Here is a 72,089-nt window from a genome sequence, read left to right as displayed (position 1 = left end):
AATTTGACACATCAATCTTGTTTGTCTTTATTCTACATTGCAAATTTAATTTTACTACCTTACCAACCATATGCTTGTGTCATTAAAAGCTTGAATGACTTAGTTATTTTCATAATTCATTTAAGTGTGTTTTTCTATGCATGTCTTGTATTATAGTACTCTTTGAAATATTATGTTGAAAGCTTTTATGATATTTTTTTTCGCTGTGTTAGGAATTCATTGATTGTGATTCTTGCTTGAGTTTCTTTTTTTTAGAACTTGAAAATAAGACTTTAAGTGGAAAATCTAAGAGTGAACATTATTGGGATCTTTTATATTGAGTGAAACATATGGTACAAGTTCAATAGTGTAAACACTTATTTGAATAGAAAAGTCATATTATTTTTCATTTTATTTTTACTACTTGCTTCATTTGCATAATGGTAATGTTTGGTGCTAGATATTATGACGTGAAAGAAATATGGCATGACAGGGTAGATGTATTGAAAGAAAGAAAATATGTGTATGTGTGTGTGCGCGTGTATGTGTGAACATGCATGCGTGCGTGCGCGTGCGCGCGCGTGTGTGTGCGTGTGTGTGTATACGTGCATGTGCATGTGTGTGCGTGTGTGTGTGGTTATAGTTATGTGTGTGCATGCGTGTGTGCATATGTGGTTGTGTGTGTGCATACATGCGTGCACGCGTGTGTGTGGTTATGTGTGTTTGTGCGCGTGTGTGAGAGAGAGAGAGTAAAAAAGAAAATAGATATGCTGTATGAGGGTTACATTAAATATTTTGTATTAGATCCCAATTATGTTAAATATATTTATGAAATAGGCATGCCAAAGTTGCAAGAAAAATATAGCAGTTAACTTTCAAATAAAATGAGAAAATAAAATAAAAGCGTGAAAGAAAAATTGATAGTAGTTTTCAAAAGAAGAGAACAAGGAAAATTGTTGTGAGACAAAGAGATAGAAAATGATAGCATTCTTCCAACAAATTTTGTAAGGTTATTCTTATTTTTTCACCCTAAATGTTTGTCTAGCTTTGATAATTCTCTCGAGCAAGAGTTTGAAGAAGTGTTTACTAAAGTGGAATCTCACAATATATTGATGTTAAAGAGAATAAATAAATTAGAGACAAGTCGAAAGTACCCTTAAATAAAAGAGTAATCTGAATGAAACAATGTTAGTGCTTGAAGGTGATTGGTCATTGGTTCATCAAAAAGATTTTTGCAAAGAAACACTTGGTTTTACCTCTATAATTTCCATTCTTCTACTACATTAATTGATGTTGTTTCGTTATGGAACCAAAATTGATCGGAGAACGGTGGTTGTAATACGCAACAACAAACTTAAACTTCTAGTGTGATGAAGGAGGGATTGACTTGCAAGGTTATCACTCAAATGCTTAAATCAGTATGTAAATGATATGAGTGAATGAAGTTTGAATTTGAAATTTTTCCCTTGAGAATTGCGCACTTTCATTTATATATAGGAGAAGTTGTAACTACCCTCTATCTTTAAGGTGTAAAATATGGGGAGTTGTTGGATGTATCATAGCCTTGGATCTCATATGCTCTTCCCTATGGTAGTATGCCTATGTTACAGGCAGACCTACCGAATCTTCCAATCGACCCAAAATACTATCCACCAAGTCTTTGTCTCAACTCGACAATGCAAGGATTTTTGTTGTATTTTCTCCTTCGTGTTGGTCATATCTGACTTGAATGGAAAACCAAGAGGTAATGATGACGTCCTTAGGAATTCTCACCATTATATGCACCACATGCTTTAGAAGTCCTTTCGTAGGTTCCCTCATAATGACTCTTGTAATCTGAAATACTCTAGTATCTTTCTGAGGCAATTTGGAGCGTCCATAGTGTTTAGTGTCATTTCGTAAGTGTTCTTGGTCGGCCAAAGACACACTCATCTAGACTTATCCATTGAGCCCAAAGTATAAATACAATTACAAAAGGATTTTAGGTACACAATCTCTAACATTCCTCTGACTATGATTATCTTGAACCCTAACCTGACTTGGGTGTTGGAGTGCTAACTATGTAGGTATCAGAGATTAGTGACCCGCTGTCGCGCACGAGTCAAAACGAGTAATTAAAAAACTATAGTTTAGCGGAAGCGACAACTCGAGTATCGTATCGCAAGGATTCTTGTATTATTGTTAACCCATGAAATCGATTTAGGGGGGGTTATGTTTTAGTGATCGATTTAGAAAACAAAGCAAAAAAGTAATTAAAATAAGTGATTATAAAATAAGCCAATCTACTGTTTTTCGGTTTTCGGCTAATCAATGGTTTTTACCTACCAATTCCCTAAGCGGCTTCGATCTCTATTCGATTCAATTTCGATTGACAAGAGCAATAAATATATGACAAATTTATATTCCTATATTCCGAATTAAGCAAACGGATGAATACAATCATGAATTAAGCAAACACGATTTACAATCACAATTTAACGACAAAGCGACGAAAACGACGATTAATAGTTAGGAATGCAATCATACGAATTTAATCAAAACCATTCCATAAAATAAAGATTAAGCAAATGAAATTTCATAGAATAGAATTGAAAGAGAACGAAATTAAATTGATAGAATAAAAACCTCAAAGCCTTGGAAATTCGGTTACAGCAGATTGACTCTAGAAGATTAGTTCCTCTTCATGATCGCACAAAAGCAAAAAGTTATCGTGAATAATGTGTCTTTGCTACAGTACCGCGGCTGCCCTTTTAAACAGAATAAGAGTTTCACTTATAATTTAAACTGGGTTGGAAAACCTAAATTCGGCCCAACAAATGGCCAAAAATAAATTATTTCCTAAAGTACGAAACTTCAACAAATTATTTGATACTTATACACTCCGAATCAGCTTTCATCTTCAACACAAAAGTTGTATCTCTTTCTCTTAGCTTTCCAACTCATGTTAGAACGCGTAAAACGACATCCCGTAGCTCGAGTTATGATCCGAACAGTAGACAAATATCAAATAACCGCTAAAATTGAAAATAGCAAACGAAAATAGATTAAAGGAAAATATGAATTTAAATCTAAAAACATAATAAAATAGAAAAATAAACAAAATAAACTAGATAAATGCCTAAGTAGAATTATAGAAGAATGTACATCAAAATGTACTGATCAAATTCCCTCACACTTGAACTTTTGCACTCCGTGCAAAATTACAATTTCAAAACAAAAGGAAAGAAAACAGAGCATGCACTTCCAAAAGTTTTCAAGATACAAAGTATAAGCATAATTCTAAGTCTAAGCTTCAAGAATATGGTGTTTGTAAGCAACTTTTTGTGACATTCAAAGCAGATAGAAAAACAGATTACCAAAAAGTACATCAACCGCAATAAGATCCTCACATGATATAATTCACTCAATTCTCAAGTGTTTAGATTAACTGATTACACTCAAAGCATAATATGAAAATTAGTACTACCATAGGCTTGAAAAGACTCTAACATCCACAATTGGAGTATATGCACACAAAGATTAAAAGGACTTTTATTTGGTTGTAACGTGGTCAAGGTAAGGGTGAGATAAATCCTAAGGGGTACTAGGCTAAAATTCAAAGCGATAAAAGAGACTTAAAAGAAACTGCGGGAGTTGAATTTACCAAATATTTCATTCACTTGAACAACTCTATAGCAATTGTTTTCTCTTTTCCTTCCTCTTTTTATTCATTTTCATTTTTTTAGAAGGAGTATGTATTGACATCATTCTATTTTTTTCATTCATTTTTTTCTTTTCTATTTTCTTTTTTTATGTATTTTTCTGCCAACTTCTGAAATATTACAAACATAATTATTCAACCCCACACAACTCCAAACAAGACTCTTTCAACCCTTTGAATATGGTGATAACATTGTTTTTCACTTCTCGACTTGTAATGAGTTTTAAACAAAAAAAGGGAGAATAGGCTCAAGGGGGTTTCAAAAAAGGGATGAAATTATTTTAGGGTTGCCTTTTTGGCTAATTGGCTAAAAAAACAAAAAAAACAAAAACAAAATTGCCTTTTTCATATCAGTGTGCACAAGTAAACAACAACATCAACAAGAGTCAATTCAAGTTCTAGAGACTAACATACATGAGTGAATCACACAAGAAAGAAAGATATGGATTTTGGTATGTTATCCATATAAGGCTCAAAGCTCATCAGGGTTAATGATCTACTGCTAAAGATATACAATTTAGAGTTTAGTCCTACCTATCATACTAAAAATGCACAGCAAATTTTTCACATCACACCACAAGACTTTAGTCAAGATAACTAAGAAAAATACTCATAATTGTAACTCAAAAACCAAAGGAAAAAGCATGCAATTTTTTATTTTTTTTTAAATTTTAACCAAAAACAGAGAAAAACTGAAAACAAAACAAAGAAAACAAAACAAATAAATGGTTCCCTCCCCCACACTTAAAATATGAATTGTCCTCAATGAAAGGACACAACTATTAAATAAGAGTGAGAGAAAAGGAAAAGGTGCTCCCTGGTCAAGTTGCAGGGTAGGTGGGCTTTTCCAAGGAAAGCTCTTCTAAGAGTGCGTCTTTAGGCACTGCACTTTCATGGAATATCTTCAGGCACTGCCCATTGACCTTAAAGGTTTTGTCAGTACCTGCACTTTTTATTTCTATTGCACCATGAGGGAAAATATTAGTAACAACAAAAGGGTAATCTACTTGGATCGAAGTTTCCCAACCATAAGCTTAAGGCGAGAGTTAAATAGTAAAACTTGTTGGCCCACAGAGAATTCCTTCCTAGAAATCATCTTATCATGGAAGTGCTTAGTTTTCTCTTTATAAATCCTAGAGCTCTCATAAGCCTCTAGCCTAAGTTCTTCAAGTTGTTGTAATTGGAGTTTTCTTTCAATACCTACTTGTTGCATCTCCAATTTACAACTTTTTACCGTCCAATAAACACGGTGTTCTATCTCTATAGGAAGGTGACATGCCTTACCAAAAACAAGTCGATAAGGGGACATCCCTATTGGTGTCTTAAAAGTGATTCTTTGAGACCAAAGTGCGTCTTCTAGATGACGGCTCCAGTCCTTCCTGTTTGGTTGCACCATTTTCTCTAAGACCTGTTTGATCTCCTTGTTTGAGATCCCATCTTGCCCATTAGTTTGTGGGTGAATGCGGTAGAGACTCTGTGAACAACTACATACTTCCGGAGCAAAGCTTCCATGGTGCGGTTACAAAAATGAGTGCCTTGGTCACTTATGATAGCTCGGGGAATTCTAAACCTGCAAAAAATATTGGACCTGACAAAATCTGCAACAACTCTAGAATCATTAGTCCTAGTGGGGATAACTTCCACCCACTTTCAAACATAATCAACAGCAAGCAAAATGTGTAGAAAACCAAATGATATAGGAAAGGGACCCTTGAAGTCGATTCCCCATACATCAAATTCCTCACAGAAAAGCATAGGTTGTTGAGGCATTTCATTCTTACGAGTGATGGTTGTACCTGCTATTTGGCACTCTTTACAAGTTCTATAGGTCTCATATGAATCTTTAAAAATAGTGGGCCAATAGAAACCTGAGTCTAAGACTTTTCTTGCAGTCTTTTGAGGACCAAAGTGCCCCCTACTTGAGAAGCATATGAAAGATGAAAAATAGATTCAATCTCATAGTCAAGGACACATCTCCTAATTACTTGATCACTACCAAACTTCCAAAGATATGGATCATCCCAAACATAATATTTGGTGTCGCTCTTGAGTTTGTGAATTTGCGTCCTAGATGCACCTGCAGGAAAAACACCAACAACAAGATAATTAACAATATCAGCAAACCAAGGAGTAACCCCATGCAAAAGTAAAAGTTGCTCATCAGGAAAGTCATCATGAATGGGAAAAGGATCTTCATCCCTCTCTATCCTGCTTAAATGATCAGCCACCAAGTTCTCAGCTCCACTTTTATCCTTAATATCCACATTAAACTCTTGGAGTAACAACATCCACCGAATCAATCTCGGTTTTTCTCCTGGCTTCTTCAACAAGTATTTTAAAGTTGCATGGTCAGTAAAAACAACAACCTTGGAACCTAGCAAATATGATATGAATTTATCAAGAGCAAAAACAATAGCTAGCAGTTCCTTTTCAGTGGTGGTGTAATTAGACTGCGCAGAATCTAAAGTCCTAGAAGCATAATAAATAACATGGGTAGCCTTGTCAACTCTTTGTGCAAGGACCGCCCCAACAGCATAATTATAAGCATCACACATAATCTCGAAATGGAGGGTCCAGTCAAGGGGTTGGATGATGGAGGCGGAGGTCAATGCTTTCTTCAAGAAGTCAGATGCTTTTTTGCAATTGTCATCAAAGTTGAAAGTGACGTCATTCTTCAACAAGTTTGACAACGGAAGAGCTATCTTGCTGAAATCCTTTATGAAGCGCCTGTAAAAACCTGCATGGCCAAGAAAGGAACGAATCTCGCAAATGCAAGATGGGTAAGGAAGTGTAGAAATAACATCAACCTTAGCAGAGTCTACTAAAATTCCTTTTTTAGAAATTATGTGACCTAGAACAATTCCATGTTCGACCGTAAAATGGCATTTTTCATAATTTAAAACAAGGTCAGTTTTGATGCATCTCTTTAAAACCAAATTTAAACTAGTCAAACATGCATCAAATGAAGATCCATAAACAGTGAAATCATCCATAAACACTTCCATGCAATTTTCAATAAAATCAGCAAAAATGCTAATCATGCGTCTCTGAAATGTGTCAGGAGCATTACAAAGACCAAAAGGCATCCTCCTGTAAGCAAATGTACCGACTGGGCACGTAAAAGTGGTCTTTTCTTGATCTTATGGTGCAATATGAATCTGAAAGTAACCTGAAAAACCATCAAGAAAACAATAGTGTGATTTACCAACCAACCGTTCAAGCATTTGGCCAATGAACGACAAAGGGAAGTGATCCTTTCTAGTAGCCTGATTCAATCTCCTGTAATCAATACAAACTCTCCAACTACTCTGAACTCTAGTGGGAACAAGTTCATTTTTTTCATTTTTGACCACTGTGAGTCCAGATTTCTTAGGTTCAACCTGCACTGGGCTTACCCATTTACTGTCAGAGATAGGATAAATGATACCTGCTTGCAAGAGTTTGGTTACCTCTTTCTTCACAACATCGATAATCAAAGGATTAAGCCTCCTTTGGGGCTGCCTCACTGTTTTACAACCATCCTCAAGTAAAATCTCGTGCATACACATTGAAGGACTAATGCCTGGTATGTCAGCCAATGTCCACCCAATCACCTTTCTATGCTTCCTCAAAACCTGCAAAAGCTTATTTTCTTGATCAAAATCAAGGTTAGAATAAATTATAACCGGAAGTTTTTCATTACTATCTAAATAAGCATATTTCAGATTTTCAGGGAGTTGTTTCAGCTTTAGGGAAGGTGGTTACTCAATGGATGGGGTGTTTGGGACAACCGGGATGTCGAGAGCTTCAACTGCATAAACAACTTCATGGACAACTTCACTTGTAGGAGAAATATTACCCTGCAAGATAGCATCAATCTCAGCACATACAACACAAAGGTTAGTGTCAGTACAATCATCACATGAAAAAACATCATCAAACCCAGATAGAGATGGAAAATCAAGTGAAAACAATTCAGAAAAAAGTGTCATCAACCAACTCAGAGATCAATTCAATATGAAAAATAGAATGCTCCTCCAAGGGATGTTTCATGGCATCGAAAATGTTAAATTTTGCGACAATGTCACCAAATTCGATGGACATGGTTCTATCATCGACATCAATTTTTGTTTTCGCCATTTTCATAAACGGTCTGCCTAAAATGATGGGCGATCTACTTGAATTTGTTTCTCCATACATGTCCAAAATGTAGAAATCTGCAGGAAAAATCAAGTCATTAACTTGAACAAACACATCTTCCACTACTCCAATAGGGCGAGCATTGCTTCTGTTCGCTAGTTGAATGATTAAACCTGTATGATGCAAAAGACCAAGATCAAGGTTATTATAAACAGAAGTAGGCATAACATTAATGCCCGCTCCCAAATCAAGCATGCAATTTTCGAATTTACCTTCCCTAATGGTACATGGAATAACAAAAGTTCCTGGATCCTTGCACTTTTGGGGTATGACCTGATTGAGGGATGAAACAATAGCTTTTTCAGGTGAATGTTTAGGCTGGATAAGGGCTGAAATGTTTCGTACCAAATTTACTCTCTCATTGCCCTTTAACCTTCTCTTACTTGTGCACAAGTCTTTCATAAATTTTGCATACTTTGGAACCTGCTTAATAACATCAAGAAGCGGAATGTTTACCGCCACTTTTCTGAACACATCTAAAATCTCTCTCTCCTTGTCTCCATCATCAGTCCTTTTATTTTTCATTATTCTATGTGGGAAGGGAACTGGTGTCACATACTCTTTCTCTTTTTCTTTTTCAGTTTCTACCACAATAGAGGGTTCAGTTTCTATCACAACGGAAGAAGGTTCAGGTGTTACCTCAAGAATTTTTTTATTTTTTTCTGGGGCTGGTTCTGTTACCTTCCCGGATCTCAACGAAATTGCACTCACATTAGCATTAGGGCCTTTTGGATTCACAACTGTTTGGGCAGGAAATTGGTTTGATCCTTGGGCTTGCTGCATGATATTCATCGAAGTGGCAAGCTGTCCAATCCGTGTCTGCAAAGTCTGAATACTGGAATCTGTTCGTTGCTGAAATTGGAGATTGTTCACAAACATTTGTTTGACAAGATCCTCTAATGAAGGTCCGAAAGGTGCAAAGGTAAAGACTTGGGGAGTGGTTTGTGGTTGTGGCAGGGGTATGACTAATTGTTGTTGGGTGGGTTGTTGGTTTCCATATCGAAGGTTTGGATGGTTCCTCCAATTGGGATTATATTTATTGGTGGACAAGTCAGGAATGTTGTACCCTTTCTGATTGTTGCTTTGGTTGAAAAAGTTAGTTGCATATGCTTGAGGCAACTGAGTGACCGACTCATGTTGAATAATATGACATGTGTCAGTTGGATGCTCAGTAGAAGTACAAATACCACACAACTTTGTTGTTTGAGATTTACTCACTGCCATTTGTTTCACTAAAGAAGTAAGCTCTTCAATTCTGGTTTCTAGAGCCTTGTTGGAAGAGGAAACCTGAATCTCATTCACACCTTTTGTTTGGGCCATAGAATTATTTCTGGTTGTGAACTGTTGGGAGTTGAGTGACATGTTCTCAATCAGGGCTTTGGCAACAACTGGAGTTTTATCGACAAGTGCTCCACCACTAGCAACATCAAGAATGTTTCTATCCATTGGTAACAACCCCTCATAGAAATACTGAATAAGTAGTTGTTCGGTAATTTGATGTTGAGGGTGGCTGGATACTAATTATTTAAATCTCTCACAATACTCAATCAATGACTCATTTCCCTGTTTAATACCACATATTTCTTTTCGGATTGATGCAGCCCCAGAGGCAGGAAAATATCTCTCTAGGAAGACTCTCTTCAAACCATTCCAAGTCGTGACAGAATCCGGCTCAAGATAATATAACCAATCCTTGGCAGCACCCTGTAGTGAAAACGGGAAGGCTCTTAGCTTGATGTGATCTTCGGTGATTCCTTCAGGTCTCAATGGTGTAGAGCAAACAACCTGAAATTCCTTAAGATGCTTATGCAAATCCTCACCTTCAGGACCACTAAACCTTGACAACAAGTGTATTAAACCAGATTTCAACTCAAAAGGAACAGTAACATCAGCATATTCAATACATAAACCATTGTAATTCATATCAGGAGCAGCAAGCCGCCTTAGTGTTCTTTGTTCAGCCATGTTATTAAAATCAAGTTCAGAATTAGAATCAAATCAGTTATGCAAATAGTCAGAATCAGAATCGCTAACGGGTGGTGAACTAGTGCTAGCTTGATTTGCTCTACGGCGTGCGTGCAAGGCTTTCTCTATCTCAGGATCAAAATCAAAAAGATCAGAACAACCAGACTTAGTATCCAGAACTAATGCATCAACAAATGCGAAAATGCCAACAATGTCCCTATTAGGCAGAAACAAAAAGAAAGAAAAAATATGATCAAAATAAATTCAGAAAAATACAAAAACACAAAATTTAATCTAATTAGGCAAAATAAGAATTTTGGAATTTTTTCGAGACTATGAAAACAGTAAAAAAATCATAAAAAAATAGAAAAAAGATGAATTTGAGAATTTGAGGGTGGTTTCCCATAACTCTTTTCAAGAGTAAGGGACTAATGATAGCACAATTTTTCTAATCCCAGTAGACAAAATAAAATTTGAATCGGACGCAATTTTTCAAAAAACCGGGTTTTCAGACCAGGTCGGACGAACGGACACGAATTGGCAAAAGCAGCAAATCGGAGGGCCAAAACACTACAATCGACACCTATGACTCAACTAACGATTAAAAACAACAAGAATCCCCGGCAACGACGCCAATTTGATCCGCTGTTGCGCACGGGTCAAAACGAGTAATTAGAAAACTATAGTTTAACGGAAGCGACAACTCGAGTATCGTATCACAAGGATTCTTGTATTATTGTTAACCTAATGAAATAGATTTAATGGGGAGTTATGTTTTAGTGATTGATTTAGAAAACAAAGCAAAAAAGTGATTAAAATAAGTGATTATAAAATAAGTCAATCTACTGTTTTCAGTTTCCGGCTAATCACTGATTTTTACCTACCAATTCCCTAAGCGACTTCGATCTCTATTCAATTCAATTTCGATTGAAAAGCGCAATAGATATATGACAAATTTATATTCCTATATTCCGAATTAAGCAAACTGATGAATACAATCATGAATTAAGCAAACACGATTTACAATCGCAATTTGACGACAAAGCGACGAAAACGACGATTAATAGTTAGGAATGCAATAATACGAATTTAATCAAAACCATTCCATAAAATACAGATTAAGCAAATGAAATTTTATAGAATAGAATTGAAAGAGAACGAAACTAAATTGATAGAATAAAAACCCCAAAGCCTTGGAAATTCGGTTATAGCAGATTGACTCTAGAAGATTAGTTCCTCTTCATGATCACACAAAAGCAAAAAGTTATCGTGAATAATGTGTCTTTGCTACAGTACCGCGGCTTCCCTTTTAAACAGAATAAGGGTTTCACTTATAATTCAAACTGGGTTGGAAAACCTAAATTCGACCCAACAAATGGCCCAAAATAAATTATTTCCTAAAGTACGAAACGTCAACGAATTATTTGAGACTTATGCATTCCGAACCAGATTTCGTCTTCAACACAAAAGTAGTAGATCTTTCTCTTAGCTTTCCAACGCATGTCAGAACGCGCAAAGCGGCATCCCGTAGCTCAAGTTATGATTCGATTAGTAGACAGATATCAAATAACTGCTAAAATTGAAAATAGCAAACGAAAATAGATTAAAGATAAATATGAACTTAAATCTAAAAACATAATAAAATAGTAAAATAAACAAAATAAACTAGATAAATGCCTAAGTACAATTATAGAAGAATGTGCATCAAAATGCACTGATCAATTAGCAACATCATTTCAAGATCAACGTCTCTGATTCAAGATACATTGCGATCGCAACCTTCGGTCCAAGAAGCCACACCATGGAATCTCTTACAAAGCTTCGTTCAACCGTAACTTCAACAATCTCCTTCATTGATGATTCTGTAATGGAACAGTAAGTCATCACATCATTCTTAAGACTAAATTTTGTGTTTTCTCAGAGACATTGCCTCTTCTTCTTTATTACATTTTCTTATATGTAAATGTGGTTTTGATGATAATAAAGAGAATAAATTAAAATTGTCATAAGCATCATCAAAGAAGATGAAAAATTCAATAAAATAAAAAAGCTAGATAAGGTTATGATATCTAGCTAAAAGAAAATCAAATGTTCTAAACAAAAACAAAGAAATTGAAGTCTATGCAAGCTCCCATGTTATCTTGTGAATTTTTCATTTTTATTTGTTTTATACCATTAGTTTGTAATAGGTGAGACTAGCTCTCAAAGTACTAAAGTAGTACGTACACACACTTAAATATTTTTCTAAAACGATTTTGACTTAAGGCTAATTGATTAAGAAGTGTACACAATCGAGTAGGAAGACAAATTTTTCTCTCTAATCGATTGGAACATTTATCTGATCGATTAGGGAGCAAACTCTCCCTATAATTGATTAGGCTTCTAACATAAAAATCTAGGTAATAATAGATTAATGTCAGTGGCCAATTGATTAGAAAATTAATTTGGCCCAAAATTCTTTCTTTTTTTTGGCCAAATCGATTCATATATAAGAAGGTCACATGTTTACTTTGAAACAACATAATAAATGTAAAATTTCACTTCTCTCTCTTTCTCACTCTCTTATTATAAACATTTTTATAAACTTAGAATTATTTTAGTGTAACTACTATTTGAATTTGATCAAAAAGTAATTGTAAATCAAGATTATCATCCTCTTGTATTATTGATATTATTATAAAGGTTTTAAGTTGAACCTGGGTAAAATCTTGGTGTAAGAAGATTGTGGGTTCATCATGTGATCAAAGCTAAAGTTGTTAATGGAACTCCCTGGGGAAATCTTTAGTGATTGAAGTTGGCCACATGGTTTAAGGACCAACCTGTCATACCCCAAAATTTGCCCCATTCTTTTTTTTCTTTCCAATTTTTATCTGGCTCAGGATAATAACTTTTTGTTTATTTGCATACATTTCTCAATATTCATTTAGGAATCATTCATTCATTTGCATTACATGCCATTAGCTTTGGATTGATTTTGTTCTTAGTGATATTTGGCTCATCTGATCAAGTTGCTTATGATTCAAGTTATTTGGTTTCTCTTTGTGTTTACTTTGGAAAAAATAGAAGAATCGAAGATATTCACATTTGGCTATATGTTGACTTTTGTTGACCAATTCATATTGACTTTCTCATTTATAATGGACTCTTGCTACATTATTGGGTGCGTTGTGCACAATAACTATTGGATCTTATTCAAGACATTAATAAAAGAGAATTTGAATTTAAAAATTGAAAAAAGGAAGGAAATTGTATTTCATTCTAGTTTACTTGGATCACAAGTCATTCAATTACAAGATACTTCAAGTTACAAGTCAAATCTATTACAAGAAGAAAAAGGAAAATTACATTCAATTTATAATAATTGACTTTTTGACTTGTACTTACCAGTTGACCTTTCTAAGACCTATCTTATTCTAGTTCAGCGTCATATTGATCTCCATTTTTCAAATTCGATTTTAAGGCTTTCACTTTTCTTCATGACTAATGACCAAACTCCAACTATCTTGTTCCGTGGTCATTCCTTCATAAACCTGCACAAACTCATCAATACAATTCAAATGCATCTAAAGTTCAACTCATGTCCATTTTAACCATGTTTACATGACAAGCAATACAAGCACATTGCCATCAAAATTCAGTACATAACTACCAACTTATACTCACATTCATGTTCAAATCACTTCAAACATTCAATAATAATGGAATCCAAAACAGATGGACATCTAACAATCAACTCAGTTTTGAAACTCATGGCAATTTCGCATTCAAACCATTGAAGTTCAATATATGAAGATGCAATCTAAATAAGAACAAGTAAGGTCTAGTCAAGCATGTCATTCAATTTCACCACAAGCATACATCTAAACCAAGAGTATGCAGTTCAAGCTCAATAATACTCAGTCAAAGCTGTGCAAAACCACTACAGATCACTGCCACATAATGCTTCGACACAGTTCAACATGCTAATACAATCATAATTCAAAATTCCACAACAAATTCAATACCAAATTAACTTCAAATTCAATTCAAATAAATTTCAAAGTCCAAGACAATACAACAACAAATTAACAGAGTCGTCACATTTAACTAACTAACACTTGGAAAACTAACAGAGTAACTAACTTCCATCCTAACCTAACTAACTATTCAATTTGCCACTAACAATTTCTAATTGAAATTAACATCTACTGTAAACGGTCCCCCTGTCTGGCCTGATTGTGAGTATTGGGCCTTGCAATAAGGCCTACGCCACAATTGCTCAAACAGACACTATGAGTGCTTGTTGTACCCCCTCCATTAGTATTAATTGTTGCTTAATTAGTTAAATCACAATTACATTTTATTAATCAAATTCTAGTTTATTATGATTGATGTGATTAATCAAGATTATCAGATTAATAAATTAATTAGAATTTAGGATAATTAGGTTTAATTAGTTAATTGTGAGATTAATTAGTTAATTGTGATTAGTAGAAATTAACTATGATTAATCGGTAAATTATAATCATTAGAAGTTTTAGGTTTAAGTTAATTGAACTTAGCCTTTTTTATTTTTTTCGTCATCATATATTCATGTCTCATTTCTAATTGATTAATTAGAGTTGATTAATTCTAAAATAATCTTGATTTTATTTCCATTTAATCAATTTGTATTTTGACCATTTTGCCCTTAGGTAGAAAATTCTGATTTTTTACATGATTCCTTAGTTTAGGGTTTACTTAGAAACATCTGATTTCATTAACTGATTATTCCTTAAGTGGTTGTACATAACCCAATTGACTTCTCTGAATCCCACTGATTAGTGTTGATCAAAGGTCACTTTGGTCAACCAAATCCTTTGCATTATGTTTAAATCCCCAAGCCTATTCAAGTGATCAAAAGACCATTGATCACTTGATGGGGAAAATCTATTTTGCTAAAGTTGTATTGGATATGCTGAATCTCAGGAGCTCAAGACCTCAAGGTTCAAATCCAAGATCAAGACACCAAAGTCAATACCAGTCAAGCATAGCTGACAAAATGGACTACTTCTCAAGCACAACAAAGGTATCAACCCTTGTCAATCATAATTCAGATTGTATGGCATGAGCCTTAAGAAATAGAGAATGAATGAGAGTGGAGAATTCTATTAACTCATTCTGAATATTTTTGGGTATGGGACGAATGACCCAGTTACTCATCGTATTCACCTCTATTCATAGACTTTAGCATAATTCGAATCAAATGATTGTCAAGTCTTCTTCTACAACAAGTAGCATTGCATCATAAGGATTAAAAATCAAGATATATTATCATCAACTTGTCAATTATGATTCAAGTCGTATGTCATGAGCCTTAAGTAACAAAGAATGATGAGAGCGGAACATTCCTATCCTTGTCTAGAATATCTTTGGGTACGAGACGAATGACCCAGTTTCTCAAGGTATTCACCTTTTTTCATAGACTTTAGTAAAATTTAAATCATACAATTGACAAGTCTTCTTCAAGCAAGTATCAATCATTCAACACTTCAACAGTGAAGCATCATTTCACATCAATCCTCCTTCAACAGTGAAGCACCATTACCATCCTCTTGCATTCAGTACCAAACTTTTCTCCTTGGCGTCCATACATCTTTTGAGATCATTACCTTAGGATCACATACCCATTTCTTAATGAATTGCCTCATGCATTGCCATTACAATTACAAACTTTGGCATTCTTATTTCTTTCCTATAAAGTATAGATTTTGGCAACTTCTTTTCCCATGGAGTTACAGACTCTGGAAACCCTTGATTGTGCCTATAAAGTTCAGACTTTGGCATATTTTTTTCCTTGCCTATAAGGTACATACCTTGGTATCCAGCCCATGGAGTACAGGCTCTAGAAATCCTTTGATTTTGCCAATAAGGTACAAACCTTGGAATTCTTTCCCTACAGAGTTACATACTGCGACAAGCTCTCTTTTGCCCCATTGAGTTATAGACTCTAGCAACCTTGATTTCATCTATATAGTTATAGACTTTGACATTTCATTTTACCTATGAAGTTCAGACTTTGGCATTCTTTCTCTTTGCCCTATGGAGTTCGGACTCTGGCAATCACTTATGCCTGCCTTATATAGTTACAGACTATGGAACATAACCTTGCTCTTTGCCTATACAGTTACAAAATTTGGTAAACAGACATTTCTTGGAGTTACAAACTTTGATCTTTGTTCAGCTTGCTTACACAATTACATACTTTGGCATTCAGTTCATTCAGCCTTATTGGGTAACATACTTTGGCATTCAGTTTCTTCTGTCTTGTATAGTTACACACGATGGCACACTTATGCACCTTGCCCATTGGAGTTACAGACTCTGGTAATCTGTTTCTTGCCCTTGTATAGTTACAGACTATGGCATATCTTTGCGCTCATGACTTATGGCAAACATCTATTTGAGCACTGTAGAGTTATACATTTTGACTTATGGGGTTGCAAACCATGGAAAATATATTTCCCTACCTTGTAGAGTCTCGAACTCTGGTAGCATCTTTGGTTTAGACCGTGCCTTCATAGTTTCATTGTGGTTGATTACCATCATTGGTTAATGCGACACTCTGGCTTTTTAAGCAATTTGATTTGCCTCTTGGCAACCCAATCAAATATCTTTCTTTGTTCCTCATTAGTTCCACGAACTACAAAGCTCTGACTTTCTCATTGCACAATGAGAATACGTAGGGATGAGGGTTCAAATCCTCCACGAGCATATTTATTATTATTTCTTCTTCTGTCTTAGGGCATCATCTTGATCTTTCATCATATTCTACCTTCATTTACTTCATGTGATAGACCTCTCTCTTTGAGACAAATACACTATTTCTTTGAGCTTCATCTTGTGTCTGCTTATGAATCGAGAGATGTTTATCTTGATGCCAAACACTAAATTCCTTTTGTTTCAGTCGTGCCATATATTGGTTACATGCCTCAAGCTCCCCACACATTAGTTAATGCCAGTTTTCCTCTTGGGTTCAGACCATACCTTTATCACAACTTCTTTTCACCTCCCACCATTGGTTCTATGAACTATAGAGCTCTGAATTCCTTATTGCACTATAAGGATATGTAAGCATGAGGGCCCTAATCCTCTCTGCGCACTCTATATATTATTCTTCTTTCCCTTTATTTATTTCGCGAGTAATCTTTAGATATAACCCCCATCCGAGCAAAGAACAATCAAAATGGTTCCCGTTGAGTATAACGGATGTTAGGGGTGTTAATACCTTCCCATTTCATAATCGACTTCCTTACCCAATTATCTTTTTCCCCCGGGTTTTATCGATGTTTTCCTTTTCCTTCTTGAATAAATAAAGTTCGATGGAGAATCTGTTGTAAGTTCGAATGTGCGATGCGTTCGGGTATATTTCCGCTAGCTTCACAACCAGTATATATATCTTGGTGTGTATTTTTCTATTTCTTATCTCTTTATGTTCTTGTTATTTACTATTGGGTGCTTAAATATATGCTCCATCTCTTTTCTTAAAATTGATCAAGTACAATTAATAACTTTTTTAAAAGTTTTGAAAAACATTTTTATTGCAATTAGAACCCCCGCTTGTGTTTGAAGTCACTTGGTCAACAGAAAGATCCTTACCAATAGGTGTAAGAGACCCTTAATTCTAGTTGTTAAAAATCAAGATGTTTCATACATTGTTGAAACAATGTGGGAGACAAGATGATCTAAATTAAACAATGAACAACTTAAACAAATAACGAATAAAGAAAACAAAGAATTGGTAACCCAGGTCGTTGCAAAATCACCTACGTCTGGGGGACTTCAACCCAAAGAAAAGTAAATTGACAAATTCAAGTAGTCAATAATACAAGACGATCTCATTTTGTTGGGTTATCCCTCATATTTGGAGTGGTCCAACTGAATGTGGGTTATTAGCTCATGTGTGTGTAAACATTTTTTATTATCTAACAAAGAGGAATATGGTTAACATGTGGAAAAAAACCAAAGAAAATAGGAGAGAAGAATGAAAATCCCAACAACCACACCAAATCCCGTAACCCCAACTTAGCACAGACCAATTCCACGAGATCGAAGTTTGTGCATAATTCAACTCTTTGATCGTCCTGCAATTTTGGAACAATGTTTGTCACTCATAAGAGTACATTCTGAAAGGTGGAGATCAGATTCTGAGTATTCTAAGCCTGTCTGACGAGTCCATTTGTGAGGTGAAAATTTCTTGGTGTTTTTGGGTTATTTGTCTCTCTTGATTCTTGTTGTATTCCAAGATTGATTGTAGATCTTGATGATGTTTATGTATGCCTCTAACTAGTATTAGAGAACACATTGCTTGTATCTATTGTTGATTACAGTGGAGATATTAAGTGGCCTACGGGTCCCATGGTTTTTTACTCCTAGTTAACAAAGGTTTTTCCACGCTAAAATTGCGTTGTGTTGTTTTCTGAGTTTTGTTAATAGTCATTACAATTGGTATTAGGGAGATTATTGTTGAATTATTTTGTTACGTTTGTGTTTTCCTCCTAACAAGTGGTATCTAGAGTCGTGGTTTGATTTGTATAACGATGGATACGAACGCATCTAGGATGGTGAGTTTGAATGGATTCGACTATAATGTTTGAAAAGGGAAGATGTAAGATTTTCTTTATGTTAAAGGCTTTCACTTACCGGTTTTCTCTAGTGAAAAACTCGATGGAAAGAGTGATGAAAAATGGCCTTTGTTGCATAGACAAGTTTGTGGTTACATTCATCAATGAGTGGATGATAATGTTTTGAATCATGTGAGTTCGATGACTCATGCTCGCTCCCTTTGGACCAAACTTGAGGAGTTATATGCAATAAAGACGGGGAACAATAAGTTTTTCTTATTTAACCAATTGATTTCATTGAGGTATAATGATGGTTCACCAATGACCTATCACTTGAACACTTTCCAAGGGATATTAAATCAATTATCGTAGATGAATCTTGCTTTTGATGATGAAATTTAAGGTTTGTAGCTTCTTGGTACTTTTCTTAATTCTTGGAAGACTTTTAGGACATCCTTGTCTAACTCCGCTCCGAATGGTATCATCAAATGGACTTGGCTAAAAGTTATATTTAAATGAGGGGTTGAGGCATAAGTCACAAGGTTTTTCATCATATTCCAAGGTGTTGGTTATCGAATCGAGAGGGAGACATCACAATAAAGGTTCAAGCAATTGTGGGACATCACATGATAAATCATAAGGAGGCTCTAGTAGATTCTCTAATATTGAGTGTCATCATTATGGGGAAAAGGGACATATAAAAAGGTAGTGTCGGAAGTTGAAAAGGGAAAACAAGGAGATGAGCTACAACAATAATAAAAAGAAAGGCAACAATGATGAAGATATTGCTATTGTTGATGATTTATTTGTTGTTTGTGTAGAAAATGTCAATCTATCATGTGATGAGATGGATTGGATGGTTGATAGTGGTGCTTCTACTCATGCAACCTTGAGACGTGATTTTTATTCAACTTACAAGACCAGTGACTTTGGGGTTGTTCGTATGGGAAATAATGGGCAAGATAATATCATCGGAATATGAGATATTTTGGTCGAAACTAGCAATGTGACTACTCTAGTTCTCAAAGGCGTGAAACACATTCTTGAACTTTGATTTGATCTTATATCCGTAGTAAAGTTGGATAATGAAAGATATGATAACTATTTTTTCGGCCAATGAATGGAAGTTAAAGAAAGGCTTAATGGTGGTTGCTAAAGGAATAAGAAATTTGAGCTTGTATATCGTATAACTTGAGGTTTCGAAGTGCTGCATCAACACTTGTGACAATGATAGCTCATCTGAATTATGGAACAAGCATTTGGGTCATCTTAGTGAAAAAGGTTTGAGCGTTTTGGCAAAGAGGAATGTGTTATATGGTGTTTTCGATGCAAAGTTGAGAAAGTGTTCGCATTGTTTGGCGGGTAAGCAAAAGCGAGTTTCCTTTATGTCATCCGAACCAAAAAGGAAATCAGAAGTGTTGGATTTAGTACATTCCGATGTGTGTGGTCCAATGAAGACACTGTCACTTGGTGGTGCATATTACTTTGTGAATTTCATTGATGATTATTCTAGAAAAACACGGGCTTATACTTTGAAGACGAAAGATCAAGTATTAGATACATTCAAGTCATTTCAAGCATCGGTTGAAAGAGAAACGGGGAAAAAGCTCAAGTGTACCTGAAGCTTATTCATAGTCGTGATTTCGTATTCATGGAGGATTATACCATTGAGGATATCGACAAAGTTGAGAATAAAGATCCTATTTTTGAAGATGAAGAAATGGTTGATATGAACTCAACTACTATTGATCTTACCCCTATCACTTTCGAAGATGTTCCAATTAAAAATTAAGGTATGGATTTAAATGTTGATAATGTTTAAATCCTAATGATATTGTTGATGTAGGTGCTACTGAAGATGTTGTTGAAAATGAGGTTGATCAAGAGGTTGAAAGTGTTGAGCAACTAGTTGCTTCTAATGAGTTGAGGTAGTCTACTCGTGATAAAATTCCTTTTGTCTGATCCCCCTTGAACGAGTATGTTTTTCTTTCCAATGGTGGAGAACCCGGAAGCTTTGAAGAAGTTTTGGAGGATGAGAACAAAAAGGAGTGGATGGATGCCATGGGTTAGTGAAGTTGCCAAAGGGTAAAAGAGCATTGAAGAATATATGGGTTTATCGAATTAAGCAAGATAGGTGTACTTCTCAAAGAAGATACAAGGCTCGCTTGGTGTTAGAAGGTTTTAAACAATAGAAAGGAGTTGACTTAGGCGATATTTTTTCTCTGGTTGTGAAGATGCAATCTATTCTAGTGGTTCTTGGGCTAGTCGATAATCTTGATTTGGAAGTAGAGCAAATGGACGTGAAAATGACTTCCCTTCACTGTGATCTACATGAAGAAACTAACATGGAGCAACCTGATGGATTCCAAAGAAGGGAAAAGAAGACCATGTTTGCAAATATGTAAAGAGTCTTTATGGTTTGAAACAAGCACCTCACCAATGGTATCAAAAGTTCAACTCAGTGATGATTGAACATGGGTACAAGATGACCAAGGCCGATCATTGTGTGTTTTTCCAAAATGTCTTCGAAGGTGATTTCATTATTCTCTTGCTTTATGTGGATGATATTATAATTGTTGGAAAGGATATTTCAAGAATTAAATTGTTGAATAACACTTTGAATGAATCTTTTTCTATGAAGGATTTAGGAGAGGCTCGGAAAATTATTGGTATTGAAGTTGTTCGAGGTCGAAATGAGAAGAAGTTGAACTTATCACAAGAAATGTATGTGGAGAAAGTCCTTCGACGTTTTAGTATGGATAAGACTAAAGCGGTGAACATTCCACTTGCTTCTCATTTCAAGCTTAGTCATAAACTATGTCCATCTACGGATGAAGAAAAGTTGAGTATGAAGAATATTCCACACTCGTCGGCCGTTGGTAGTTTGATGTATGTTATGAGAATGGTGAGTCGTTATCTATTAAATCCTGGAAAAGATCATTGGGAGGTCGTAAAGTGGGTGATGATATATTTACGTGACTTGTCGAACTTGAAGCTAACATTGGGATGCAAGAAGCCCATGTTGGTTAGGTATACGGATTCGTATCTAGCCGAAAGCTTAGATGATTGAAAATCTACTACGAGGTATATGGTGACTTTTGTCGGGGGAGCCGTGGCTTGGAAATCAAAGTTGCAAAAGTGTGTTGCACTCTCTACTACCAAATCCGAGTTTATAACTGTCATAGAAGCGTCAAAATATTTGTTATGGTTGAGGAAATTTGCAATGGAACTTGGTGTGAAACAAGAAAAGTATGTACTATTTTGTGATAGGCAAAGTTCCATTCACTTATCGGAGAATTCCTCCTTTCACTATAGGTCGAAGCATATTGATGTTCGTTAACATTGGATTTGTGATGCACTATATTCCAAGTTGATGGAGCTTGAGAATATTGACACCGATGACAATGGTTCGAATATGTTGACGAAGGTATTGCCTAGGGGAAATTTGATTTTTGTCGCACGGTAGTCGGATTGGTGTTGCCCTCCAACTAGTCGACCGGGGAGTTTGTTTGGTTATCCCTCCTATTTTTAGTGGCTCAAATGAATGTGGGTTAGTAGCCCATGTGTGTGTAAGCCTTTGTTATTATACAACAAAGAGGAATAGGGTTAACATATGAAAAATAACAAAATAAAAGAGGAGAGAAAAGTGAAAATCTCAGCAGCCACACTAACTCCCGCAACCCTAATTCAGCACAGACCAGTTCCACAAGATCGGAGGTTGCACATAATTAAACTTTGGATCATTCTGAAAGTTTGCCACAACTTTCGTCACTCATAGGAGTATATTCTGAACGGTGGAGATCGGATTCTGAGCATTCTAAGTATGTATGACGAGTCCATTTATGAGGTAAAATTTCTTAGTATTTTTGGGTTGTTTGTCTCTCTTGATTCTGGTTGTATTCCAAGATTGATTATAAATCTTGATGATGTTTATGTATGCCTCTAACTAGTGTTAGAGAAAATCTTGCTTGTATCCATTGTTGATTATAATGGATATATTAAGTGGCCTATGGGTCCTGTGATTTTTTACTCCTAGCTAACATAAGTTTTTGCACGCTAAAATTGTGTTGTGTTGTTTGGTGTGTTTTATTAATTATCGTTATATTTGGTATTAGGGAGAGATTGTGTTGTTGAATTATTTCGTTGCGTTTGTGATTTCCTCCCAACACACTTAAACTCTCTCAATGCCCTTTTTCTAATAATACTAATGAATTTCAACTAAGGTTTCTCTTAAATTTAAGATTCACTCACTCTCACTCAAATACTCTTCCAAATGTTTGCAAGAATCAATTATTTGTATTATGATTAAAATCACAATTACAAATCAAATACTATATCTTTCTAAAATTTGAAAGACATACGAATGATATTACAAAAATTTCGAAGAGATGATCCATAACACTACTACAAATAATTTATCCATTGTTAACTTTAAACTATATTTTATATAATTTGGGTTACAATGTGAAGTTTATTAAATTTCTGTTATACATGCTTTTGTTCAATTTGAGGAGAAAAGATTTATGAGTCCTACATTTTTAAAAAAAGTATATACTTTTTGTTGTTGTGATCTACTAAAAAAAAATATACACTACTACAAATAATATATTTCATGATGATGATTTCATCTCACTTGTTGAAAAATCGAGGTCAATTACCTGAATGCACCCTGTTTTTTTTATTAAAAAAATACAATATATTTCGTCGATTATTTGAAAAATTGAGGGATAAACCTATTGAGTGGACATGCTTCGAATCCGAGCATCCTCATTTTATATTTTTATCTCATTAAAAATGACACATTCTTAAATATTTTATTTTAAATTTAAAAATACGTTCCTTTTCACCTCAATTTTCTTACTAACAGAGGTGAATATATTATATGTCCTTAAAAAATTGTTAGCAAGTCTCTTGAAAATTAATAATAAAAATCAAATTTTATCAAATAAGAAATTGATGGATGATTTTAAACTTTGTAATCAGTGTCATAATATAAAATATTTTGTAATTTCTATAATTGCAATTATTATAACATCAACAAAATTTGTTTGTATTTCTTAACTATATAATTACAACTACAATTTTCTATAAGTATTGACGATCCAAAAAGTCTTAATAAACACCATTTAATTTTAGTCAATTAATTTACCTATGAAAATGAAAAAAAATATTTAGCATTATTTAGATTCATTTTAAATTCATTTAATATAAGAAAAAAAAACTTATTAAATTATTAAAATTAATTTAAAAAAAGATAGTGTTAACTTGTATCCTAGGAGAACAAGTTAAGAACTAAAAAAAGTAATGTTGTGTTAAAAATAATACATTGATTTTAATAAAAATATAAAATTATTTTTTAATTATTTTTTTCAATACAAATTTTTTATAAATGAGTTTCTTAGCATTACCCTCAAAAACTAATGTATATATGTATTTTGATTTCGTCAAAAGAAAAATGCGTGCATGAGATGACCACAACATCCATTGGAACTCAAACATTCTCTATATTTTTTCGATGTAGATAAGATTTTTATGGGTCCGACCCACCAATCTGCGAATTCATTCACTCAATTCAATTCAACTTTTATTTTTATTCAACCCATTCATGTACAAATTCAACCCAAACCAACACATTTAAACCCATTAGTATTTAACTTGGATAACAGGTTTGAAGTTTTAAATCCATGAAGATTAATTATCACATAGAGATGAAGATTAATATCAAATTATTAAATCTTTATCTTCATTCTTAAAAATACAACATTCATAATCGAGCTACAAAGAAATTAACCCCTAAACACTCAAGCCAATATCATCATGCCAGCGCAACAATTTAAATAATAAAATAAAAAACAAATATTAAAATAAAAACACTAGAAATAAATTAAATTATAGTTTATTATAATTCTTGATCAACCAGCACTTTCAGCATTATCATATTCTCTCGATCTATGCACTAGCCCGATACAAGAACACATAACAATACATGTTATTCTTATTAATTTTATTAATTCTTATTATAATTTTCTTTTCTAAGGTTGTTTTCCAATGGTGTGTTTATTGTTAAGTATCCACACTTTAAAAACTTGAAACTTCACCCCAATTTTATTACAAAATTTTTCAACAGCATTCTTATCTTGTTTACGAACCTTCCAACCTAATTTCACAGCAAAATTGAACATCTTCTCCTTTTGTTCACGACTGAACTTTGTTCTAAATCTTTTTTTAAAGCTAGTCAACCTTTCTTCACCGCCATTTATGGTCCCCCTTGACGAGCCAGTCATATGGATGTAATCATGAATCGGAAAAATTGTAGAGATCGGAGTCGGTGAAGGGTAGTAGACGGTGTTGGCCGGAAAATTAAATAGATCTCCGGTGACAAGTTCTTTATGATGAAAATTCCGGTGACAGTTACAAGCAGCACATTTAAAAAACTCGATAGTACCTTCAACTCCGGCCGGTAAAAACTCGCAACAACCATCAACAGCAAAGCCTCCAATGCCGGAAGCATGATTTCTTCGACATTCTTTAAATATTTCTTTTCTTTGAAAGTTCAAAATAGGTTCATCTACTTGATGATTCGAGATTTCCATTGTTTCAACATCGTGACTTTCATTTTTCATTTGCTCTGTTAAAAAGCAAATGCTCGAAAAGAAAACGAACAATGGAATGGAAAACAACATAGTGTCTCTCTTGGTAATTAATTTATCTCATATCTTTTATCCGTGTCATCAGTTGTGTTTAAATAAGCACAATTTTGGTAATTTTTTTATTATCTAGAAACTTCGATGTTAAGTATTAAGTAAGAAAAATAATATTTCTTATATATTACAAAAACTAATTACAATACTAATAAGTTTTGTAAGAATTAAAATAAAATAGTATGGACAAAAAATAAATTAGAAATGATTAAAAATAAAATTTTAAATTATTTTTCATTTAAAAAAATTAATCTCAGCAATATAAATAAATTTAATAAGATATTAAATTGATTATTTTGTCTTATCAAACTTATATTACCTTTTGTTTCTTTTTTAACTAATAAAAGCTATCATGCCTTTTTCCGGCTGTATTAATATCAAGATTTTTATGAATTTTATTTTTAAAGTTATTGTTTTCTTCCTCAATACTATTTTTTTCATTGTTATAGTTTTATTTTATTTTTTAAAATTCTTTTGATAAGATTTTTAAGGAGATGATTATAATTAATACTCTTGGTTGTTTTTTTTGGATTTTGATCTATTTCTTTAAAACTCTTTTATTCTTCTTTTTAATATAATAAATTTATTAAATACGAAAAATATGTGATAATTGGGGTGTCAAATTAGTTGAAATGTCAGTCCTGTCATGGATGTCTTTGCAATATAATTTTTACTTTCTTAAAATAAATGTTAAAAAGGAAAAAATATTTATTGATATCAATTGATAACATGTTGAAAATATAATATAAAACTATTTTTAATATTAGATAACAATGTAGAGACATTTATCAAACAACATTTATTTCCCGTTTTTCTGTATGTTTTTCCCAAATTAAATCATATATATTTTTCATTTGACTGAATTAATTATATATGTTAAATTTTAATATTTAAAACATCATTAATATTTTTTAACTAAAAATTAAAGTGGAAAACATCACATAGGAGTAATGACATCTCAAAAACTTTGGCACTCCAAAACTACTACTTATTATTTTCAGTATTATGTATTTAAGGGACAAATGTCAAAAACAATGTTCGAGATAACAAGTTCGACAAGATAAACCAGAACCTTAACAGATTAAGAGTATAAGATGATGGAGAAAAAACAATAAAAAACAGAATAACCGGTAACCAAGTTCGATACAATAACACCTACGTCTGAAGGGTTGACTTCCAACCAAAGAAAGAAAAATCACTATTAGTAGCTTAGAACAATTAGTCTTACCAACAACAACAAACCATATGTTGTTCAATCTCTCTTCCTAACACTATCCAATGACTTTCTATTTAAGACTCCCCCTAAGTATGACAAAATCTCTCACTTTCTCTCGATCACTACATCCTAGTTATTAGTGATTCACTCAATTATCAATGTCGAATATTACAACTCAACTAGACAAACTTTTTATATCAAGTTACTGAAACATAGAGATGTACATAAAGATGTTTAATTTAAAACTCAACTAGACAAACCTACAACTATGTCAAATTACTGAAACATAGTGTGGTGTACATAAAAATAACAAGGACTCTTGTAAATCCTAGCACTCTAAGATGTTCAATGTCAGTGTTTTTGCTTTCCAATGTAGATTTGAGCTTCTTATATATATATATATATATATATATATATATATATATATATATATATATATATATATATATATATATATATATATATATATATATATATATATATATATATATATATATATATATATCATAATAACTCTGAGCTTTTATCCTTGGATAATAGCTTCAATTTTATCCAGAATTAATGCAGAATTTGTTGGATATAATTGGTTCCGTAAATCTTTCCAACAAGATATGATTTGTTTCAATTTAAATCTTCATTTAAATCGGAATCAATCTCCGTCCAATTGTCAAACAAATCACATAATCATATTGCTAAGCCAACTAGCAATAAAATCTGATTCAATCTTTGACTAGAAAGTCTTCCAAAATACATCAACAATAACCTGTTGCGCAAGCCCTAGATGTCATACCCACATGTTATGACATCACATCCATCATGTGTCTCTTCTACACCTCCATACAGCTTAGGCAAGCTATATTAATCTTAAACACTTTGAGCACTTCTACATTATTGTTTTTTTTGTAAAATGCAATCAATTCAAATGGAACAACAATCTTCCCCTTTGGTAAATTATGGCAAAACAACTTTTCAAGATATATCACTTATTCAGACCAAAACAAGTCACAATCTTCAGAACATACAATCATCAGCAGTGGAAAATCAGTCACATTCATCACAACTGCCACACAAAATAATGCTCTAGAATCAAGCAGACAGACATGCAATCATTTACAATTTGGTCATGCATGGCACTCAGTCAGCTCATAGTTAATAGCACACAATCCTAGTAACTAACAATTATCAACATGCAATCATTCACATACTTAGTCATGCATAAGACAATCAATTAGTATCTAATAATAGAATATGTAAAAATCTACTAACACAAAAGGTCACATCAAAGGGTCATATGTCTTGTCCGGTGCTTCAACATGTGAGCACAACATTAGCGCTTACCATAGATGGTTAGTACTAAATAGATACTCGTGTTACCTCAACAACACTATATTACTCCCCTTTTTTTCCATAATTTATCAAAGGGTAAGTATCAAATAGCACCATAACAGCATCCAGAAATGCATAAGCAATTGATATGTTTTATTGTACAAAGTTCAAAGAGGCTATAGAGAATTTATAAATACAAAAAAAATCCCAAACACAAGGGTCATCAAACTAAAAAACTTAAATTTTAGCAATGAAACCTTCAGTCTTCATGCCTAATTGAATATAAAAAGTTATTTCACTCTTCATCTGACTCGGAGTCACTTGATAACAATAGCTCTTCCACAATAACTTCTATCTTTCTTATCTTCTCAGGGTTCAAATTGGTGATCATTATCTTCTTAGTCTCGGAGGTCCCACCATAATGTTCAACAATTGTGGTGTTGTTCCTAATACCTCCAACTTCCTTGACCTTATTTAACCAAGACTCCAACATATCACCAATATCCTTAGGAACCTTGATTTCTTTTATAGGTAATCTCCCACTAGATTGGTTAGACGAATCATCAGAACCTTAATTCATGTTGAGGGGAAGAGTTGAAAGATCTAAGAAAATGATAAGGCAATATGTCCATTTTTCTTGCTAGTAACGAGAACTCAGATATAACACACTTGAGATAAAATAATTTGTCTTATTTTTTATGGCAAAGTGGTCTTAGGGGAGAGAAATGCTTTTTCTCTTTTGGAACAACTCCCTAGCATTGATTACTATTGACGTAAGAACAAGATTTGGTTCTACATATGACCTTTATTTTTGATGATAACAATAAATTATTTCTTAGAGAATAATTTTGTACCCTAATAGTTTTGTCTAGTGTGTAGCTTTTTTAACAGGTTCTTATTATGAAGATTTGGCGTGTGACGTCATCAGATTTTGGACTCAACACACATTAACTCTAAAGAGATAAAAAAGTGATTTACAAGATGATGTCAAGTTCTGGAATGCTCTTAGACAGCGGTTATGATAAACGTTTATGCTAAAAGCTTCTGACTATGACTCTGATAAAAGGGCATTTCAATGTTTGTCAAGCCTTCAAGATTTTGCGCTCTTAAGTTCTGAAGAATCTGAAGAACAAGCTCTGAAGACTCTAAAGACTAGGTTCTGAGGAACTGTGTCAAGACTCTGAAGACCAAGATTTTAAAGGTTCTCTCAACCAGACTCTTGATCCTTCTAAACATGCTTCAACATCATTTATTCATAAGCCTCTGAAGATTAGAAGATAAGATCAAAAGGTTTTGCGTAAGGAAAATAGTACACAATACAAGATCAAATGTTTCTTCCACTACGCTGATTTTGTGGGCTAAGGACCGTACTATTGTACCATTTTTCCTCCCATTATGCAAGTCGTTATGCAAGGCTTCAACTGCATTTTGATATTCCAATTTTACCCTCCAACGGATCTTTTCATTTCCTATATAAAGGAGACTTGGAAGATTGGACAAGTTGCTAGTTGATATTGCTAAATTCTCTACACTAATTCGCTGCTACTACACAATGCTTTTGTTGAACTGAATATTATTGTGTATAGAGAATAGAAACACACATAGAGATTTTGTTCATTATTGTGTGAGAAATTCATTGTACTTAATACTTCTGTTATGCTGCTTTCTTAGAAGCAATCTTGTAAACACATTCTTGTAATATCATTTATTGAGTTGTATTCCTTGGGTGACTAGGTTTTAGTCATATATACTCGAGAAGACATTGACGGGTAGGCTTTACGTGTCTGTAATCAGTTTGGTTATAGTGGATTAAGTCCTTGTTGATAAGGCAAAATCATTTTGGCGGGTGGACTGGAGGTAGCTTAGTTAACAGCGAACCAGTATAAAAATAATTATGTTATTTATTCTTGTTCGTGTTTACTGTTTGATTGTGTTGGGTTTAAAAAAAGTTTTAATTTTAGAAGCCCAATTCAAACCCCCATTTCTTGTGTTTCTTGTCACCTTCAATTGGCATCAGAGCTTCGGTTATGATCTTAATAAGATTATCAAACACTTAATAGTGTCAGATAAAAATCTGGTTTGTGAAACACAATGGCTGCTCTCCCAACACTAGTTGCTCTTGTAAATGATAGAGGTTAATATAACATTAAATCTCCTATTTTTGATGGCGAAAGGTTTGATTACTGGAAAGATAGAATATAAATCTTCTTTCTAGGTCATGACGTAGATCTATGGGATATGGTAGTTGATGGCTATATATACCCTGTAGATGCTAGTGGCAACAAAATAGAAAGAAGAGTGATGACTGAATAACAAAAGAAAGATAAAAATCACCATAAGGCTAGAACTATCTTGTTGAACGCTATTTCATACACTGAGTATGAAAAGATCGCCAACAAAGATACTTCAAAATATGTATTTGATTCTTTGAGGATGACTCATGAAGGGAACGCCCAAGTTAAAGAAACCCAAATACTTGTGTTGATTCAGAAATATGAAGCGTTCAAGATGAAAGACGATGAAACTATTGAGAACACGTTCTCAAGGTTTCAAACTCTTGTTGTAGGACTTAAGATTCTGGATAAAGGCTATTCTACTGTTGATCACGTGAAGAAGATCATCATAAGTCTACCTAAAAGATGGAGACCTATGATGACTGCTTTGAAGTTATCAAAGAATATGAACAACACTTCTCTTGAAGAACTCGTTAGTTCTTTAAGAAGTCATGAAATTGAGATTAAAGAAGACGAGCCCAAGAGAAAGAGAAATTTTTTTGCTCTGAAGTCTTTGGGAAATTCTGAAAAGACAAAAGCTCTTCAAACACAATTTTTACTTTGATAATCATATTTATAAAACTCCTGAGCTAGGTTAGTAAGCTCCCCTAGAGTTTTATAATTTCAAAATTATTTCTTCAATTTAAATCTACAAAGTAAGGTTTGCAATCTCCCCTTAGTTTAAGATTCAAAATGATTTTCCTTACAATAAAATCTCAAATCATATAAATATCCATGTTTTTTGGATAATCATATTTATAAAACTTCAGAGATAGGTTTGTAAGCTCCCCTTGAGTTTTATACTTTCAAAATTATTTCTTAAACTCAAATCTACAGAGTGAGGTTTGTAAGCTCCCCCTGAGTTTAAGATTCAAAATAATTTTGGTTTCAATGAAAGTTCAAATTAGACAAATATGCTAAATTTTAGAGTAAGGTTTGTAAGCTTCCTCTGAGTATTTAGACAATCAAAATTCTTCAGCTTAAGTACTGAGTGAGATTTGAAAGCTCCCTCTGAGTACAAGACTTAGAATTTTGATTCCATGAAACTCTTGATAGAAAAAACTTTTTCTTCAGAGTAGTCAAATTAAATTCTTCAAATTCATTATCCTTGACTTCTTTAGAATGTTAATGTTAACACACTCTTAATGTTTGGGATTTTATCAAATGAATAAAAATGATCAAAATAATTACTTTTCTCCCTATTTGTCGTCATAAAAAAGTATCATAAAATGATCAAAGAGATTAACTAAAGAGAGAGAGAAAGTGAAGATATTCATTTACAGAAAAAAGAAAGATATAAAACAGTTAAAGGGAATACAAAGAGAAACAATAGACAAACAAATTGACAAAAAATCATCTAGAGAATTTCCCCAAGGGTCACACTTCCTCTTATTCCGAGTCTCCAAGCCCTTAACACATATAAGCTTCTTTACCATGGAGGTCTCAAGCGTTTCAGTTTGACCTATCATTTATACTTCCTTAACTATCCCTTTTTGAACAAACAGTTCAGAGAGAACTCTCTCAAAACAGATGAAGGAAAACTCACCCTCGCGAGAGGTTAAGATCTTCTCTTTCAGATAGTTAAAGATAGTAAGAGGTATATTAACTCTTACCCTTGAAATGAGGAAATATAGAATATGTTTGTCATCTATAGACAGGAAGGGTGAGTTCTGATCCCTTGGTAAAAAGTTTTTGATAATTATCTGATACCACAAATTTATCGTGGGAGTTAGATCAGAAGCTTTGTAATGGTTTCCAGAACTTTTGGTGATGGAGAGAATGTCTGAGAAAAGTGAGGTTGGTTTTGTACCATTTAATATTGGCACATCTTCTTCATACTTAATGACATCAGCAATAAGTGAAGGAGTGATGGTAATAGGAGTGTTTAAGACAATAGATCGAATTTCCTCAACTTTTTCATCAATAAAATGAATCGAAGAATTCACCCAATTTTTTTTAACAAAGATGAGAAAAACTAGACCAGGAAGCATAGAAAAGTAGTTTTCCCAACGTTGAGGGGAACAAGATTTTGAATGTTGGAACCCATAGCTTTTAGCTCTTCAAAGTTAACAACTTAGTCCAGAATAGTAACAAGCTTGGTTTCATCACCTTTGAAGGTTTTGCAAGAAGCCATTAAAGAGATAGGTGCTAAAAGGAGATGAGAGTGAAAGAAAAAAAGGAGCGAGGTGATAAGAAAACAAAATAATACTTGGTTTATATAGAGGTGGGGAAGAGGAAGAGTAAGAGTTTTGAAGGACTCAAAGCTTAGAGAGAAATGAGAGGGAACACAAATGTCACTGAAAAGAAATGAATCAACACGAAATGTATGAATAAAGATAATCATTGATATTCTAATTAATTAATGATATAGGTGGCACCAAAGAATGATTTCATTTTACCCAAGAATATAATAATTACTCAGAGGTACTTTCAAGCATTTTTTACGGCATAAAAGATAGTGGGACAACTTGTCATACATCTTAGCCACAACATAAGTACTTGAGAATAACCAAAGATATTCAGAGATCAAAAGCCAAAAAAATCCCAAAAAGGATTCTGACTCCTAATCTTCTAACCATGACAACATTCTCACTAAGAGAGTTGGTTGGTTCAAAGGCAAAGAACTTAGAGTCAGATTTAATCATTTTGATGCTACAGGTTCTAAGATTTCATCATTCATTCAATACAAAATTTTCTTTTAAATTCTTCTAAATGAAAAGAATATTATATTCATCAAGGGTTTTTAGATAAGATATCGGCCCATTGAAGGTATGTATTAGTGAATATCCTTCTGAACATAGTTTTTGATGAAATGATGTTTATCTTGGTATGGTTAGAACTTAAAATATATAATATGATTCTTGGATAAACACAAGGAGAAATAATTATCATAGGGAAATGAATGCTACTCTTATTAGCTTGATAACCTTCTCGTCCATAGAATCTAAAAACTTGAGTGCAGTATTTAGATATTGATTGCTTTCATCTTTCATTTCCTTCAGAAGGATAACTGGTTCAAAGGCACATCATTTAGGAGAACTATATTGACTCTTCATAGTCAATCCCTTTGAATATGAAGACATATGTCTTAGTATCCTTAGAGTCACTAGAATAACGTCATCATCAAATTCTAAACAAATTTGCAATCAGCATTTTTCAGAGTCTTTTACTTCAGATTCCTCATCTTTAGAGTCTGACAAGCTAACTTGCAAATATGATAAATCTACAAATAGATTTGAGTTGCCAAGGTCAAACTTATCATCAAACTTAACATGAATTAATTCCACAACAATTCTTATTTCAGTGTTATATACTCTGTAGACTTTTGGGCAAAATAACTATCTTAACATGGTACAATTTTATGCCTTGGAATCAAACTTGTTCAAGTTTTTTAGTATAAAATAAGACAAATATATCAGAGGCTGAGTGAGGGAATAGTTACCAATAGTTCCTCTACCAATTGTCTTATTCTCTTGATCTTCTTCGTAACCTTCCGAGCCATGAGGTTTAAGTTCTAGATCTTGGAGCATATGCCTTCTTTTGAATGTTGAGAGCTCTATGTACCAGGTTCCAGGATTGATGTCCCAACCTTGCTCCCTAGGATATCTCATTTGAGTCAGATATTGATTCTGATGGAGATTTTGATCCTAGTTCATAGACAATTGCTTTTGTGCTTCTTTAGCTTCTTCTTCTGAGGCGTCGGGTGCTTTTGTGCTTGTTATCAGCTTCATGTTAACTTGTTCTTTATTCATAATCTTATTTTGAGTTGCTATAAGTATTCATCATAATTTTGTTATTGTCCTTTATGAGTTCCTTCTATGGCTTTTCTACATTGAACTTAGAACACTCCATTTATAGTGACATGTCTCCTTATGCGTAAGGTATATGACCTTCTAGACAAATCCAGACACCTTCTGCTCAGAGGTTAGCTTCATAAAGTCCACATGTTATTCTTTGTCCTCTAAAGTTGATTTGACAATGCTTCTTTATGAGCACATGCTTCTTGTGAGGTTCATATTCTTCTTGCTTGATCTTATGACTACCCAGAGAACTAGATAGCTCTTCAGTTCAGAATTATGAACAAATTGAGAGTAGTCATTGTAGCATTTTGCTTCATTGGTAAGCTTCCGATGAACTTCTTCACTTGGTATATTGTATTGACCTTTTTCTAAGACTTTCAAACCAAAACAGGAGTTTGAAAATTTGAGCATCATGTACTCAAAAGTTTCACCGGTTCTTATTTTGAAGGCCTCAAACTTGAAACAAGGTTAGCACCTTAGATTGTTGTACTTACTCATTTCTTTTATGAGTCATTCTCAAAGATTCAAATGAAGACTTAGCAAAGCTTCCATTTGCAATATTTTCATACTCATTGTAAGAAATAACATTCAAGGAGACAGTTTTGAATCTAAGATGATTCTAGTTGAATTTCTTTGTTGTTCATTCATCTTGTTCCAATTCAACATCACCAATATCTGAAGGGTGTGAGCATGTGGTGGATTAATGGTATTTTATCATTGTAGCTTGTGTTACCTTAATGTATTTCAAAAAATGAATCTTTTATGACATGGTTAAGTGTTAGCCACAATGAGTTAATAACATAACTGGTGCTCTCATACCAATTAAAGGCGCAAGAAACACAAGAAAGAGGAGTTAGATTTAGGTTTCAAGTATAACAACTTTTTATTTCCCAAAACAAATGCAAGAATAGCAAAAACAATAATAAGGACAATGATAAAAGACACAAGTATTTTATCCCGGTTCGTTGTTAACAAAGCTACATCTAGTCTACCCATGTGAATGATTTTTCCTTAGACAAAGACTTAATCCAATAATCAATCCGATTATAAAATAATGACAGTCTGTCAATGATTTCTTAAGAATTCTGGCGTACCCGGTCCCCTAAGAAATATGAAGGTCATTGACTCCTTAAGATCATGACCAACCTGTTCGCTTAAGGAGATTTATCCTCTTTGATTATCTATCAAATCCCTCTCATGAACCTAACCAACATGGTCTCTTGAGGAATACAACCTCAACGACAAACTATCATTACCCTCTCAAGATCCTGACCAAACTGGTCGCTTGAGGAATATAACCAAAATTTAGTTATTAAAAATTTGTATTCACAGAGTATGCTTCTTGATCAACTGATAACACACAAAATGAATATCAACAAAATAAATTTAATAAGATATACAATGAAATCTCTAAGTGTTTCTCTCTATGTTGTGTTGTGGTGTTTTAGCTTCAGCGTCTGCGAAGACCGACACACATCCACTTGTACGCCTGCATCAACATAATTTGTATTCCATATTCTTATTCCTCAAAATATATAGGAGATGAATAGATCCAGTGTAGGAAAGACCAGTTAGAGGGTAGAAAATGCATTTTCCTCAAAGTATTCGTTGTGAAGAGGTCACTTCATTTGCAACAATATAGTGGCGCTTGCAGCAAAGAATATGTGATGATGGGACGTGAGAAGCTTCTTTAATTTGAAAGTAGATTTGCTTTTGTACTTATGCCACATCAAACAGTATTGACCTTTAATTCAAATCTTCTAGTCATAGGCTTCTTATGCAAGTGGATTGAAGCTTGAGTAAAGATAAGAGTTTGTTTTCAAAAGGAAATCTCTTGTTAGTTATGCTTTCCTTGAGTATACTTCTCATCATAATCAGAGGTTTTATATAAGAGATGAAGTGAAGCTTGATCAGAGTCCAGATCCTAGATGATGTAGACTGCAAAGTTTATTCGAAGTGAGGCTTAAAAGTACCACAGTCCAAAGTAAGTGTAAGCAAGAAATGCATAAGCCTTTACTAGTTTATTCATATGCTTTTACTGTTCAAGAAGAATTTAATTTTTCTTACTAAATTCTAGTCAAAGGCTTCTAATATAATTTGATGAAACTTGAGTAGAGTTCAGAGGTTATGTTCATAACACGGAGAGACTTCAGAGTCCTTGGAGTACTGGGTTCTGAGACTTTCACAAACTTGTAGTCAGAGCTTATATTAGAGATTGTTTGGATGGTTTATGTTCAGAAATGTTGACTTGATAATCTTGAAGCTTGATTGGATTGTACACATGATTTTGATTACTTCCTTTTGTTTAGAGTGTGTCTTATCTTTAGAATCTTCTCTCAGCTTTCTTCAGACTTTGACTTCATTCAGATAAGACCTCTTTAATGGTATAACTTTCTTCAAAGTCTGGCTTTTATAATAGATGTCGTTCAGGCCTTGCTTCATACATTGCTTTGTTTGAAGTTTTCTTTCCATTAGACATTGATTCCTTTTGAGTTGATTATAATACTAAACTTCAGACTTAGCATTAGAAGTTTCTTGATCAGAATTTGTTTCTCTCAGCATTTGCTCTCTTCATTTAGATTTTATTTTATCCTTTGAGTTTCTTCACACTTGATTAAACAATTAGTGCATACAATTGTTCTTTTATACTTTATTATCATAAAAACTTAAAGGTATGTAGATGTAGAACCAAAGTTGTTATTATACTGTCTTCCGATAAAAAAATTATGTGACTCATTTCCTCATCACCGTTTTCTGCCATTTTTCGATCACCAGCGTATTGTCGCCACCACTACCACTGATTCTGGTGGCTTTCCGGTACACCACCTCCACAAACAGAATCGCCTGCTCCAATCTGGTCGTCGTCAACCACCTTCTCACGCGCTTTCACGTGTAGCCAAAACTTCAGCGTGTGATCCTCACGCGCCTTTGTCCCTGCCACGTATGACATCACATATGTGCTTCGATCCAGTCGTCGTTTTCACCGACTTCCTTTTCTATCCTGATTCTATATTTGCACTCAAAGTTTGTTTTTAAGCCATGGGAGATACCGATTCTGTCTTGTTTACCAAAGTTTTGCTTATCCCATGTGAAAAACTAACTAGGACATCCAACTACAACATATGGGTCGGTGTTGTCAAGATGTGGTTTCAAGGTCAAGGATTTAAAGATCACCTAACCACACAATTGCATGTATTCTCGCCGCCAAACTAACTAAATAGAAACAAGTTGATGCCTCTTTGTGCATTGTGTTATGGTTCTCCATAGCACCTAATCTCCAAGCGCAATACCAAACCTTTACCACTTGCTATGAGGTTTGGGAAAAAAAAGGCCAAGAAAGTCTTCTCCAACGATGTTACTATTGTATTCGATGATATAATGAGTTCCTTCAGTACAAATCATCCCATCAACCATCATCATCTATTGTTGTTGCTCAGTCTGGTAACCATGTAGCATTTGTCTTCAACAACAAATACAACATATTATTCTCCTTGATTAATATAGTAAGAATAATCACCTTGAAGAGATGTGAAGAATCTATTATCTTCACCTAGAACCACTTTGATCAAATCCAACTCTTTAATCTAACCCTATAATATCATTTCCACATATGACCATGAATACAAATGTGTCTTATACACATTCAACTACAACAACAACAATAACAACAACAACAATAACAACATAAACATTCAACAACAACAACAACATAAACATAAACATTCAACAACAACAACAACATAAGCATTCAACAACAACAACATAAACAACACCAACATTCAAGATCGATAATTTACTGTACATGCATGGTAGAGAAAAGTTTACGTACCGAAAATGTGATGAAGCAGTAAAAGAGCTAAATATTGTGAGTGTTGTCCTTCTTTCTTGTAAGTTTCTTCGTGTTCCTCCTTCGTTTTTCCTGCGTTTTTTCTGTTGCTTTGTACGTTAAGCCAAGAACAATAATGATGATGTTTTTTCCACGTTCATTGAAGAACTGTATTGATGGTACATAAATAATGTTAAACAGGTTGAGGATGAAAGATATGATGCTTCTTTTCTTTAATGGAGATGAAAAAATGATTAGGGTTCAAATGGTTTTTCAGTGTTGAATGTGTGTTTCGTTTCGTAAGGCATGACAACTGAATAAACATGACAAGCTAAGATGTATTGCTTGTTTTTGAATAAAATATTTCACCACGACTGATTAAACCAGCTGTGGTGATATTTGATTTATTTAATTAAATTTTATAAAAAACGTCGTTTTTAGCCATTTAAAAATTAAAAATAAAAGAAAAAATATATCATCAAATTTGGTTTTTATCAACCGTATTGACATCTAGATTATTTTCAGATTAAAAGTAAATCAAAAAGAAAGGTGTCATTATAAAAATAAAAATAAAAAGAAATAAATTATATCACAACGGTTGAATTAATCAACACTAGTAAGATTCGATTTATATTTAAATTAAAAATAAATCAAAAAAGAATCACTATAATATTAAAGCAATCACAAATTTGCTGGGATGAGATTCGAACCCATAAAATTTATGAGCGCATGATTTTAAAGATGCCCCTACAATCCTTAAAAAAAATTATAATAAAATAGACATAGTAATATATATTCTTTTATAGTAGTAATCCTTAAATAAACTCTATTGAGATGACAACACAATGATAATTTTGTTATATGCAATATTTTAAATGTGACTTCTCAAATTTATTTGAGTAGTCATCGTATTGTGAAAACATTTAATTTTTTTTCTAAGTCTATTTTAAGACATGTGCTTTATTGCATTTTTTATTAGTTAGGAAAATCTATGCATTGATAAATCATGGTTTAGCTTATGCACACAAGTTTTATGGATTATTCGTGTGTTGACAAGTGTTACAAACAAAGATTTGAAATATGATTGTCTTTGGTTTATTTGAAAATTACAGATGATATGATTTTTACTCATAAATAGGCTAATGTCATCCAATTAATTGAAGAAATTAAAATTTTATCAAGAGGATGACTTATTCAGTTTATAGAAAAACAAAAGAAATGAAAAACATGATGCACATCCTACCACACCTTATTCATTTCCCTCCCTAACTTTTTTTTTACATCAAGACATTGAATGTCTAATAAACAAATCATAAAGTTGAATAATCAGAATATTTAACAACTCAAAATGTAATGACAATATTTAACAACTGAATCCATGGCACACAGAAAGAACAATAATTAGAATCAAGGCAATTATAATAGCAAGAACTATGAGCTTGATCTTCATGTTCTGATACCACATCTTTCTCCTCAATTGGGTTCCCTGCTGCCTAAAATCTTGTGCCTGCAAAGCCATTGCATTTCAATCTACATTCAAATTCACACTTCTCACACAACTTTCATAACTAATGGATTTAAAGTTTCACTCATGTGTCATTAAAAACAAACAATAACATTAAACATCTAACCTGAAAGCGAAGGTTCTCGGTTTTATCCACCAAAACCTCAATCTTCTCTCCACGATCAATAACCTACACGAACTTACCGGTTCAAATGATATTCCAAAATTTCACAAATAATAACTGCTATAAAGCATCAACACAGACATCATACACATAAACACCCGAATGAAAGTGATTAAACATAGGTTAATCATATATCAGTCATATCCGGTGTCAAACATTAACACATATCATAAACCAAACACGTCTTTAATGTGATACCTTGTCAATATTTTCCATCATAACACCTTTGACTTCAGAAACTTGAGCTTTGACTTTAGCAAGTTTGCTAACTTCCTCCGGATGATCCACACAATATTGCATATGCTCCTTCAACTTTGGTCTAAAACATATATACCATAAGTATTATAGAGTAATTAACATGTATAAATAAATTTGGAACAGCAAAATAATCATAATTAGTTACCCAAATTCTTTGTTAAGACTTTTAGCAGTAGCTGTTGCAGCTCTTCCTCCGCCATATCTTTTGTTAAAATCATCCTTAATACGTTCAAGAAAAGCTATAGGAATTTGTCTACCAAAAGACTCCACTGCCACAACACAGTAACCTGCAAAAAAAAAAAAAAGCAATTAATCATGATAAAACTAGTTTAACAATATATATGAAGTAACCAAACAAGTATAGAAAAAGAGATTATTATTACTGAATCCATTATCGACGAGGAAGCTGAAGGTGTGACCGTCGCAATTGTAAGTGAACCTGTTATTTGAAGCAGGGAGTTTTTGAAGACACTGTAAAGCTATGGTGGTGAAGTTTCCTGTGAAGTCGCTGTGTTCTGCTATGATCAACGTTCCGCGAGCAACGAAGCTGTAAATCAACGATTGTTGTCCCATGGAATATCAATGATCAAAACTCTCTGTAACGAGTTTTTGTTTTTTTAACAAAAATGGGAAATGATGAAGAGATATAGTGGAAAGAGAGAGATAAAGAGAAGTTGTCAAATTTGGAGGCTGGAGGAATGAAAACAGGAAAAGGATAATGTCAAATACTGATCTGAAATGAAGAAAGTCAGTTAATTCTAGAAAGGAACACATTATTATTTGATTTTGTTTTTTTAAGTTATTATAAGTATTACTTTTTCAAGTTAATGACTGCTACTGTTTTGAAACATAATGTGGAAACTTTGTTTTTGGTGCATGGAGCAACTAGACAAATTGGTTATGATCTCTGTTTTTTTTCATTGAAATTGATTGAATGTCAAGGGTTGAACATTAATCAAAGAGAACATGAAGTCTTCACTTCTAGGCATTCGATTAGGAAAATATTTTTAACTAATTGGTCATATTATCATTTTAATATTAAATTGAAATTGCTTAATTCTTAAACCGGTCTGAAATATACCTCGAAAGTACCACACGTTTAACAATCTGAAATATACCTCAAAAGTACCACACATATAAGTACTTAAACAACACAAAGGATCTATGCAGACAACACAAAAGATCAATGCAGGCTGCTAAAGCTTGGTGAACCTTAAATTCTGATATTTTTCCAATTTCAAGTCAGTTCTGCAGTTCTTTCTCTGGTTTCTCTTCAGAGCGGCATTTTGGATCTTCCAATCAAAAGGCTTTTCGGTCCAATTTTATAACCTTGATATAAACTACCAGTGACTCAAATAGTTAGACTTGATAACTTAACATCATAAAACTAGAAATTGGACCAACGTCAACTTGGCATACACTTATTTCTAATCAACACAAGAAATTAGACCACATGTTTCTCGTCATGACGAAAATTTGATATATTTGTCAAGTGCAAAACATAAAAAGAACAAAACCGTTAGCTGGGCACCAAAGGAATCAATAGTATTAAACACAACAGAAAATTTACATATACATATCAAAGCTAATAAAAGCATGCACGGACATATGCAATCACGTGACTGTAACAACTAACAAGTTGAGCACATCTCGTTGATGCAGCAACATATATAATTGGGATGTACATAGAGATTGAAGAAAGGTGGGGGGTTGACCAGCTTGCATTGGATCAGGAACAACCAAAACATTTACTTAAAGAGAAAAATTTAGATGAAGACGGCTCTGTATCAGACTCGGGTTTCTTTTGAGGAAGCTGCTTAAAAAATGCTTTCACAGCTCCAGTTACCCCGTCCTCATTTTCCATGGCCTTGGCAAGTTCAATTGCATGATCCTTTACCTGGAAGTACAGTGACCAATTCAATGTAATAGTTAACTTTAATCTGAGTGCACCCAACAGAACTAAACAAGAATTAAATCAAAGCATCTGCTTTTGAAAGAAGCAAGCTCATTTCATTTGGCTAATACGCATTAAGGTTCAAGGGAATTATTTTTTTATTTACCTTGGGATCTAGCATAAAATTTATGGCATCAATCAACTTAGGAAGAGAAAACTCGTCAACTGGGATAGGTGGAGGCCCAACTCCTCTATCATGCACTCTCTCACCCCAAAACGGTTGATCGCCAAAAAAAGGGACTATGGTCGTTGGGCACTGCCACAATAAATATAAGTTATTAAAAACAAACCCAAATGATATGATATTTACTAAGGATTAAAAGAGGTCTTAATTTCTTACAGCGGCTTTCAACCCTGCAGCTGTTGTTCCTGCTCCTCCATGATGCACCTGCAAAAACATGGTAAAACAATTAGAATTTGCAGAGCTAAATAATTGCAAACAAAAATTTAAATAGCAAAATTTAATTTGATATAACTATTGTATTTCTTGTTATCTTTAATGTGATTTTTACTTTTAATAAAATGCTGAACTGAGAGTATTGAACTAGATGATCTTACCACTGCTTTGCAGTGTAAAAATAGCCAATCATGAGGAATATTATCCAACAAGTATATAGAGTCCTTTGGTTCTGTCACTGGGAAAAAACATTTTGTTAAAGAAACAAAAAAACTAATAAACAACTCAAATGAAAGCATGATAAAGCAGTATCCTTACAATTTCCAAGACCTCCCCATCCTTTATTGATGATGCCCCTCTGTCCTGTGGTCTCCAGTGCTTCTACAATTATTTGTGTCATCTTTTTTGGATCTTGGACCGGCTGTAACAGAAATGAAATTTAAGTATATATAAAGAGGGAGGGGTAAGAGAGAGAGGGTAGGAGAGATAGGAATCCATGAGAATAAAAAGTATGAAGAAATCATTTGTTTTATAAAAAAAAGGAAAAGGAAATTGTGCAAGACATATACGAAGGAAGGAGAGGATATCCTTGGCAAGAAAACTACAAATAGAGCAAATTTCTTGAACCATCAAACAAACTCATGAAAACTACGGTTGCAAAGCAAAGCCCAATTTGGAAGCACGTCTTAAAACGAAAATCCCCTTTTGAGTTGAGAGACCATGAGCCAAGCATCAAAGAGATGCAAGGATCTTTATTCTATCGCATAATGATGCTAAAACATCTAAACAACCTGAAAAATCTTAGCACTCCTCCAACCCAAAAGACCAGAAAATGTGAACGTAGGACACTCTCGCAGAATCTTAACCCCTTCTTTCCAAACCCAATTGTTAGCTTTGTGTTTGTGATTGACAGCATTTTGTTAAACCAAGTGAAATAGCAAGATGTTGGACACGATGTCTTGACATGCTTGTACGATATCGCGGTCGGTTGTTATTTCAGTTTCTTGGAAATTTGTTTTTCAGCGTGTGTTTAGTGAAGATTCTTTGTTGATTTGATTCACGCATTATGCGGTTCAAAGTGCGTATTTTAGAAGCCCAAAGATCGGTTCCAGCTGTGCAATGTTTCCTAAGAATGGTTGTCAAAACATTTAAGGAAACATTAGATCAGATTTGATTTGATTCTGCAGAAGATTGTGCAGAATGAATGTCGAAACATTTAAGAAAATATTTGATTTGATTCTGCAGAAGATTGTGCTGGATGCCGAAACATTTAAGGAGACATCAGATTTGATTTGATCAGATATTCTCCAGAATGGATGTCAAAACATTTAAGGAGAGATCAGATTTGATTTGGTTTGTTTTGATCTGCTGTTTTTTTTGCCCTGTTTTTTTTGCCCGAAGCCCATGCTTATCAAAGGCTATTTAAAAAGAACTTTGCTAACCTAACTAAATAGAAGAGAGAGCTACAGTTGAGCATTGAAAAATTAGGATTTTTGTTTTTGTTATTTGTGAGTCATTCTAGTATCTCCTTGATACTTGAATTGGACTGAGTTTATTGAGTTGTAATTGTGAATCACTCATGAGCTTTTAAGCAAAAGTCTATTCTATTTCATTGGAAGTTTGTCTTCTATTCTTTGACTGTTTTTAGTTGTTATCACTGTTGTGTGATTGAAGGGAAGTGAGAGGGGTCTCATATCTAGGAGAGTCTTAAATAGAAATTCCAAAGATAGTGATTAGGTGAGAAGTTTGTAAAAGCAAAGGTTGTTTAGAACTTCAAACTAATACATTATAGTGGATTTTCTTCCTGACTTGGATGCCCTCAGATGTAGGTGACGTTGCACCGTACTGGATTAACAATTGACATGTGTTATTTATTTCCTACCTTTTACACTGATATTAGTGTCATGACATCGCATACGGCATCTGACATCTTATTTACAAAAAGGTCGCCAGGTAGTTAGGACCACCCAAATATAGCCCAAAAACAACAGACTTGCATAAGCAATTAACAAGCATAAGCAATTAACAAGCGAACAGTTAAAACTGAAAAGTATATGTATAAGTATAACAGATTAAAAATTGTTCGTACACATAACACAAGTATAAGGGGAGATGGCCGGTTTTTTAAGACTTCAAATCTGCATCAAATAACTAGCATTAATCTTATTCAATCAAAGTCAAGGCAAAAAAAAGACCCTGACTATGAAGGTGCTTTGAATTTCCAAATTTAATCATTCAAGTCAAGTTTCACTCTATTTGGAGAATGAGGTTAAGCTATACAAGAATGATTTGCAAAAGTGATCATTTAAATGCCAAGCTACCTTCATTGCAGCATACAAGAGCACTTTTAGTTTCTGTTGTTCACTCTATTCGGAGAATGAGTTAAGCTATACAAGAATGATTTGCAAAACTGATCATTTAAATGCCAAGCTATCTTCACCGCAACATACAAGAGCAGCACTTTTCATTATCGTTTTTCAATATGGATAGGTTCCACCAATTTGTCTTAAAAATGCTTTTCTACCAGCTGTGATGTGGAAAAAGAACTATATATGGAGATTCAACTTGTGTTCCACCGATGAAGGTGTGTTGAGAAATTTGAAATTATGTTATGAATTATGATACTATGAGAATATTTTGTTATAAATAGGATAGATTTAGATCTGATTTGATTGGTCTTGTCCCAAAATCAAGGGATTGGTTGTACCTACTGATTAGTATAAATAAACACGTCAAGGGATAATCTCCCAAATAATTCAGATGAATTCATTATCTATTATTCAAGTGAAGGGAACAAGGTTTAGGCGTTAGAAATGGAACCCTCCACACTTGGTTTGAAACAGTGTTATATCAACCCCTAACGGATGTAGCAACTGACTTCGAAACGCATTAGTAAAACTGTACTGAATTTTATACAACGTAGATAGTATATAACTATACATGTAGATATTTAAATAGAAATATTCCATATATATATAGGAATAACATATTCTATTTTAGTTAATGTTGCTAATTTTGTATCTTGATTTGTTTATGAGAGTCTTCGTGGTGTAGTTTAGACATATGGTTTTACCATACGCCTCTATTATTTTCTCTCACTCAACATGGTATGTCATCTAGAGCCTAGAGCCTACTGAGAGGCAACCTTAAACTATGCTACCCGATGGATCTAATCTACGATAATCAAACAGCACTGCATATTGCCTCAAATTCAAGTTTACATGGAAGGACAAAGCATATTGAGATAGACTGCAGTTTTATCAGAGAGAATATCGAATCAAATCAGGTGACATCTTTAAAAACTTTGTCAATTTCAATGATCAATTGATAGATGTTCTTACAAAATCCATGACATTCACCACTGTGTGACCAGCAATCACCACTGACATTCATCCGCCGACAACCACCACTTTTAACCACTACTAGTTAAATTACTACTAAATAAGTATATTATATATTTGTAATATTTTAAGTACTTTGCAAACCAAATGGTATTGAATTGTTTGCATTCAGCTATGTTTATCATGAATAATTTATGTTGAAACTTATTTAGGTTTTTGAAAATTTCATAATTCAAAACTTAAATTGATATTGGTTTTTGAAAATTTTAAACTAGAAAACCACTTGAATGGGGCCTAAACAATTAGTTGTGACTGACCAATGAGAAGGGTGAAAAATGATGGCAAAAGTGAGAAAGGAGAAAAGTCCAAGAGTTGTTTTGGCATTTTTAAATTTCAAAATTGATAACATACCCTAACCAAAAGCCCTTATATTTGTTTATTCTCAAGGGCTTTCTGGAATTTTCGATCTCCTGCTAAGTTGTGTCTGCTATGCCAAATCACTCTACTACTATGTATCCTGTAGCCAGCCAGAGCCGCTCTTGTACGCCGCTATATGGCACTATTTACTGCACTGATTCCAAAGGTTCCTTCCTACATCTAGATTATCATATAGAGGATATTGCCGATAAGATAAATGTATGATTCAAATAAATAAACTCACCAGGCTACCGAACCCTATGTAAATCGGCTTGTCTCCATCTTCAAGCCATTTTACAAGGGACTCAGGAGGTTCGTAGTTTGATGCTAGATCAAGAAAGCAAAATCCTACTACATCGATTTTGGGTCCCCAATCTGCAAACAAAAAACAATATATTTAATCCTTGGTAGAATGATCTGAATAATTGGATTGAAAATACACAATGTCTCCACATTTATATACAAGAGAGAATCTCTTAAAAAATGAATAGCTAATATTTACAATTACAAAAAACATTGCCCCTCAAGCTGAACTATATGCATCCAACTTGTTACATATACAATCTATATGAGGTCCTCGTAGAAATTTAGTAATGATATCGGTCAGCTGATTGTTGGAACTCATGGAGGAGTTCTTGATGGTGTTTGAGAGGAACTTTTATCTGATAAAATGACACAACTTTTATAAATTGAATTCTCTTGTGAAAAATTGGGTTTCAGGAAAGATGCAATGTTGATTTATCATAAACAAGCTCCATAGAACCAAACTTAGAAAACTAACATGTGCAATGGCATGACGTGCCCACATACAAATCCTGGCAACGATAGTTTCTTGTTCACCCATTAAATAATGTTCCTCTAAAAGGAATGTAATAACCTGAAGTAGACTTCATACCATTTATATCAGTTTACACAATTTGTGCTTCTATGTGTGTTTGTTCAACAATGCTGGCTTGGTCAAGGTCTCCGCAAACAAGCCTTTCACCACCTGATCTTTTAGCATGTCATTAGATACAAACAACTTCATTCTCTTAAAATTTGAGTTTGGAGCTATAACTAAACCTCAAAAAGTGTAAGGTCAGGATTGTTCAAGCCTTAAAAGCACTACCTAAACTATAGTTCTAGTTGATATGGGACACTCCACACATCCTCTCATACTCAAGACTAAACATCTAAAGAAGCATAGACTAATGTAAATGAAAGAATAAAAGCTTCACAATGTGAATGTGGGACACTCAACACAGCCTCTCATTCTCAAGACTAGACATCTAAAGATGCGTAAACCTCTAAACCAGGGACAAAAGTGAGTAGATTAATATGACCTAGACCCAATACAAATCTAGAATACTCTGATATCAATTTAAGTTTTGTATAACTCATCTTCACAAAAAACTTATAATGTGAATGTTGTCCAAGCCTTATATGCACTACTAAGCGGATACACAAGATTTGCATAAAAGATGAAACTAAGATATTAAGGAAACTAACTACATAAATATAACAAAAGAAATTTAGAAAATATTCTCCTAAATATATGGTACTTTCCAACAGAGATCAATGATTTATTAAGCACCATTTTCATTAGTCACGGAGACCACCAAAAAACAGTAACATGCTAAAGAGCACAGAGCAGAAATTATTAAAACCAAGAGACGTCCCTCAACAAAATGATGAAAACAACAATGAGTGAACTAAAGGTAAAAATGGCAACAAATACAAAATATAAAGATTATGATTTAAAGTAACCACCTTTTGGTTTAGGAACAAGATGAGGACTCCATATATATGCATGAGGAATGTCAGTTTCAGAACCTTGTGAGCCGCTTAAATATGTGACTGGCCGTAGCTTCAACTTTTTCTTCCTAAGATCATTAATCATGTCTCGTATTCCAAGCCAAATTAACGAGTCAACTATTTGATAAGAAAGCTGAAAAGTTATGAATGATCAATATTAAGTCAAACATAGTTGCAACAAATTTGGTGGATGAAAAAAACCAGATTTGATTAATGAACTCACCCTATAACCAGCTTGTTGCTTTACACGAGACAAGGGATGAGGAAATTCAGTTGTTGGCCTGGGTGAAAAAGATAAAATACATATAATGCACTTCAATCACAAGGGAAACTATAAGAAATAACCAACTTTTAAAGAACTAAAAGAAAAATTGGTAAACAAACAACTAGAGAAATATGGAAGAGTATGATAATATCATCAAGATGAAACTTACGTCCAAGGCATTGTGAAAAAAATATGAATTGGAATTTTTAGTGCCTCTGCAACATGGGTATGCCCTATTTTAAAAGTATAACAGTGTCAGTAGCAAAAACAATGATATGCATTAAAGAGTATTATCTTCCATTGTCATCATAAAAGTAGAAAAATAGAATCAACCAGCAAGAAATGTGAAAGAATAATTTGTTGGAAAATATATTATTTCCGATTTTATTATTGTCTTTAATAGTAACTTTATTTTTCTTTATTCTCAATTAAGGATAAAATAAATTGTAATTATTGTATTTTCACTATATAAACCAGCTAAGACTGATGAATAAAATATAACAGCTTTTACCAATTTTTTCTAATATGGTATCAAGAGCACTGGGTTAGGGGTTACCGTAAAAGCTTTCCTCAACCTATTTTTGTTGGGTTAGAGGTTACCATAAAATTTCCCTGTACGTATTTTTTGACCCAATTCACATACTCTATTAACCTCCTATGGCGAATGACAACAACATGTGGCCTCCCCTATCACAAGCCTACACTGGATCCAACCATGGCGACCAACCACAATCTGATTCGGACGGTGGCCGCGGAAACGGTGTACATGAGGAACCGTCGGTGGTCATAAACAGTGGCAGTAATGACGGCAACAATGGAAACAGGAACAACATTGTTTTTGGTGACGGTGATTCCAACATAGGCGGTAATGATCGAGAGGGTTCCTCATACTCCCTCAAGGTCAATATCCCTAAAATGAATGGGAATAACTACAATGAATGGGCTCAAACCGTTCGATTGGTATTGGATAGCAAAGGAAAAATTGATTTCTTAACAGGAGCAGTAGCTGAACCGGCAACAGGAGACCCTCGTTACAAACAATGGAAGTCGGAAAACTCCTTGATTATTGCGTGGCTGGTAAGCTCTATGGAAACTGGAATAGGTAAGCCTTACATGTTTTTACCTTCTGCAAAGGATGTTTGGGAAGCTGTTAAGGAAACATACTCTGATATTCAAAACTCCTCTCAAATTTTTGGTTTAAAATCAAAGTTATGGCATGCGAAACAAGGTGACAGGAGTGTAACTGCTTATTACAATGAACTGTTAACACTGTGGCAAGAGTTAGATCTCTGTTATGATGACAAGTGGAGGTGTACAGAAGACAGTGCTTTGTTTCTCAAGAGGCAAGAAAATGATCGTGTATTCATGTTTCTCGCTGGGCTCAATAAAGACCTTGATGAGGTAAGAGGTAGAGTTTTAGGAAAAGTACCATTGTCAACTCTTCGTGAAATTTTTGCAGAAATAAGAAGGGAAGAGGCACGACAAGGAATTATGATGGGTAAGACACAACGAAATTCTGAATCTGAAGGCTCAGCTCTGGCTACTAGAAACCTTGACGAGGGAAGAAGGTCAGACAAAGTTCCTTGGTGTGATCACTGCAAGCGCGAATGGCATACACGTGAAACTTGTTGGAAGCTCAAAGGCAAACCTCCTAACTGGAAGAAGAAAAGTGGTCGTGCATTTCAGGCTAGTAATTCTGATCAAGGGCAGCAATCTCTTCCATCTCAGTTCCCATTCACTACGGAGCAACTAGACAGACTGTACAAACTCCTTGAGTCTCCAACCCCTTCTTGCTCTATAGCAACAAAAGGTAATTCTGCATTTCTTAGTGTCAGTCCCAGTCATACTTGGATAGTAGATTCAGGAGCCTCCGATCACATGACAGGTGAATCTACTTTGTTCTCTTCATATAGTCCATGTGCAGGTAATCAAAAAATAAAAATTGCAGATGGCTCTTTTTCAGCCATTGCAGGTAAAGGGTCAGTTGTGTTGTCTCAAATGTTAACTCTTAAAAATGTCCTTCATGTTCCAAATTTATCTTGTAATTTAATATCCGTGAGTAAATTAGCCCAAGATATAAATTGTCAAACTAATTTTTTCCGATCTCACTGTGTCTTTCAGGATTTGAACTCGGGGAAGATGATTGGCAGTGCTAAGGAGAGTGGAGGACTCTACTACCTTGAAATTGGATCTGCATCACAACTACCTTCAAAAACAATAAGTTCCTGCTTTGAGTCTTTTTCCGTTTTGAATAATAAAGATGACAACATTATGGTATGGCATTTAAGATTAGGTCATCCTAGTTTTCTTTACTTAAAACACTTGTTTCCTAAGATATTTCACAATAAAAACTTTCTTCGTTTAAATGTGAAGCATGTGAATTTGCAAAGCATCATCGTTCCCAGTTTTCAATACAACCTTATAAACCATCAAAGCCTTTTTCTATTATACACAGTGATGTTTGGGGCCCTAACCGTACAAGTACACTCTCTCTCAAAAAATGGTTTATCACATTTATAGACGACCATACAAGAGTATGTTGGGTGTACTTGTTAAAGGGAAAATCAGATGTTTGTCAGGCTGTAAAGAATTTTGTTTTAATGGTGCAGAACCAATTTCAAACAAATATCCAAATCTTTAGAAGTGATAATGGCAAAGAATATTTAACACTATCCTGGGTGATTTTTTTCTAAAAAATGGGATTGTTCATCAAAGTTCATGTCCTAATACTCCTCAACAAAATGGAGTGGCCGAAAGGAAAAATAGACATTTACTAAAGGTTGCTAGAGCTCTACTTTTTTCAAATAAAGTACCAAATTATTTGTGGGGCGAAGCTGTTTTAACAGCTGCGTATTTAATTAACAGAATGCCCTCCAAAATTCTCAATTTTCAAACTCCTATTAACGTCTTCAAAGAATGTTTTCCTAGTACTCGTGTTTTAACTGATTTGACTTTAAAAATCTTTGGTTGCACAGCCTTTGTTCATGAACATAAAAATGTTGGAAAACTTGAGCCACGTGCTATAAAATGTGTCTTTGTTGGATACTCCCCAACCCAAAAAGGATATAAATGTTTTGATCCAAAAAATAAGAAAATGTTTGTCACTATGGATGTTACATTCTTTGAAAATAAACCTTTTTTTGATGACACTCATCTTCAAGGGGGGGAGATAAACGAAGACTCGTTTCAAATTGAGGACATGAGTTTTTTAAATAACTTATCTTTACCAATATCACAAAATTCTAAGTTTTTTACACCTGCACCAACAGAAAATGGCCGCGATTCTTTATCTGATCCTACTCCTGTCATGAGTAACGAACCTTGTGAATCCGAGCCTACATTTTCTCTTGTAGAAAATAACGAGAATCCTGAAAACGATGATAATGATGATCTAATTGAAATGCCACAAAATAATGAGTCACTTCAACAAAACAAATTTGAATTAGGAAACGGGACTTGGAAAGGAAAGGTTTTTGTGAAAAAGCACCATAAAGGAAAGGACAAGTCCACATCTCAACACTGCCAGGAATCTGAACCGGGGAATGATCAATTTCCTAACAAAAGAAAAGGTAAGTCTATCTCTGTTTCTGAGAGTCGTATTTTGTATCCTGATATAGATGATCCTGTTGCCATTAGAAAACCTGTCAGATCTTGCACTAAACATCCCATGTCCAATTTTATATCATATTCAAATTTGTCTTCATCTATGTCTGCCTTCACTTCAAAATTGTCTAGTGTAGAAATTCCAAAAAGTGTACAGGTTGCTCTAGAAATTCCAAAGTGGAGGGAAGCTGTACTTGAGGAGATGAAAGCTCTAGAAAAGAACAAAACTTGGAGTGTTACGCCACTACCAAATAGCAAGAAGACAGTTGGATGCAAATGGGTGTTTACTGTGAAGTATAATTAGATGGGTCAATTGAAAGGTACAAGGCTCGCTTGGTGGCTAAAGGCTTTACTCAGACCTATGGTATAGATTACTCAGAGACATTTGCTCCTGTTGCAAAATTGAACACTGTCAGAATTCTTTTGTCTCTTGCTGCTAACCTGGATTGGCCTTTGCACCAGTTAGATGTTAAGAATGTCTTTCTTAGTGGCGATCTTGAAGAAGAAATATATATGGACATTCCTCCTGGCTTTGAAAACAAATTTGGATCAAATGTGTGCAAACTAAATAAGTCTTTGTATGGATTAAAGCAGTCCCCTAGAGCTTGGTTTGAAAAATTCACTCAGTCCATGAAGAAACAAGGGTACATCCAAGGACAGGCTGACCACACCTTGTTCACAAAATTCTCCCACGATGGGAAAGTTGCTGTCCTGATTGTTTATGTTGATGATATTGTCCTTACTGGAGACGATACAGTGGAAAAGAGAAATTGACAGTAGACTTTGAAATCAAGGATCTGGGATTCATGAGATATTTTCTAGGTATGGAGGTTGCTCGATCAAAAAATGGTATTGTGGTTTCACAGCAGAAATACATTATAGACTTGTTGAAAGAAACAGGAATGAGTGGATGTCGTCCTGCAGATACCCCTATGGATCCGAATGCTAAACTTTGGGGAGAAGGTAATGTTTCTGTTGATACTGGGAGATATCAGAGATTGGTTGGGAAATTGATTTATTTGTCACACACCCGACCTGATATTGTTTTCTCAGTTAGTGTAGTGAGTCAGTTTATGCATTCTCCTTTCGAGGAACATCTTGAGGCAGTATATAGGATACTGAGATATTTGAAGGGAAATCCTGGAAAGGGATTGTTTTTTAAGAAGACTAGTGAAAAAAATGTGTCTATCTTCACCGATGCCGATTGGACAGGTTCAGTCACAGATAGAAGATCAACATCTGGATATTGTACCTATGTTTGGGGTAATCTTGTGACATGGAGGAGCAAGAAACAAGGAGTTGTAGCAAGGAGTAGTGCAGAGGCCGAGTTTAGAGCTATGTCTCAAGGTATTTGTGAAGGATTATGGATCCTTAGAGTCCTAGAAGAACTTAAGATGAAAATTGAGCTTCCATTGAAATTGTACTCTGACAGTAAAGCTGCTATTAGCATAGCTCATAATCCAGTTCAACATGACAGAACCAAGCATATCGAGATTGATCGACACTTCATAAAGGAAAAGTTAGATGCGGGAATCATATGTCTACCCTTCGTGACTTCAAGTCAACAAACTGCGGATATCCTGACCAAAAGCTTGGCAAGACCTACTTTTGAGTATTTGATAGACAAGTTGGGTATGATAGATATCTATGCACCAACTTGAGGGGGGGTGTTGGAAAATATATTATTTCCGATTTTATTATTGTCTTTAATAGTAACTTTATTTTTCTTTATTCTCAATTAAGGATAAAATAAATTGTAATTATTGTATTTTCACTATATAAACCAGCTAAGACTGATGAATAAAATATAACAGCTTTTACCAATTTTTTCTAATATAATTCAATATCAGAAACAATAATTCAAAATTTAAATAGAGAAATGACAAAATGTTTTATCATGTAAAGGTTGTATAAGAGAAATAATTTGAATGGATTAAGATCCGAATCATCTGATTTAAATTGTATGTTGGCATCTTAATTCCCTTTGTATTTTTCTTTCCTAAGTTCTAGCATCTTAGATAGTATTTCCTATCCAACTCTATTTGGTAACAGCCCATGCTTTGATCTAGAAACCGTTATGTAGGGTAACGCCACCCGTCGACAAAATGACGACAACCTTCACAACACTTTTCAGAGAAACCAACCCAAACGTCATTGTGTTTTGGTGAGGCCCTATTTCAAAATTTCAACCTGCAACTCATCATTCACAATCCCAATGGAAAGAACTATTTTGAATGGCTGGCCTATAAAATTGACACTGGACTGGATAATTGGTGAAAAGTATGGCATCTGGCTGGACATAGCACACAACCTTGAAACAACGATCCTTCCCCGCAAAAATGGTATTTGACTATGGCCCTTCTTAGTACCAAACTGAATTCACAGACTCCGTGAGTCATTTAATTAATAGCAAGCAGCTGATCACATGATAGATTATACCAAATCAATCCTTGTGAAAGTAACAGAAGAATTAAAATTGCACATGGCCCAATTTCGGCAATAACTGAAGCTGCGTTATTTTGACACAGATTTGAAATCGAAATTTGACTATTTAGACGGTTAGCACAATTCAAATACGTGGTAATGCTGTTTATTAATCATCCACCGAACACAATTAACCACGATTTTGAACGTCATTAGCCACTACTCTTAGGTGTACATATATACAGGATTAGGATCTGAAATATCTAATTCAGATGAGATAAATCTTCTGTTTTTATCTCTTATCCTTTTATTCACTAGCATTTTTCTAACCAACTCTGGTCATATATTTCATCTTTGTGTGTGTGTGTGTATGAGTGTGTATTTCATCCTTTTATTGGTAAATAATGGTATTTTTCTAACCACCTCTTCAAAATTTAAAAATGCGTGTATAATATGAATCTATATACACACTATATACATATACATAGATACATATGTGCATACTTACCAATATGTGTGTGTTAAATAGCCATAATACTGGGATATAACTGCCGCAACACCAGAGTAGCATTGGATTTTTTTATTGCACATCAAACCGTTGCTAAATAAAATTGCACAAAATTAATGAACCATATCATAAAAAATGTAAGTAACAAGAAATCATACCATATGCTGGGGGATTGGCAATGATTGCGTCTGCTTTAAAGGGGACACCAGAATCAATATCAGGTTCTTTACAAGCAGGAAGCAGAGAGTTAATAATTTCTTTCATTTGATTTCTCTGAGTAGGTATGTCAGAGGGTCCTGATGGCAGAAAGCCCTTATTTTTAACCATATCTGCACCGGCATAAAAAGTCAAAGTAAAAACATATAACATAGTTGAAGAAAAGACGATAATAAATGTCATGATCTGAACTTAGTAAAAAGTTTATCCATGACACAACACATTTGAAGTGATTTAAGACATACTCCCAACTATTTTCAGTAACTTATTGGTTAAGAATGTGCAATGAGTCAATGAAGAGTAACCAACTTATTCATTTGCTTAACCACTGAAGTTACCATTTCTAACCAGGAAATTTTAAAAGTTGCAAAGTTTCTTCCCCTGCCACTGCCACTTTTGACTTTCCCAAATAAAACACATTGGAAAGTATTATGGGACAGAAGAAACTAAGAAAACATGCATTAAAACAACTCAAACACCAGAAAAAGAAACTGCAGTTGAGCACGTGGCACATACAACCAGCAAGGACTTTTGGATCGCCCCCTAACGGATAAAACTCCAACCCAGCCGTCAAAACAAACTCCTTGAAATTGGAATGAGTTGCTAATCTAACACGATGACCATAATCCTGCATGTAAATTTGAATAAGCGCCTCTAATTCGTATACAAATATACCTTAAAAAAAATTGTTAAAAACAATATTCATTCAACAAAAATAGAATAGTGACTTTTGTAGGACAAAAATGGGAGCTCCAAGCTAAATAAATATACAGCCGAAAATACATAGCTACAAATATTAGAGACAAGTGAAAGAGCATTACCAAAAATGGACTACAAGTTTGTAGCATCTCCTTTAGTTTAAAAGTTTGTAAGAGAACATTTTTCAAAAGAGAAAAAACTACACAACTTTGTATATACTGTCAAGGATCAACTTTTGAAAAAGGATGAAGTTATTCCGTGACGGCTTATGAATTGTTTTATGTCTAAAATACTCATTCATACAAGAGCCAACTGTTGACTAATTGAGCTTCAAGAGTCTTAATCCTTTGACTTCAAGTGTGAACAATGTACAGGTTCACCTTGCTTTAATAGAAGCAAAGATAAAAAAAAATATTCATGAAGTAGTCATATAGATTATGAGATAGCACATCAAGGACCAACTCTCCACACAAAGCTTTAAGTGTTGTGATGGAGGCTGATAAATGGTTTAAAATCTAACATATACATAAGAAATGGAACTTTTAGACTAAAGAAAATGTCAACAAAATATCACTCACCTATTTTACCAAAAGATCATACATCTCATTCCCATGTACCAACAACAAGCAACATATCGAAAAGACAGATTTAGGACATAATAAAATGCAACTATTACTATACCTGCAAGCGTTTTCCGATTGCAACAAATGGTTGTACATCTCCCCGTGTACCAACAATAAGCATCACTATATTCAATGGAGGAATGTAATCAAGGTCCGTTGCACCAAGTGAATCATCAATAACATTATTTACATGATTGGATCTAGCACCAAGAACTTCAGTTTCAACGTCTATTGGAACCTCAAATTCTACAGTTCCGTCATCTTTTACAGTAGCTATTCTGTTCAACAATCTAAGCTGCACAGTTGTAAATATTAACTGAAGTTTCAGCCACGTGATTAAAAACAAAAATAAAGATGGTGATGATAGTAAATAGAAACATAAAGAGAAAAGAAAGTAAGGTATGATGTAGTATAAAAATTTAATAAGGTAATTTAGATGGATCAGATAAAGCAATAATGTATCATAAGAAAGCATGTCTAATTTTTTTACTAAGAAATCATGTCTATTATGAGTGGGAAAATAAATAAATTATAATATGGTGAGAGTACAATTTTATCATATAGGCTCAGAAACAAATCAATGTACAATCAGAAACATTAATTACAATGGCATATGTTAGAATATGTTATTCCTATATATACAAAATACTCCTATATTTAAATATCAACACAACAGAGCATTTCTCGGTACAAGTTGATAGTGTATATGTTAACTAGCATAGTCTTTAAAACAAACCACTAATACATTGGTTAATCCTCCAAAGTCTTCCAAATAGGGCTGCTTTAAAATGCTCATAAAGTAGTAAATTTAATAAGGGAAATTGAGCATTACATGAAATCTGGTAGGAAACTAGATGGTTGAATGAGATTGAACATCAATAGCTGTATTATTCAATACTAAAGGAAATCTACAATTATTTCTAGATCTCAGAGCTCCTATGGAGAAAACATGCCCCCATACAAGCAACATAGGCTTGTCGTAATCCCCCTAATATGCTCAGCAGATCCCCTCCTAATACTACTTGCCGCGTAATCTCTCTTTCAAGATGAATTTCTTACCATGTCACTAACACAACTAACTCTTTGAGATCAGCATGCTACATGTTTCTTACTTCTTTATCCTACTATATTATTTCAGTATTATAAGTCTCTTTACTCCTTGACCAAGCATTACATCATTTTCTGCATTAAATACCTTGTCAAAATCCCCCATTTTCCTGAAACTCCCAGGCACACGTGAGGTTTACTTAAAATCTGTTAAGATTTAAATTATATTATGTTTGAGCAAATATCTGTATGATTAGGTTTGTTGGTTTTTATCTTTATAATGAACGGGTTTAGTTGTAGACTTGATTGTCGTTGTCCCACCCCTCATTTTCCTAACCATTCCTCCCATCCAAACAAAGAGCGATAATTTTTTATTCCTTTTGGGGAACAAAATATTCTTCATTACCGACATGCATACAAATATTTAAAACTTTTAAGCTTTGTTTACGAGTTTGGAGGGGAGGAAAAGAGAGGGCTTTGGGGGAAGGGGAGTAGAAGGAAAAATAGATAAATCTTTCACATATTTTGAGAGTGCTTTTGTAGAGAAGGATAAATCTTCCCTTTCCCTCCTAAACTCCCAACCAGAGCCTTAGAGAACCAATGCCATCATACAGATATGTTTCCACAGACGTAAGAGGGAAAAACAAAAAGCTAAGAGTCTTAGAGAACCAATGTCATCATACAGATATGTTTCCACAGACATAAGAGGGAAAACAAAAAGCAAACAAGCATCGCAGATTACAATAACATACCTTTTCCTGTACAGGAAATTTGTCATCAAAAATTTGTGCTGCTTCCTCAGGCCTTAGATGTCTCTGTCTCTCTGTTTTTGACCTTTCCAACTTAAAATTACTTGGACTTGACTCTAATTTATCTCCATGGGATATATCTACTGGCAATGTGGTCACTTTGGGCAACCCCCTGCTTGGAATGCCTAAATACAGGGAGAAAACAAGACCCCCATAGTTAGACCTAAAAATGAGCAATGAAATCAAACAAAACAGTGGTATCAAATAAAATATTGGGAGAGAAAAATGAGGTATATTAAAATGCTAAGCGGACATGGCACGTTTAATATTTATCAAGTTAAGAGGCTATCAGTTTTGAATATAAAAAGACATTCACAAGCTTTGCTCGGCTATTGAGTTTTTCATGTGTCTCGGCCTCTGGTTTCTGTTATTGGTTTTCTAAATGAATATCTTGTCCTCCTACTGAACCTTCTTGTTTCTCTATTTTAAATAAATTTATTTCTTCACGGGGAAGCATGGAAAAAACAGGAAAACATGAGTGAGTGTAGCGCACTAACCAAGTTTTGTTGAGGAAGAAATGTCAAGATCATAAGGGAGCACATTTTAGAATGAAATTAATTAGGTACTTCTCAAATAGAGGGTCAAATGCCATGAAACCACTGCAGCAAATAATAATAAACTGCAATATTGCAGCTAACATTGGACATGTGAGCTGTGATTTAAAACATCGCTTGTTATACGTTAACTGCTTTGCATTTGTTAATTCCACATGAAGAACAAAAATCTAGATAAAACAATTGAGTATAATATTGAAGATTTTTCATCCGATTGTGATTGGATATGAATGATGATGGAAGTTCATCTAACATGGAAGTTTGGATACTCCAAATGAAGAAGGTTTACTAACTATTATATTATCCTCCAACAAGTCAATTCACCTCAATGATACATATACATGCCTTCTCCCCACCACCCAAACCACCTTAATGTCTCATGCCATGGGTATGATAGTAACTGATGAGTGTTTTTTTGGGGGGTGGGGAAAGGGGGACTACATTAGTGCACCAAACACTGTCGAAGGAAGAGGGGACCATAAGGCCTAGTGAAGGATTGACCATCTGATGATACCAACACAATTTGACAGCAAAAATTATGTGATTTATCCAGCAACTTTCTGTTAATATGCTGTTTAACCCGGGGATATATCTAATTATGGTGGTGTTCTAATTTAGTACGCACGTGTAATTAAATATGGACATAGGCACAATATGACATACAAAATAAAAAAAGAAATGAAAGTTGAATGATAAGTTGTGATCAAATCAGCAAATGCAAATCTATAAAATCAATACCATAATATAAAGATAACTAAAGATAACAACCAACTTTGGTTGGACTTTTGTTCATAGAAAATCATCTTTAAGAATACAATTCTTTTTCAAATATTAAATTTAAAAACAAACAACATGAACATTGAAACTAAAGTTTAGATGAATTCAGATAACATAGATAATATGAAACTGAAACAAGCAGATTAAATTAAAACAAATATTACACAATAAACATAATAAAATATGTGTAATGAAGCACAATAGAAAAAGCAGACATCCGATATAGGGGCGCAGGTTCGAACCCGCTGCATCCCACTTATTCACCTTTAAAAGGTGAAATTTCAATCACTTGGCTACTAGATCAAAACAAAAGCAGACAGATTTAACTGTTAGCGTCCATCATTCCGCCAGTATTACAGAAATGTTAATAATTATCTATGAAGCACGAACACCCCAAAAACGACATCAACACTGACACGGCGACACTCATAATAATTTAAAAAGTTAAATAAATTATACGTAATCACAAGTGTCGGTGCCATAAAGACACAGACACGCCTTTTTCCAAAGTTTTTGGTGCTACATAGATAATGAATATAAATATATGAAAGATTTTGGTATTAGTATAAATATATGAAAGAATTTGGCAACTTTACCAAATTAACCTTATCAAATTTTAATGTGTTCATTATTTTCGGCTATGTTTGGATATCATAAAATGAACGGAGCGGAATGGAGTGGAGCGGAGTGGGACGGAGCGGAATGGAACGGAAAGAATGTCTCATTCCATTGTTTGGAAATTTTATAACAAAATAAGGCAAGTTGTTCATTCCGCCCAAATTGGAGGGAAAGAAATATAGTGGTAAGTGATAGAATGAAATGTAATCCATACCACTTCATTCCGCTCCATTCCATCGAATTTTAAATGATTCAAACAATGGAATATCATTTCACTCCATCTCATTCCGCTTCATCCAAACAAGTGAATTAGAGTTGTGTATGAAATATTTATTTACATTTGAAAAAAATATTAATCCAAAATGACATTCTTTCGATATGACAAATTTGGTTTACAAATGTGTCAAGAAATCAAAAATCTATTTGACTACGAGGGCACATTTACAATAAATTGTGAAGTGATTAAAACTCATTCCTTTGAATTTTTTTCATTCCTTGCCCATAAAACATCTCTTGCGGTCTATATTGTTCCTTAAAGGGAGGCGCAAATAAATCCGAACCCAGCCGCCCCGCCCCCGAATTTAACATGAAAAACTCAATATAATTGGAGACGGGGTGGGTGCTAGAAAATTCCAGTTTTTAATTAGGGGGCGGGGATGCTAATACCGGTCTCGCACCCACCCCGTTAAATTTAATGTATTAACTTTATTTTTAATAATTTTATTAACTTTGTTTTTAATAATTTTATTACTTATTTACACTTTCATAATGTTAAAATATTAATGTCTATTGTAAAAAATATGCAGGTTAAAAAAAGTTACAATTTATGCGGGTGGAAGAATTGAAGTAAGCAATTCAACACCTCTTCTCTAAGTCAATTAACTGCAACTAAATCTACAAACTCACTAATTCAAATAAGAAAACAGAACAAAATCCATACATAGAGAAAGAATTGAAGTAACCTGAAGTTGAAGAACTACCGCTACCGTTATTAACGGAAACTCCATTGGAAACAACATCGATACTATCCTCAACATCCTTGCTAGTACTAACGCTCCCAGCACCTTGATCACGCTCCATTCTAACCGAACAATCGCTCGAATTAGATGAATCGGAAGAAGAGTGCCGGCGATTCTCCGGCAAGTCCTTCATTTCCGCCGCGAGATTTCCGATGGATATAACCTAGATTCGCTGCACGGTTCCAGAGTGGAGAGAGAGATTGAATTGAATCGAAGAAATGAAATGGCTTTAGAATAGTGTGTGGCGAAGGAGATGCTAATATACGCTGTGGTGCGGTTGCTTTATCATTCAGTTGTAAAACAAACCGGGTCTGATTGGACCGGACCGGACTAGACCGTTTATTGGATGGGTTTATCAGAAGGTTTGTTTGTGGAGAAGTGACGTGTTGAGAATTTGAGTGCGCGATGCTTGATTTTTAATTTACAGAGAGAGATATCGACTTTACAGGCTGCCGCACCTGATTCCATACCATCTGGATATTTTTCTGCGGGAAAGAGAAACAGGTCCACGTATGAGTACATGTGTCTTTTTCTAAGACAAACTTTTTTGTCAAAAAAAATAAATTAAAAAAGTACAGGATCTTTTTCACACAATTTTTGAAAGAAAACAGTTTTATTTAATAAATATTCCTTTCAGAAGTGAAAAAGGAATATGTAACGAACAATATAAAATATTTTTATATTATCAATCAATGAAACTCATGTATCTCGCCACATCACATTTTTATTTTTAAAATATTGTTATTATTTGATAATATAAAATATTTTGATTGGATGTCAATGTAATATTACTTTACACTAAAAGTTCACTATCTTTAACCTCTAATATTGAGAAATATTATAAGATATTATTTAATCATTTTAATGTGATTTTAAGAAAGCAAAATTCTGAATTTTTTATGTCTGTTTTATCAGCTTTCCACAATAAAATAAGACATGTTACAAGATTTTTTCAATAATAAAAAAATTACATTTAATTTTTTCAACAAAATTGTTCACAATTCAATTTTTATAGATCAATGTTTAGATTTGAGGTTAGACACAAGGACTTTGTTTGGGAGTATGAAAATAAGAAGAAGGGAGGAATTTCAAAATTAACTTTTATAATAAGAAAAAGACTAACGAGGATCCCTTAGACATCGGTTAAAAGATTTTTTTTTAAAAAGTAAGTTGAGTATTATTTAAGAAATTAAAAAGATAATTTTTTTAAAAAAATATGTGTATTCAATGCACTAATAACAGAGATAATCAACTTTTTTTTAAAAATATTATGTATATTTAATGCTCTGGATATAAAATATTTTTTTTATTATGTTTCTTAACCAATGTTCCAGAATATTGGTTGGCATGACTCTTAAAATAATGTTTATCATTAATATATTTTTAATTTTTAAAATACTATAACAATAAAAAATTATATTTAAACAATTTATCTAAGCCTTCTAAAATACGAGAAAATATATATATACTCCCTTAAATTATAATTATAAGTAAAAATAACTATTTTTATTGATTAAGAAAGTTAGTTAAGTGTAATAATTTTTTTTTGAATTCATGTATAATGTGTAATTAAAGTAAAATTTAATATAATATTTTAGTTATATTTAATGAATCAATTATCAACATTAAGTTTTTTTGAATTAAATTAATGGTATAATAGTAATACACGCATTAATTAATCTAAAATTTAATGACTTTTTCTTATAATAGTGTTCAAGATTTAAAGTCACTTTTTTTGTTATAATAGTTATTGGAGGGAGTATGGTCTAAGATTGCAATCATAGTATAAATGAGATAAGAGATTGTAAAATATATAAATAGAATGTCAAACACAAGCAAAAACACACCTAAAGTCTCACATACTAATCACCATCAATGAAGGATCTCTCAAAATATTTGTTCTGTTTGAGAATTAGAAATGGATGCAGTTGGAAAATTGATGATCTTGAAAGGTGGCTCTAGTGTCTTTTACGGTGGCGCTGGATGGACATGCACGGTTAGCACTCCAATGCCCAAATTAGTTCAGGATTCAAGATGATGAAAATCGAGATCAGGGATTGTACCTTACTCTTAGCGTTTGAACTAATTTTTATACCTTGAGCCAAGTGGAGCGGGTTTGAGATAGATTGGGCATTGGTCATTTGGGTTTTTAGATGGTCTAGAACAGTTACCCCAAAGGCTTTGTCGGACACTGAAGGAGTCAAGGGAAGCCTTAAGTGACACTGATCGGCCTCCATAACGTGGTCCTATGTGAAATGAAACTAAAGGCTTAGGATCACTTTTGAAAAAAGTAATAGGGAACAGGCGCATTTAATGTTGTTCTATCATTAAAACATTTCATCACCCTCTTCTGAAACATACAGTGACGTAACCAGTAAGGGCATGACGCAGTTTAAAGAGTACTTGAGTGCACTCAAGTTGGCGTGTATATATGAGTGAAAATCTAGTTGTTGATCTTGTAATTTCTTTCTATAATTTATTTGGTCTTTTCATTTGTCGTTGCTTATAAATAGGGTGAATTGGGTATCTGTAAAATTTTCCAACCTTTAGCATTCAAACTTATAGTTACTTTCCATAAAGCGTCTTCGTTTCTTCTTCTTCCTTGAGAGTATCATTATAAGCAATTTTCAGTACTTTTCTGAAAGCTTTCGCATTTCTTAGATTTCTAATTCTTCATCAATCTCACATAACCAGGTACTCTTCTAACTTAAGCTTTAATTTTTAACATTTCTTGTTTTCTAGTCAAGATGAGCGGTAATACGGTCGAAACTTCATATGCCTCTACAATGGGGACATCACCTGATTCTCATCTCCCTCCTCATAATAGCAATCACCTAAGACGAGAAATAATACCCTTATTTGACGATTCTGACCCAAAAAAGGTATCTGGAAATTTTTTTGGAATAAGAAACTTTTTTATATGGTTCATTAGATGCCCTTATTGTTGGTGTAAGCCCTAGAGACCAATACTTTTGGTACTTGTATCGAATTATTTATTAATAATAAAAGGTTTTTTCTTTATTATATTTGTTTAATAAAGTCCCTAGAATAGCTAGTCCATTTAATGTATCAAGTGTGATTTAATCATGAGATCCCATTAAACATAAGGACATTATTCTTAAAGTATTCGTAGCCGAGCTTTGTTGTGAAGTGGGATAACATTAAAGCATTGAGACTATTATGTATATAGACTGATGATCACATCTCATGAATCAAGGATAAGGAGTTATCAAGTCTTAAACATGGGTATGAATATTAGGAGTAATATTTATACTGGATTGACCCGTTATGAGAATACTACATAGAATGTTATGCAAAGTGTCATAAGTTATTCTCATGGTGATAGTGGTGTATACCATCTTTCGACCTAAAACCACTATGGATCCTAGATGTAGAGTCGAGTGGTTTATTGTTAATCAAACATTGTCCGTAACTGGATGACCAAGACAGTTGATGGGTACACTACGAAGCATGTTGAGGGATATGGGTGACATAGATGGAATTTGCTCATCCTGCGTAATAGGATAAATGTCTAAGGGCCCAATATTGAACTGGACAAGGATGATACAGTTTATGTCTTGTGTTCAATATAGACATAAGGGCAAAAAGGGTAATTGTACACACAAGTATTATCACAAAAGGATTTGTCAGATCACATGATATTTTTGTATCTTGGGTAGTAGTGATGTGTTGCTAAATACCGCTCACTATTTATTATGTTAAATATGTGATTTAATATAATTGCAAATGTAGCGAAAACCTACAGGGTCACACACAAAAGGACGGATTGATGAAAGATAGAGTAAATAAGGAACAACGTAAGATACAGTGCACTTAAGTGAATTGTAGAACATCGTAAGGTACAGTGCACTTAAGTAGAATACGAAATATGGTAAGGTATCACGCGCTTAAGTGATTTTTAGTATGTCATAAGATATGGGTCACATTCACTTAAGTGGGCTTTTTAGCTTGCAGCCCACATAAGTGGTTCTATAAATAGAACCCTTGTACAAAAGAATTTCACTAGATGAAATTTCTCTCTCTCTCTCTCTCTCTCTCTCTCTCTCTCTCTCTCTCTCTCTCTCTCTCTTAGCCTTCATTTATAGCAGCTTGCACTGAGACTGAAGGAATTCGTTCGTATGGACTGAGTAGAGGCGTTGTCACCATTCAACGCTCGTGATCACTCCTTAGATCTGCATCAAAGGTTTCAATCACCATAATAGGTAACGATTTCTATCACTGATCATGCCCATTCGTAAGGATCACTAAAGGAGAATTTTTAATTTCCGCTGCATTTTGGATCGCAATTTTCCTTTAGTGGTATTAGAGCCACTTACGAAATCATGCATCTTATAGCTGTTTATTTTCTGTATTTTCTGTATTAATACAATTAAAAGACATAATAAATTAAATGATAAACGAGTAATTAAATTTTTCATTATGTGTCTATGATTTGGATGATTGATGTTTACTATGCTTCGAAATCCGGTGTTAGTATGGTGAAGCAGCGATACATCAATCGTCCATAGGTTACACAAATGAGATCGATCAATTTATATATATATGATATAAGTAATTCTGATACAAAATATGGTATATATGATATATTATTTCTATTCCGTTCATTCAAATACTTAATGATTATTTTCTTTTGAGCGATCAATGGTCATTTGCTTCGGAATCCCGACATTAGTATGCTGAAGCAATGACGTGTTGATCAATCATACTGAATTAACAATCGAGGTGTGTTTGACGGTATGAAATTGCTGCATTAGGGTTCACGACGATACAAGAGTTATGCTATCAAAGAGTTATGCGATTTGGGTTGTGACTGCACAAGAGTTGTGCTTTAAAGTATCAAGCGTTGATGCGAAAAAACAGCGTCGGTTACAAATGAATTGTTCAGTAAATTTGGTTTATTTAATTAACAGAATTTAAATTAATAATAATAATGTATTTATTATTATTGTCTTGTGGTGATCGGTCATGACCTTAGTTTCCTTTATTTTGTTTTTGGGATTTAAAAATACAACCTGCGTGCCATGCCTCTCTTTTAATCTCTTAATGTAACTTCTTTTCTCATCTAACTCCATCGTATGTAAAACGAGTTTCTTTTATGTAATATAATGTTATGAAGAAAGATAAGAATACAATATCAAAGGAGGACAACCTTGAAGATTTTGCTTCGAGAAGCTTAGATCGTTATTAGGGCTTAGGTTCTCTCATTGGCTTGTGAGAACAATTGCGCTACGGGTCATAACTGTTTTATTTTGTATGTATGTTGATGCATGTGAATGTATGTTGATGCATGTGAGAGACGATTTATATGATAAATAAGCCGATGAGATCAAAATAATTGAAAATTCCCTCAAATTAAATATTAATTTTATGCTTTCCAAGTTTTAGCACTCATTAAGACTAGTATCGAATAATGTAGGTTTCGCCTACGCGAGGTGCATGTTCTATATTAGTAAGGTGCGATGGGGTAATTGTAATATCCAATTGCTAAAACAATCTTAACTAAACATATAATAATAAGATTATATACGTTTAGAAGCAAGAGTTAGAAATGATCCATATGATGGATTGGAATAAGGAGTTATTCACCCAACTAAAATATTCGAGAGTTGTATTAGATACAATTGGAAGGAGTTCCTACCTAAATAACCTAGTTTTGTATAATCCGCCTACACGGACTTTAAACAAAGTGAAATGTGGATCTCGACCCATTAGAAAATCTTCCAACGGGATTTTCTGAATCAAATGGCGATGGTCATTTATTTTGAGTAAAATAGCGGGAGCATATTCAATTAAAGGCCTAATTAAATATTTTATTTTAATGATATTTATATTTTCATATTTTTCATGTAGATTACCATGACAACAAACACCTCTAACAATATTTTACGATCAATCCTTGATAAGGATTGTCTGAATTGACACCGAAATCTAAGGATTGTCCTCAAGCATGATAAAAAGCTATATGTCTTGGAGACACCTGTTCCTGAAGAGGAACCTCCTAGTTCTACACCTAAGGCAGAAAGAGATGCTTATAAGAAGCATGTCGATGATGCCAATGAAGATGCCTGCCTCATGCTAGCTACCATGAACTCGGAGTTGCAAAAGTAACATGAGAACATGCCAGCGTTCGATATGATCAGACACCTGAAGATGCTCTATCAAGAGCAAGCAAGGCATGAAAGGTTTGAAGTCTCAAAAGTATTTTTTCAAGGCAGGTTAGGTGAGGGATCCCTTGTAGGTCCCCATGTGCTCAAGATGATTGGGTATGTGGAGAACCTTGAGAAGTTGGGTTTCCCCTCGGAAAGGAACTTGTGACTGATTTGATCTTGCAATCGTTGCCAGATAGATTCAGTTAATTTGTCCTTAATTCCAACATGAATGATATGGAGAAAACTCTTCTTGAATTGCTAGGCATGTTAAGAACTGTTGAGCAGAATCTGAAGTCAAAAGGGAACTCCATTCTGATGATCGAAAATGGAAAGAGACAGAACAAAAGGCCCACCAAGCAGGGTGGTAAAGGGAAAGGCAAGGAAGTTTCCAAACCCAAACCCACTGCTCCTGCTTTGAATCCTAGTGGAGGCATAGCAAAGGATGACACTTGCTTCCATTGCGGTAAGATCGGACACTGGAAGAGAAACTGCCCAAAGTACCTGGAAGATAAGAAGAATGGAGTAGAGACTTCAACTTCAGGTATTTTTGTTATTAAAGTTAATCTATCTACTTCTGTATCATGGGTATTAGATACTGGATGCGGTTCTCACATTTGTACCAATATGCAGGGGCTAAAAAGGAGTAGAGATTTGGCAAAAGGTGAAGTTGACCTACGAGTTAGCAATTGAGCAAGGGTTGTTGCTTTAGTCATAGGAACTTATGTATTGACTTTACCCAGTGGTTTAATAATTCATTTAGAGAACTGTTATTATGTACCTACAATTAGCAGGAATATTATTTATGTTTCTTGTTTGGACAAGTTTGGTTTTTCATTCATAATAAAGAACAATTGTTACTCCATATATTTAAATGATATATTCTATGCTACTGCACAAATGAACAATGAAATATATGTCCTTGATCTTGAAATGCCTATTTATAACATTAATACTAAAAGGATGAAACCTGAGTTAAGTCCAACTTACCTTTGGCATTGTCGATTAGGCCACATAAATGAGAAACACATTTCCAAACTCCATAAAGATGGACTCTTGGACTATTTTGATTATGAATCATATGAGACATGCAGGTCTTGGTTAATTGGAAAGATGACAAAGTCTCCATTCACATGAAAAGGTGAAAGAGTTAATGATCTTTTGTCCCTTATACATATTGATGTATGTGGACCACTGAACATACCAGACAGATGAGGTTTTCAGTACTTCATCATATTTACTTATGATTTCAATAGATATGGTTATGTGTATTTAATGAAACACAAATCAGAGTCCTCTAAAAAGTTCAAGGAATTCAACAATGAAGTACAAAACCGACTAGGTAAGAATATTAAAACTCTTCGATTAGATCGAGGTGATGAATATTTAAGCCTAAAGTTTGATGACCATCTGAAAGAGTGTGGGATTCTATCCCAACTTACTCCTCCTAAAACACCCCAATGGAACGGTGTATCTGAGAGAAGAAATCAAACCTTGTTAGACATGGTCCGATCCATGACGAGTCTCGTCGATCTTTCAAACTTCTTTTGGGGACATGCACTATTAACAGCAGCTTACACACTTAACCGTGTTCCATCCAAAAAGGTTTAGAAGACACCATATGATGTATGGAGTGGTAAGAAACCACATATATCTTACATGAAGATTTGGGGTTGTGAAGTTTATGTGAAACGGAAAATTTCAACTAAGCTTGAGCCCAGATCTGACCAATGTTTATTTGCGGGGTATCCTAAAGAAACAAGAGGTTATTATTTCTACAATCCTTCTGAGGGCAAAATGTTTTTCGCTCGAACTCGAGTCTTCTTAGAAAGGTATTTTATTTCCAAAGGAATTAGTGGGAGGAAAGTAGAGCTTGAAGAAATTCAAGAATCACAATGCATTGATACATCTATGGAGGAATTAGAGCAAGAAACACAAGTAGTTATGGAAGAGCAACATGCTCAAGTAAAACAAGACCAGCGTAGGTCAAGCAGGATATGTCACCTACCTGAGAGATATGGATATCTCATAACTGATCAAGGTGATGTATTACTCATGGATCAAGATGATTATGTGACCTACCAAGAGGCCATAATTGGTCCCGAGTCTGAGAAGTGGCTAGAAGCCATGAAATCTGAAATGGATTCCATGTACACACACCAAGTTTGGACCTTGGTAGAGCCTCTTGTAGGACTTAACCCTATGGTAAAGTGCATACCTATAAGGCAAGACTGGTTGCAAAAGGATATAAACAAATTCATCGGGTTGACTATGATGAAACCTTTTCACTAGTTGCAATGTTAAATCTGTTCGGATTTTACTTGTTATCCTTGCATATCATGATTATGAAATATGGCAGATGGATGTCAAAACTACTTTCCTTAATGGGAATCTTCTTGAGGATGTGTACATGACACAACCTGAAGGATTTGACATACCAGGAGAAGCCCAAAATATATGCAAGTTACAGAGATCAATCTATGGATTGAAGCAAGCTTCCAGAAGATGGAATCTTTGTTTTGATGAAACAGTAAAACAATATGGATTCATCAAGAATGAAGACGAGCCTTGTGTCTATAAGAAGGTTAGTGGGAGCATGATCATATTCCTGGTATTATATGTAGATGACATATTACTCATTGGAAACGATGTCCCTACCATGCAACAAGTAAAGTCTTGGTTAGGGAAATGCTTTTCTATGAAGGATCGAGGTGAAACGACCTATATACTAGGAATCAATATCTAAAGAGATAGATCACAAAAATGGCTTGGCCTAAGTCAGAGTATATACATAGACAAAGTGCTGAGACGCTTTAATATGCATGATTCCAAAAAAGAATTCATACATATGCAACATGACCCGTGTCTATCAAAAACACAATCCCCTTCAACTAAGGAAGAAAGGGATCACATGAAGAAGATTCCATATAGGAACTATCATGTATGCCATGTTATGTACTCGACCAGATGTCTTGTATACTTTAAGTGCAACAAGTAGGTAGCAATTTGATCTCGGTGATGCTCATTGGATAGATGTTAAGAATATCCTTAAGTATTTGAGAAGGACTAATGACTCATTCTTGATATATGGAGTTCAGGAAGAGCTTGTTGTAACTGGATACACCGATGCTAGCTTCCAGATAGATAAAGATGACTTTAGATCGTAATCCGGTTATGTGTTTTGCTTAAACGGTGGCGCTGTGAGCTGGAAAAGTTCAAAGCAAGATACAGTTACTTATTCTACAATCGAGGTCGAGTATATTGTTGCCTCAAGTGCAGCAAAGGAAGTTGTTTGGATCAAAAAGTTCATTAGTGAAATTGGCATAGTTCCTAGCATTGTGGATCCCATTGATCTCTATTGTGATAACAATGGTGCTATCGCATAAGCTAATGAGCCTAAATCTCAGCAACAATCCAAACACATACTTAGGCATTATCACCTCATTCGAGAGATAATAGATAGAGGAGATGTGAAAATATGCATAGTACCTACACTTGATAATATTACTGACCCACTGACAAAGCCTCTTGCGCAGCAGAAGCATGATGGTCATACTAGATCTATGGATATTAGAGGTATGCCTGATTGGATCTAGTGCTAGTGGGAGATTGTTGGTGTAAGCCCTAGAGACCAATACTTTTGGTACTTGTATCAAATTATTTATTAATAATAAAAGGCTTTTTCTTTATTATGTTTGTTTAATAAAGTCCCTAGAATAGCTAGTCCATTTAATGTATCAAGTGTGACTTAATCATGAGATCCCATTAAACATAAGGACAATATTCTTAAAGTATATGTAGTCAAGCTTTGTTGTGAAATGGGATAACATTAAAGCATTAAGACTATTATGTATATAGACTGATGATCACATCTCATGGATCATGGATAATGAGTTATCAAGTCTTAAACATAAGTATGAATATTAGGAGTAATATTTATATTGGATTGACCCGCTATGAGAATACTACATAGAATGTTATGCAAAGTGTCAAAAATTATTCTCATGGTGATAGTGGTGTATACCATCCTTCGACCTGAAAATACTATGGACCCTAGATGTGGAGTCGAGGGTTTTATTGTTGATCAAACATTGTCCGTAACTGGATGACCATAAAGACAATTTATGGGTACTCCACGAAGCATGTTGAGGGATATGATTGACCTAGATGGAATTTGTCCATCCTGCGTAACAGGACAAATGTCTAAGGGCCCAATATTGAACTGGACAAGGATGACACAGTCTATGCCTTGTGTTCAATATAGACATAAGGGTAAAAAGGGTAATTGTACACACAAGTGTTATCATAAAAGGATTTGTTAGATCACATGAAATTTTTGTGTCTTGGGTAGCAATGATGTGTTGCTAGATATCGCTCGCTATTTATTATGTTAAGTATGTGATTTAATATAATTGTCAATGTCACAAAAACCTACAGGGCCACACACAAAAGGACAGATTGATGAGAGATAGGATAAATAAGGAGCACCGTAAGGTATGGTGAACTTAAGTGAATTCTAAAACATCGTAAGGTACGGTGCACTTAAGTAGAATACGAAATATGGTAAGCTATCACGCACTTAAGTGATTTTTGGTATATCATAAGATATGAGCCACATACACTTAAGTGGGCTTTTTAGCTTGCAGCCCACACAAGTGGTTCTATAAATAGAACCCTTGTGCAGAGGGATTTCACTAGATAAAATTTTTGTTTCTCTCTCTCTCTCTCTCTCTCTCTCACACACACACACACACACACACACACACACACACTCAAAGCCTTCATTTGTAGCAGCTAGCACTGAGACTGAAGGAATTTGTTCGTGTGGACTGAGTAGAGGCATTGTCATCATTCAACGCTCATGATCACTCCTTAGATCTGCATTAAAGATTTCAATTGCCACAAGAGGTAACGTTTTCTATCATTGATCATGTCCATTCGTAAGGATCACTAAAGGAGAATTTTTAATTTCCGTTGCATTTTGGATCACAATTTTCCTTCACTTATAATAAACGTTGGTGGGGGAATCAATCATGTCAAGGTTCATATGCCCCATCGTGTTTTAACAAAAGATGATATATGAGCCAATTTTCAAAGGAGAGGACATGTTAAAGATTATATTCAAATTTCTCAAGATCGATGGTTCTGAGCCCATTGATGTCGATGTGAAAGCCCATTTTGATCTTCGGTTCTGATGTAGTAGAGTATGACTGGGTGGGCACAAACATAATGGGCACTTCATTTGTTTTGAGCACTGAGACTTCTATAAATGTAGTTGTCAGTATGGTCGATGATCCCTTTAAGTGGTTAGCCTTTCTAGTGATAGGGGAAAATAGGATATGCAGTTTTTTTATGACTGTGTGA

General features: G+C 34.1%; 3 protein-coding genes across 4 annotated transcripts; all 3 read right to left on the bottom strand.

The window, feature by feature from the left end:
* Nucleotides 1–24,285: 24,285 nt before the first annotated feature.
* On the bottom strand, nucleotides 24,286–25,114 carry LOC127101656 (zinc-finger homeodomain protein 2). Its single transcript, XM_051039126.1, has one exon. The coding sequence runs from the start codon at nucleotides 25,086–25,088 to the stop codon at nucleotides 24,438–24,440; it is 651 nt and encodes a 216-aa protein (XP_050895083.1). The 5' UTR covers nucleotides 25,089–25,114; the 3' UTR covers nucleotides 24,286–24,437.
* A 13,652-nt stretch (nucleotides 25,115–38,766) lies between these two features.
* LOC127101655 (vesicle-associated membrane protein 722) lies at nucleotides 38,767–40,238 on the bottom strand. Of its 2 annotated transcripts, none has more exons than XM_051039125.1 (5): nucleotides 39,877–40,238; nucleotides 39,639–39,780; nucleotides 39,434–39,554; nucleotides 39,179–39,241; nucleotides 38,767–39,077 (listed from the first exon to the last, which is right to left on the bottom strand). In XM_051039125.1, the coding sequence occupies exons 1-5, from the start codon at nucleotides 40,064–40,066 to the stop codon at nucleotides 39,021–39,023; spliced, it is 573 nt and encodes a 190-aa protein (XP_050895082.1). In that variant the 5' UTR covers nucleotides 40,067–40,238; the 3' UTR covers nucleotides 38,767–39,020. The 2 variants fall into 2 exon arrangements, with proteins under 2 accessions (XP_050895082.1, XP_050895081.1); XM_051039124.1 differs by having other exon boundaries at nucleotides 38,767–39,054.
* Nucleotides 40,239–41,017: 779 nt separating this feature from the next.
* Nucleotides 41,018–61,037, bottom strand: LOC127101653 (sterol 3-beta-glucosyltransferase UGT80A2). Its single transcript, XM_051039121.1, has 14 exons — nucleotides 60,502–61,037; nucleotides 57,534–57,715; nucleotides 55,793–56,029; nucleotides 54,929–55,040; nucleotides 54,355–54,525; nucleotides 47,831–47,894; nucleotides 47,620–47,677; nucleotides 47,352–47,529; nucleotides 45,847–45,977; nucleotides 42,163–42,265; nucleotides 42,006–42,082; nucleotides 41,788–41,835; nucleotides 41,554–41,703; nucleotides 41,018–41,390 (listed from the first exon to the last, which is right to left on the bottom strand). The coding sequence occupies exons 1-14, from the start codon at nucleotides 60,689–60,691 to the stop codon at nucleotides 41,223–41,225; spliced, it is 1,869 nt and encodes a 622-aa protein (XP_050895078.1). The 5' UTR covers nucleotides 60,692–61,037; the 3' UTR covers nucleotides 41,018–41,222.
* Between the last annotated feature and the right edge of the window lie 11,052 nt (nucleotides 61,038–72,089).

The sequence above is a fragment of the Lathyrus oleraceus genome, chromosome 7, assembly GCF_024323335.1.
Source record: "Lathyrus oleraceus cultivar Zhongwan6 chromosome 7, CAAS_Psat_ZW6_1.0, whole genome shotgun sequence".
Classification (NCBI taxonomy): Eukaryota; Viridiplantae; Streptophyta; class Magnoliopsida; order Fabales; family Fabaceae; genus Lathyrus; species Lathyrus oleraceus.
This window is presented reverse-complemented; position numbering and strand designations above follow the sequence as displayed.

Coding starts and splice junctions, on each gene's coding strand:
- LOC127101653 (XM_051039121.1), bottom strand. CDS start 60,691: ATGAAGGACTTGCCGGAGAATCGCCGGCACTCTTCTTCCGATTCATCT. Junction 54,526..54,928: donor TCCAAAAGTCCTTGCTGGTT/GTATGTGCCACG, acceptor ATGCCGGTGCAG/ATATGGTTAAAAATAAGGGC. Junction 41,391..41,553: donor ATTTTATGCTAGATCCCAAG/GTAAATAAAAAA, acceptor CTGTACTTCCAG/GTAAAGGATCATGCAATTGA.
- LOC127101656 (XM_051039126.1), bottom strand. CDS start 25,088: ATGTTGTTTTCCATTCCATTGTTCGTTTTCTTTTCGAGCATTTGCTTT.
- LOC127101655 (XM_051039124.1), bottom strand. CDS start 40,066: ATGGGACAACAATCGTTGATTTACAGCTTCGTTGCTCGCGGAACGTTG. Junction 39,781..39,876: donor CCTCGTCGATAATGGATTCA/GTAATAATAATC, acceptor TTTTTTTTGCAG/GTTACTGTGTTGTGGCAGTG. Junction 39,555..39,638: donor AGTCTTAACAAAGAATTTGG/GTAACTAATTAT, acceptor TATATGTTTTAG/ACCAAAGTTGAAGGAGCATA.